This window comes from Phragmites australis, chromosome 2 (genome assembly GCF_958298935.1).
Source record: "Phragmites australis chromosome 2, lpPhrAust1.1, whole genome shotgun sequence".
NCBI lineage: Eukaryota > Viridiplantae > Streptophyta > Magnoliopsida > Poales > Poaceae > Phragmites > Phragmites australis.
The window spans coordinates 28,754,303-28,815,250 of record NC_084922.1 but is presented as its reverse complement, the minus strand read 5'-3'; the positions used below and the strand labels follow the sequence as shown (position 1 = coordinate 28,815,250).

The window sequence follows — 60,948 nt, the reverse complement described above, 5'->3', positions numbered from 1 at the left end:
AGGGTTAGGGGTGGGTATTACCTTGCTCCAGCGGGTTTAGAGGGATCGTCGGGAAGGTTCGCTGGTTAGCAGAGGTGGCAGGTGGTGAGTGGGACGGCAAGGCAGCGAGGGTGCCTCCCGTCGCGGTGGCGGAGAACAACTGGTGGGTGGGTATGGTCGATGGGGGTGTCGATTTGCAGTGGTTAGCGACGTTGGCGGTGGCTCCGCCATAGCCACACGAGGTGGCGGTTGAGGCGGGGGTGAACGTCGCCGAAGTTGAAGAAGAACGCATGCACCAATGAGAGAGGTGGGAGGAGGCACACGGAGAGGGAGGAGGAGCGCAGGCAAGGCCTTACGGGAGTTGTGCGACGCCAATAAGGTCCATGAGACAGTGGTCGGTCGGGATAGGGATCGATGGCATTAGAGTGGCGGCGGGTCAAGTGAAAATGAAGAGGTGGTAAGGGGTGGGGTGAGAATATAAGGTTAAAAAGTGGAACAAATCTGGGTGGTTGGATTTCGATGAACAGTGTGGAAAAGTGACTGTATCTCAGGTAAATGACATGGAGACGGATCCTAATTGAGAAGGTTTCTTCCACGCATGGCAATCATAGACCATCTGGCTTGCAAGGTTTCTCTCGAACTGGGCCGGCAAGGCGGGCCGCTGCCTGGCCTTCCCACAAATATCTCTCGGCAACACGCCAACACGACCGCAAATCCGCAACGCCTCCCCAGGACTGGTCCCCCACTCGGGCGCTCCCCAGTCCTCGCTGCCGCTGGGTGCCGCCGCCGCTGCGACTGCGAGCGAAGCGAGGCCATGGAGCAATCCGCGCAGATTCCCCGCGTCAGGCTCGGCACCCAGGGATTGGAGGTGAATCCTCTCTTCCTTCCCGTCTCCATCGATCGATTGCTTACTTGTCAGTTCCATTCCCACCGTGCCTGATTGAATCGAGTCGGTCGGTTGATTGGTTCGACGGATGATCGAAGGTGTCGAAGCTGGGGTTCGGGTGCATGGGGCTGACGGGCGCCTACAACTCCCCGCTCGACGACGACGCCGGCGTCGCCGTCATCGCCCACGCCTTCCGCCGCGGGGTCACCTTCTTCGACACCTCCGACGTCTACGGGCCCCTCACCAACGAGATACTCCTCGGCAAGGTCCGTCCGTCCGTCCTTTCTTGGTTTCTCTGTATGGCCTTCTCTGCTTTTTCCTTCTCGAGGGAGATCTGTTGACGCGCGGAAGTTCTGGCTGGCTGCGTGCGTGCGTGCGTGTGTCCAGGCGCTGAAGCAGCTGCCGCGGGAGCAGGTGCAGGTGGCCACCAAGTTCGGGATACGACGGGACGAGAGCGGGGCGCGGACCGTGTGCGGCCGGCCGGAGTATGTGCGCGCCTGCTGCGAGGCCAGCCTGCACCGCCTCGGCGTGGACTACATCGACCTCTACTACCAGCACCGCGTCGACTGCACCATACCCATCGAAGACACGGTCTCTGCAGCCTGCGCTTTCTGCTTGCCTCTCTTTTTTCTTAACAAATTGCCGTCGTTGGTGTGGTTGTTCATGTGATTTGTCGTGTTGAAATTGATGCAGATTGGTGAGCTCAAGAAATTGGTGGAGGAAGGGAAGGTCAGGTACATTGGGTTGTCGGAGGCGAGCCCTGACACAATTAGGCGTGCGCACGCTGTGCACCCAATCTCCGCGGTGCAGATGGAGTGGTCTCTCTGGTCTCGCGACATAGAGCCCGAGATAGTGCCGCTCTGCAGGTGAGTTCTGCAGCATGTACCAGTCCATGGTAGTCCTGATTAACTATCATGTAACAAAATCTGCTGTGTACTCTAGAGAATTTGGCATCGGAATTGTTCCATACAGTCCAATCGGGCGAGGGTTTTTTGGCGGAAGAGGAGTTACAGAACAAGTATCTGCTGAATCCAACCTGGTACGAATATAATCTGCCTCGAGCCATCATTTCTGTCTGAAGAAGTGCATCAGTAATTTCAATTATACCAGCTTACTTAGGCATTTTCACTTTGGTTCTGTCAGCAAGGGCATCCTAGGTTCGTAGCAGAAAATATGGAGAAGAACAAGCAAATTTATCTGAAAATGGAAGACCTGGCAAAGAAGCACCAGTGTAGCCCTATTCAGTTAGCTTTAGCTTGGGTTCTGCATCAAGGGAATGATGTGGTTCCTATACCAGGTGACTTTATAATCCCATTCTCGTACCATTGCTGTGCAGTGTTAATGATATGGTTTGTGGATTGGGTGTTGGATAGCAAATGGTGGAAGTGTACTCGCCCTCTGAAGGAGGATCTGAGGAGCCGAATTAGATGGAACTGGGTTTAAATTTTGCTTAATGGAAACCTTGCTGCTCATTATATAGAGCTGGCCTCAATAACCATGATCTAATCCAGCCGACTAACGAATCTTTTTCTATAACAATCTGGAGCTAATTTGATAATTAAGTAATCTGGAGCTAATTTGATAATTAAGTAAACTATCTAAACTAACTGAAGATAGATGAGAGGCTTATCTCTAAGCCTCTGCCATGGTTGTGGGCTCTGAGTTGTTACCGGCCTAGCCGCACCTCGTGATGGTAGGTGTGGCCCACAAAGGTGTCCACAACAGTAACACATCGAGATGAATACTTTTCCTGTATATACTTTTCAGAGAAAATAATTATTCATGAGTTATAGATAACTAGAACAATGGTTACAGATAATTTGAACGGCATCCTGTTTCAATTATCATCTAATCTGCTCTAGCAGAGGAGCACCTAGGTAGAGGAACATATCCTGATAATAGAAAGTTAGAAACAACATCCTGATGGGTGTTTCACTAAGCTAGAAAATAATTTTGTTGGTCCTAGACATGGCTTGATTTAACAAGTGTATTTTTCAATCCTTCTGTGCTTTTTTTTTTTTACTTCCAAGTCCAAAGCAAGTCATCAGCAGACAAGCTTATTGTTTATGTGCTCCATTAATCCTACATTTGGTTGCTGACAGATGTTTTCTATAATTTGATTAATTTCTCAGGGACAACTAAAATCAAGAATCTAGATGCCAACATTGATTCCTTGAAGGTGAAGCTGACAGATGAGGATCTGAAAGAAATTACCAGCCAGATACGCGAAGAAGATGTGGCTGGTGGAAGACAATACACTTCCTTTGCACATACCACCTGGAAGTATGCAGATACACCAAAGAAATAGAACTCTGAAAACTTCCTAGCAACAGGAAGCCTATGCAACAGCTGTACCATTCTCCTTGCATTTGTGCTAAATCAGGTGGCCTATGTATCTTGTGAAATACTCTGTGCTAAACAATGTAGGACTAAGAATAATAAGTGTTGTTTGATTGGTGATTATGAGCAAAACGGTTGGTTTTATATGTGCTTACATACAGAGAAGACACAAGTGTAGAGCTAGCTCATGGCTATATATGGTCACATCAAATGCCTGAACCTACAATAACAGTTACAGAAAAGTGTGCAAGCTCGATCAGAAATTCAGAATCTAAGCAGGAAAATGTGCTACCTGAAGTGCACATATGTTCACTCCAACCAACATCGGGATATGGGACTGAGAAACACAAGCAAAAATCGAACCACAGTTCTCTAAACCTGCTGGTGACCTTGACCGTAAAAGGATCTAGTGGTTCAAGAGAGGTGAAATGAGTTCTAATTAAAGCTACTTCAATCAAACTTTAGAACAAATAAACAATTTTATACTAGATGAATAGTAGTAGTAAAGCAACTACAACGATTAAATTTGATAGAATGATAAGTAAGAAAACATGTAAGGTACAACAAGAAGATAATTGCGAAACATTAGCTTGCAAGAAAGTAAATGCTTAAAATTAATATGGGAAAGTAAAGCGACGGGCAAGAAATCGATTTTTTTTTTAGGTATCAAAGAGTTGGTACTCCTAATCTTCGTTGGAGCATTCACTAAGTATATCACCCCCCTTGAGTCACCAAAACTCAAGTGCTCCCTAATGATAACCACTTCTTCATCTCCAGATTGGCAAGCTTCAAATCAAGCACAAAGCTTACTCTTAGGGCTCCCACAACAACTCTAAGAGCTCACCAAGATCAGCTAGGTGTTACCAACCACCAAAAGTAACAAGCAAATAGCTTCACTTAACTCAAATAAAGCCTAGACTACAACTAAATGCGCACTTGCTACTCTCCTTGCACTAATGATGTCCTTAATATTCAATTAAGAACTTTGCAAATCACTTTAGTGCACTCCCTTATCTCTTGATCACACACTAAGTGTTTCAGCTCTTCTAAATCGCAAGGTTACCCAGTAAGATGAAATGAGGGGGTATATATAGGCTAGAGGTCCAAAACTAACCGTTGTTGAACCACTCACATTTTTCGTGAATGTCATATGATTTGGCGTGCACAGGCTCCAAACACCAGACCATTCGGTGTGAATCATCCACCCAAAACTAGCCGTTACTTCACTAAATGCTCCGCGAAGCCTCCGATGTATATGTCGGACCATCTGGCGTGTATAAGTCTATTTTTCAGTTAACAGAACCTCTGGAATTTCTTCAGCAAAGCATCCGATGTATACGCCGGACTATTTGGCGTGTACAAGCTTGAAGTCCATCTTTTGAAAAATACTCTGGCGTAGCCAACTTCACACCGTCGGATCATCCAGCATGTACAAGAGCGCCGAAATAAAAGCTCTGACATGTATAAATGTCTCAGCGCCAGACTATCTGACGTGTAGAGTTTTTTCAGAACTTGTCCAATTCAAACTTCTTTAAGTCCTATCTTCACTTCAACTCATCCATGGGTTTCACTTCAAATTTCACGAGTGTGCATCCAACCAAGTTTAGACTCAATTAGGTCAAACTACTACTCTTAACCCCTCTTTATAGTACGATCAAAGAACAAATAAAGAGAGCCTATACTACTCTAAATATCATTCATCTCCTTATGACACTTAGAACTAGAAGGTCCTTAATCTTGACATTCACATACTTTGATCGTTCATTCAATCAATTAAGGGACCAAGATCGTCCAACACCATTGTAAACTAATTTTTTGATTACCCTTCAAAGCAAACATGCTAGTCACAATGATATGGTTGTCATTAATCACCAAAACACTTACCACTTACATAGGTGCCTAGATGCTACAGACCGGATAACTAATAAGTACGGACACTACTTGATATAACAGTAGAATATAATAATAGAATACCCATTAAATCAAGGATTATACACCCGTACGGTATATTTGCAATTGCCATGGGATAAAACAAGCCATAAATCTATTCTCAGGAATCTTTCGTATACTACAAGGAAAATATCTCTTAGATATTTAAAAGGTAAGACTCTAGGCGAGATACGTCTACCCCTACCAAGACTATATAAGGAGGGTCAAGGAGCACATCTAGGGGACACTCATCCAATCCCTCATTCTTTGACGCAAGACACAACCTACGAGAGCCTGACAATGCAACCCTATGCAAGATCCAACACACGGAAGAACTCACCGAGTAGCATAATAATAGATCGAGACACACACCCCATTGCACTCTATGATTCTTAAGATAATACAATGCGAAAGCAAAAACACATCATAGGACTACTACCCTAAGGGAGGCTTGAACTTGTCTAAACCTTGTGTTCATCAAGCTCTCTATGATCGAGTAGCTGGAGGCTCATGTATCCCCAGTTTTATAAATATTTGCCTAGATCGATTTACCAACCTTGAACAGCCAGCGTAGTCTGTGGGGATCTCAATGGCATCATCATCAACTACTTACAACAACATTATGCATCCTCGATCTGGTTCTCCGATGACGGGTTCTATGATAATTTCAGAACCTCCATGGACTCAGGTCTCGACAAGTCAATCGAGCCTCGCAAGGACCACATCGTAACTTCCTAGTATCAAGTGTCGGAACTTGAAAGTCAAGACAATCGTTCCCATGGAGCATGGCTCCGATAATTCAACCATGGCTCCGGCTTCTGGTGTTACCATCCACTGAGTAACCTTTGGATCAGATCTGGAGATGCTGAAGGGAGAGCTTGCCTTTGAGGTATCAACGCGATTAGACATGCACCTTCTGATCCGCCAAGTAGGGAGGAGGAGGAGCCACCCGCTGCAACTCGCAATAGAGAAAGAGAAGAACGCGATCATGCACAAAACTCTCAAGAAATATAGGTGCCCCTCTTCAGCTAAGATTGTTCGACTCGAGGGCTAGAGGTGACAGAGTTCATGACTTTAAGTCCAGCACTTCAATCTGTATGCGCAGTGTCAGGATTCTACTCAGCTATCCTCCCCTAGAAATTGGAGATTTTCCTGCAGTCCTCATATGCTTGCACAGTATGGATGATCATGCATATGATTCCCAACTAATGGCAGAAGCTTCACATGTGATTAAGTGCTACACAACTACGTCTAAATTATCGGCTTCTCATTCCAGGACCCAGGACCAATGGCATCAACACAGGCCAACTAGAGGGGCGTGGGCATCGGTCGTAGTGATCTACATTGGCCAGAAGTCAAGACAGGCAAGACTTACACTATAAGCTCGATACCCGACGTAGGCTAACTATGAGGTGTGGCAAGTCACCGGTAGAGGTTAGTTCTAGCTCTGATGATTGTGGCTTAGCTTTTGATGGTGGGATTCCTTCCCTGAGGTACCAGAGGTCATCTAGTGTGGTCATAGGTTGCCAGGCATTCTCTTCCAGACTCCGTGGTATCTGCTGGCCGTCTAGGTTCCAGCCTAGTCTACAAGAAAAGTACGATAGGAGCACTAATCCTAGCGAGTTCCTCCAAGTCTAAACTAGAGCCATTCAATCGGCTGTGGGAGATGAGAAGGTTAGCACAATATCTTCCCATGTTACTCTCAAGCCCAGTCAGGTCATGGCTCATCAACTTGCCTGTAGGCTCGATCCATTCATGGTTAGACCTATGCAGGAAATTCATCAAAAAAATTCCAAGGAACTTATGACCAATCTGGCACAGAGGATGATCGATGGCACCTCCGTCAAGATGACAATGAAATCCAATGCAACTTTGTCAAGAGGTTTGCATCTGTTTGTAATACAATCTCTGGTATCGACGATAAATCGATGATCAGTGCCTTCTAAGGGGTATGTGATCTGAGGATGTCTGAAGATCTAGCCATAAAGCAACCGAAGACGGTCACATAACTCTTTAAATTGGCTGATGGATATTGTGCAGTGGTTAAAACCATTGATTGATAGCATTCCCTAGACAAGGGTAACATGTTCGCCCAGCCAGGGACTAACTGAGAATCATCTAAAGGCGTCAAAAAGAGGAAGACCAATAAAAACGGCAACCAAGCCAGTAAAAAGAAGAAAGGAGGTGGAGCTGAGATTATGGCGGTTGAGTTGCAGAAGGGGGAAGTAGGACCCCAAAAGGTAAGATATGGTGCCCCATACACAAGTTGGACACTCACAGCTTAGCTAATTGCTGAGTTTTCTTGATTGAACTCAAGAAGCACAATAGGGGAAAGCTTGTCGATGTTGCTCCAAATCAAAAGGTTGGGCAACAGTAGGAAGACAACTCTGAAGAAGCTGAATAGCTTTTTCAAGTGACAGATCACGAAGTCAATCACATCTTCAGAGGATCATAATCTTACAACTCCAAGAGAGAATACAAAAACATGGAGAGGGAGGTTTACACAATTGTCTCTCTTATCCCCATAGCAGCTAAGTGGTCAGATGTTGCGATCACTTTCAATCAGGGAGATTGCACAGAGTTCATCACCAAACTAGGAAGGTTCCCCATCGTGGTCGGTCCTACGATAAAAAAACTTCAAGGTTAGTCGTGTGCTTGTCGATGATGGGAGTTTCTTGAATATTATGTTCGTCAATACTCTAGATGCCATGCAGACACCCAGGACAAAGATCAAGCCAGTGAAAAGATTGTTCCACGAATCATACTTGGTTCCTCATCTGGCCCATTGGGATAGATAACTCTCCCAGTGACTTTTGGAAAGCCTGACAATTTTTGGAGAGAGAAGATCACTTTCGATGTGGCCAATTTCAAAACAGCGTACAATGCAATCCTTGTTCGATCAGCACTAGCCAAATTCACGGTGGAAACTCAATACGCATACCAATGTATGAAGATGCCCGGCCCTAAAGGCGTCATCATGGTTAAGGGAGACAAGTCTATGGTTGTTAAATGCGACAAGCGGAGTATGGATATGGTCGAGCATATGCCTCTATGCGATGTTAATGCCATGTAGCAAGTACAAGAAGTGGGTGCACATGTCCTCTTCTTTAGCAGCAAGTACAATATTCTCGAGGGCTAGGAGATCGAGCGCACCAAGTACAAGAAGCGGGTGCACAGATCCTCGTCTTCAGCAGCAGTAGTGACAGAGTCCCCACCACCAAAGGCCCCATCCGATAAGGGCTAGGATGGGCGGGAGGTTCAAGTGCCACAACACGACTTTGACCCAGTAGCTACTTTCAGAGGACAACAGCAATACTACACGCCTCTACCACAGTTCGCGCCTCCACCACATTACAAGCCAGGTCTGGTGCCATACCACGAGTACAAGCCAGAAGGACTATTGCACCTGCCTGAGGATCCACGGCTACACACGTGGAACTTGTACCAGTTGGCAGACAAGAACAACGACGTGGTAGGCACCATGACCACCACTGCAGTGGAGTTTGAGCAGAACACCCAAGACATGTAGACCATGGTAGACGAGCTTACCGCGAGGATGTGGCATCCATTCTTCACCCAGATCTGGGGGCCTCCTCCACCAGGCTTCCAATAGGCACTAACATGCGTAGAATAATTGGCCTCGTAACTAGTATTTCATTCCTATCATTTCCTTTATCTTTGAGGCCATGTATCTGGAGCTTTGTTTTCTACTTTCTCTTATGTTTTAAGTATGACACCTTTCTAGTGTTGTTCATGCTGGAGGTTACTTGTAATTGGCCATCTAAAACTTAGAAGGAATAGTGGCAGACCCCTAATACCTACCTTAGGAATGTCATATTATCACTCAACTATTTACGGTAGCTTATGTAATCACTATCATTTATGCTTTCACTTCCATGATAATTCATATGATGATGATGATCTTTAATTTGGTGAGTTGGGTTAAGATTGTATTCTATTGATAGGAAACTCTAAGCTGGCCATTCCTTTTGCATTTCTGTCACTTGTTTGCTAGCCTTTTATCCATGCATTGTCTATTCTATAGTAGAATTAGCGCAAACTTTGCTGGATATCCCCCCTGAAAACCAAATATCTCTTTTGTGTTACACATCCTTGTCCACAATCTATTGATATGAGTTTCTCGTTGAGCCACTGCATTTCTATAATGGTCAAAATTCAGAAGATGACGCAATCAAGAATTAGTCAGCACGGCTTCTTCAAAATACTATATGCTCAAGAACGAGCAAAATTTAAGCATGGGGAAGTCGTCATGATCATTCTGATACACCGACTAATAAAGGAGAACTTTCAAGACCATCTGACCTCAATGGAAACTTCAAAAAGGAAATAAAAAATGGTTATAAATGCAAATAAGGATTTTCAGAGCTCTGAAGATAAAATTCAAGGAGAAAGATAGCAATCAAAGGAAACAGTGAGCAAATAGACCATTAAGCTTCTGAATAGTGCAATTGTTTAGCTGAAACTCATATCTTTCTAACCATGCTCAATCCCATAACAAGGAATTCATCTATGCCTCAGGATCAACTTTTCCATTTGCACATGTCCACTTTTCTAAAGCGTGTGTTCTCCCCTCTCACATCATTGTGTTTCTAAAGGCCTTTTTGATGAGTTTTTTGTTAAACCAAGTAGAAATATATCTTAGCAGGCGGACTCTCGTCGGGCTCTTGGTCGTTGGAGAGCGGTAAGGGGTCTACGGTGTCCTCCTTGTGCTCCTCGGTAGCTCGTTGGGGGCAAAACTACGGTGGCGAGGTCGCAGCGGCAGGAATGACGGTGGAGGTGACACTGTGGTGGTGATGAAATGGGGAAACAGAGAGTGAGAGAGATCGGGGCACTCTATTTATAGAATGGGAGACGGGAGAGAGGTGAGCAGAGAGGTGGTGATCACACTAGCATCACGCGGTCGTTGGCGGTGAGGTGGCAGGGCAGCACCCACCGCATTTCCCGCGGTGTGGGCGCTCTGCGCTGTCCACACACGGGCAGGGCACAAAAGTCATGCGACTTGCAGAGGTATGGGCGGTGTGGCATGGGCAGAGAGATAAGGGAGAGAGTGGGAGAGGCGGAGGCTGGTGAGGATATTTTCCCCGGAGGAGGTGGCTGTCGCGGTGCGGCGTCACGCTGGAGGAGGAAGGAGAGGCGCGGGCGGGCAAAGGTTGGATGGTCGGCACGTGTACGGTGCAACAGGCGCGCGGGCGAGCTGGGCCGGCAGCGCATGCGAGCGGGCTGAGCGCGGAAGAAGGAGAGGGGAAAAGAAGGCCGGGCTGGCTGGGCCACGCGATGGAGAAGGAGAGGGGGAAAGAAGGTCGGGCTAGCTAGGCCACGCGAGGGAGAAGGAAAGGGGGAAATCCGGCCTTGTGAGAAATGGAAGAAAAGAGGAAAAGAAAAGGAACAAATAAGGAGGAAGTTTGAAATAAATTCAAATGGAGTATTTAAATTTAGTTTTGACCTTGGATTAGGGTCAACTCATTTGAACATATTTGAACAATGATTTAGACTTGGATCTTGAGATTTTGAAGATGATTTGAATTCGAATTAGATTTGAGCTGAATGGAATCTAAGAGTAGATTTGGAATTGAGAGACATTCGATTTCAAATCTCCACACAAAGAACCATAAAGATCCCAAACCAATGCATATGAACCAATTTAATACAGGGATTATTTTGAAATTGATTCTAGTGCACTTTGGAACACCTATTCAATTCAGTATATATATATATATATATATATACACTTCCTTGACTTTAGTTAGTGTACGATGTCATTTTGATATAACAAAAGAGCTATACGTATACACGTATATGCTACATACATACATATGTAAATATTGCAATAAAATAGAGAAAAGAAGGAAGAAGAAAAAACAACACATGCTCACCTTGCTGGGCTGGCCTACACAGCCTCATTTTCCTTAGCTGGCCCAATACTTCTTCCAGCCCGTGTAAGCCCCAGCTGGGCTGGACCACTGGCCACCTTATCTTTTAGCTCCAGCACCAGGCGCCCCCAGCTCCTTCGACCTCCAGCCGAACAGCGCACGCAAGCCTGGGTGCTGCCTCCTTTCAATCCCCAACCGAGCTCCTTCCAAAACCCCTCTCTCTCTCCTCTATCTCCAATGAAATCGGAAGGGGATTCTCCTTAATCCTCATCCGAATCCAAGCTGCACCTCATTCAAATCTCTAATTGACTCTATCCCCAATCATTTTGAGCCAAATCCTTAACCGAATCACAGGATTTTCGCATCTGGTGGCTCATGGTTGGTGCTTATATAAGGAGATGCATCGATTCGTTAGAGAGGAGAGTTTTTGGGGAGAAGACAGGGGGCCCTGCTGCGCCAAAACTTTGCACCACCGCGTTCTACTGCCACCGGTGCTAAGGTCCTGCTACTGCCCGAAGAGAGGAAGGAGGAGGAGAGTTCTTTGGGGAAAAAACGCGTGAGCTTCACCTCGTACCCGCCGCCGCCGGCCGCTTTGTCTCTACTACCATGGACCTCATCTCTGTCCACGCCGCCGTCCAAGGTGATTCTCAGACTACTCCTTCTTTTCTTTCTCCTGTGTGGGCATGATGTCGCCGAGGGGGTCGGCCGGTGATGAGAGCTGAGGCCACCCCCCCGTTGTTGAATTATTGCTACACTCTCTCTGTGTTATGGCCCGGCCTTCGAGCCGTCGTGCCCCTCGCCGTGGTGTCCTGCTTATGCCCGGCCGGTTGACTCTCTGTGTGCTCAGCCTTCGTGCTAATGCCTCACTTGTGCCTCACCTTGGCCCGGCTGCTGCTGCAATTACGCTTGTCCCCGGCCTTCGCGTCGGCGTGCTCCTGCTTTTGGTGCTCACTGATGTGATGCTGCGGGTCCGATTGGCCGGTGATGAAAACCTGAGGCCCGGCCGCTATGCTTCATGCTGATGTTCTGTGATAGCTCGGCCTTCGTGCCGTCGTGCTCGGAGACCGCCGATGATGCTAAAACTGAGGCTCTCCTTTCCTCCTCCTATTCTTAGCCGAGTGGTGGTGGCCTGGTGCTACCCTTCTCTATGATGGTGATGCTATGCACTGATGTCTGGCCGTCGTGCCATGAGGCTTGCGTTCATATGGCTACTGCTTGTCAGTGATCGTGTGTTGCAGAAAATTCAGAGTGTGGGTATTCTTTTGGTTGCCCCAATACTGATTTATGCTATTGCCAGAGACCTAATCCTTTTATAGGATGTTCGGTGATATGGTTGCTGCCTCGTGATAATCATGTAATGCAAAAGAATACGAAAGGAGGGCTTTGTTTGGTTGCCCCAGTATAAAATTATTGCCAGAGACCTAATCCTTTTTAAGGATGTTCGGTGCTATGGCTTTCGCCTTTGCGGCATGTTGCCTTCGGAACGGCCGATGAGGACAAGTCCGAGGCCCAAAGAGGAGCTAGTGAGTCAAGCACGGCGTCGGAGCTCCCGGCTGTGGCCATGCTGCTGCTTTCGGTCGAAGCTACGCGTCGTGCCGCGCTCCTAGCCCACCTCTTCATAAAAACATAATTCTGAGGCCTATGTGGCCGATGATGATTCGGGATACATAAACAGTCCAAAAAGCTTATGCCAGACTGTTGTCCCTTATTTTACCGCATTTTATTGCTAACGCTTACTTTGCTTGGTCTTTGTTGCGTGTGACTACAGCCTTGCAGACTCGGAGACGACCTGAATACAACGACCGTCAGCGCAGCTTAATCGGAGGTAGCCCGAAGATAGGCGTAATTAACCGGAGACTTCGCGAAGCTCCGGGAACCAAAGATGAAACGATCACCGAGGAATATAAGAAGTCAGATAGCGTGTGCGTTTGAGGAGTAAAACAATTGTAATCGAAAGATGTACTTTTATGAATTCGATATGAATGAATAAAGTTACAATTCCATTACATTGTATCCTGTCTTTTGTATACTCTGTATACTAGCACGCCCGCAATATTACATACACAGTTTCAAATACAATTCAAACGCGAGATGTTTCGAATCCGCGAAACAGTTAGCTTAATTAATCGTAAAGAGTTTTAATTGGGAGTGAAATTTATAATTAATTAACATGTTATAAAACTCAGGATGTTACACTCACCTACCATTTTCTTGATCTCTGATACCTTCTAGAGTCTTTCTTGAAAGATTCTCAAAGTCGTATGTGGTGCAGAGCACCAAGATAGATGATGAAGTGGCTAGCCCTAAAAAGGGACAAGCACTCACTGATGGAAGTCGACACCTTGGTAGGTGCCACGGCACCACTCGAGTTCGAAGAATCATGGATGGATCCCATCCAGTCTTTTCTTCAGGATCGAGTTATCCCTGAGGACTCTGCCACATCTAAACAAATTTCCCGCAAAATGAGGATGTATTCTCTGGTAAACACTGCTATTTACCGAAGGGGCATCGATGGAGTCTTGATAAAGTGCATCTCTCATAAGCATGGTATGAAAATACTCGAGGAAATCCATGGAGACATCTATGGGGCTTATGCATCTTTTCGCACTTTGTTCGAGAAGGCCTTCCAGAAAGAATTTTACTGGTCCACAACCCTCAATAATGTGAGCGAACTAGTGAAGAATGTGAAAAATGCCAATTTCAAGTGCTGCAGACTATTCCTCTTTCCTAGCCTTTTGCTACTTGGGGTTTAGACCTCCTAGGGTCATTCCCTAAGGCTCCTATTGGGCTTATTCATCTACTGGTCACAATATATATATTGACAAAGTGGATCAAAGCCGAGCTAGTGGGCAAGATTAACGCAAGCGCTGCCAGACGCTTCATAATGAGGAACGTGGTGACTAGATTCGGAGTACCGGGTTGGATTATTACAGACACTAGGACCCAATTCACGAGTAATGAATTCCAAGAGTTCTATGAAGAATTGGGGACCGAGATTTGTTTTTCCTCTAAAGCTCATTCGCAGATCAATGGACAAGTAGAGCAGGTCAATGCCTGGTACTGCAACGAATCAAACCCCGAGTATATGAATATGTATGAAAAGTGCAAGCTAGATCAATAATCCAAGTAGTTCAATTCCTCAAATTAGTAGTGCTAATGAGAGCCTCACAATCATATTTATTTTCAACAAAACTAGCCCCAATAGATTTTTCATTTTGAGTCTTATTACTCATTTTTTTCCTTGTTTTTCAACTTTAAGCACTAAGAAATTTCTTGATTTATTTTCTTACAGTAACAGCAAAAAAAATCTGAATTTATAGTCTCTTGATTTATATATGGACTTTGATCCAGAAGAATTTTCTTTATGTGATGATATACCTCTAACAAGTAAACCCTTAGCTTTAACTTCAGAATGAGAATCAACATCAAATTTCTCCTTGGATAACAAATTTGATTTAATATTCTTAAAACTAAGGGTACCATGATTGCCATAAATCATAAATTCCTTGAAGTGTTTAAAGGTAGCACGCTAAGAGACAACTAGAAAAATTGCCTTATCCTCATCGTCAATTTTCACATCTAACTTCTTAAGATCCATAATGAGCAAATTAAACTTATTAAGATGAGATTGAATAGAGATATATTCTGCCATGCAAACCGTGTACAGACGTTCTTTGAAGCATAATTTATTGGCAATACTTTTCTTCATGTATAACATCTTCAATTTCGCCCACAATGAGGCAGCAACCATATCGTTAATGACTCCACGCAGAACATTAGTTGACAAAGTGAGTTGTATGATGGAGAGTGACCAATTCCTCACATTTGTCATATGACGTATTTGTTGGTTTAGTAAACTTTGCCTTTTGAATGCCTACCTATGTGAGAACATCTTTCATTTAAACATGCCATATGGAAAAAAATGATCTTGCCATCGAATTTCTCAATATCAAACTTAGCATATGACAAATTTGAGAAAAAATTACATATCAAAAAATATGGTAGGTTCTGAAGGAAATAAACTTATTGGTTTGTCGTGGGTGCACGTAGCAATTTTTAGCCCAAAAAACTGCACATGCAAACTTCCTGGTACAAGATTTGTGTACGCGTAGCAAAATAAGGCCAAAAAATATTCTGATGGCTAAAGTCAGCACAGTTGTCGTGATGACGTCAGCAATGACAAAGTAGCTAATGTCAGCGATGACACATGGAAATCCGGTTCTTCTGTGGCAGCTGTTTTTGTGGGACAACGTGCCCCAGATCTGTTGGTCTGTGGCGCGGACTGATGACGTTAGCGCGCGGGCCGATGACGCCGTGCAATACGGTGGCGACGGGCAACGGCACCAACGGCGAGCACAAATCGAGTCGCGAATCTGAGCACACGATGCTAGCGGTGGCACAGTTAGTGTTTATATGTTCACAATCGCATCAAGTGTCTAAAGTCTCTGAACCTACAGAAAACGGTTTCAAGATTATCTGTATGCTTAAAAACGGAAGCAAGAATATTTGTTACAGAGACCGAGCGATAGCTCGGGTGGTAAGACGCTAGGTGAGTGTTAAACCCGTCCGTGTTTCAGCGAAGCATGACGTGGTGCTTACGGTTTTTTTCTCAGTAGTTGTAGCATTACGATTAATTTGGGTTATTTCAATGATACTGCATGTTTCTGTACACCGGAGGCCTCATGCTTTCTAATTACTTTCTAGCGTGTGTAGTGATGCACACGTATGTGTGGTGTAAATACTTGTTGTATCTAAAAACATAATATTTGCTACATGAAGTGCATGTATGCCCGCTCCAGTCTAAGTGGGGAGCTGAGACTGAGAGCAAAAGCAAAACCAAAACGTAGTTCAAAAATGTATTCCAGCAACTCATGAAGAAAATAGTTTCGAGTCTCAGGAAAGGACTGACGAAGTAACTTACATTTGCTTTTAAGGACTTGTCTGGAACTCCAAACAGGCGCTAAATATGACCACTTTACCGCAAAGAATTGAATGTTGCCCTATCCCCGATAGGACTGCTTCACTGGTTTGGCGGCGCGGCAGCCGGCATTGCGCAGGTCCATCGTGGCTCTTGCCCTTCGCTGCTAGCCTAAGCCACACAAGGATGGCACTCTCGTGTTACCTATGCACGTGTAGGGTTGCGGCCAGCTCTACTACCCGTGGCGGACTCAGGATTTGTAGGCAGGGCATTTGAACATGGGAGCTAAGATAAAGCATTCAATGGCAAAAGTAAAGATTTATAATAGGCCGATGTCCTAATGCGGTAAAAAAATCATATAACTAAAATACAGACGAGCCTCTGGCTCAGTAGCAAAACTCCAAAGTGGGAGGGAGCCGGTGAGATTCAAACCCCCCCCCCCCTCCTCGTAGAAGCCTCTAGAAAAGACTGGGTATTAGAGGCCCTGATTAAAAAAAAGATAATAACTAAAATAGTTTGGCGAAAAATAAAAAATAACCAGTACAATTTAACTTTACGCTCATTCATGGCTTCTTCAATGGGAGGAGAATTGCTATGAGTTTGGTTTTAAATTGATACAGTTTGGCGGCATCGAGGTGGAAGTTATATTCTGTGCCTTCCCAACCCTCTCATGTAGATTTCTAATCGTCTTGATCAGAGGCGGATCCAGAGTGTTTCACTGGTGTCACTTGACACCAATGGATTTTGCAAATCTAAGGCAAAAGTACCGACACAAATGATTGTTAGAAATAAAGTATGATAGGATCGAACATGAGACATGATTTTTATGTGAAAAACTCTTACGAAAAAAAACCACAGGCACCAATCGGCGATCTTCACTATATCAGGAATGTGTATAATGCAGAGGATTACAATGAGCGTCTTGGCTCTCCTTGCAGCTTACAAGATATATTTATAGGGGTGGACACATATGACTCTAGTCTAATACGGACTGTTCCGGAATATGGATCGAATGCATCCCTTGTCTGACCCAACAAGAATTCGGATCACAATCCAACAAACTTCATCTTAAGACGAATTCCATCTTGTAGCAAATAAAAAATCATCAATAAACTCCCTTCAATAATAAATATCACCGACGCCAAAAGTCTCTAAAACTCAAACTGTAACACCAACTAAACTTGAGCATAACTCAAATTTAGTAGCAGGAACTGGCTTTATCATCATATCAGCAGGATTATCATGAGTGCTTATCTTGCATATTTTAATATCACATTAAGCAATAACATCTCGAATATAATGATACCTCACATCAATGTGTTTTGTTCTTTTATGAAACATTTGATCCTTTATAAGGCAAATAGCACTCTGACTATCACAGAATATGCAAGAATTATCTCCGCAAAGTTCAGTGTACAAACCTCTCAACCAAACAGCTTCTTTGCATGCTTCAAAAATAGCCATATATTCAGCTTCAGTAGTTGATAAAACAATAGTAGTCTGCAAACATGCTTTCCAACTAACAGCACAAACACCAACGGTGAAAACATAACCTGTGAGAGATCTCCTCTTATCCAAATCACCAGCATAATCTGAGTCAACATAACCAACAAGTCCATCTCCAGATTTTCTAAACTGCAAACAAGCATTAGAACTACCACACAGATATCTGAAAATCCACTGAACAGCTTTCAATGCTCTTTGCCAGGATTAGCCATGAATCTACTAACAACACTCAGTGCATGAGATAAATCAGGACAAGAGCATACCATAGCATACATAAGTGAACCAACTGCACTAGAATATGAAACTCTAGACATGTACTCAATATCATACTCTGACTCAGGACATAGAGCTGAAGATAATTTGAAATGAGCAGCTAATGGAGTACTCACTGGTTTTGTATCATGCATATTAAAACGACGAAGAAACCTCTCAATATAACCTTGCTGACTAAGATATAACTTGTCAGCTTTCCTGTCTTTAATGATCTCCATACCAAGAATTTTCTTTGCTGCACCTAAATCTTTCATCTCAAATTCATTACTCAACTGTGATTTTAATTTGGCTATTTCTGATTTATCCTTTGTAGCAATCAACATATCATCGACCTAGAAAAGCAAATAAATAGCTGAACTATTAACCGTCTTCAAATAGACACAACTATCATAATTAGAACGCTTAAAACCATTACAGAGCATAAATGAGTCAAACCTCTTGTACCACTGTCTAGGAGACTGCTTCAAACCATAAAGAGATTTCTTTAATTTACAGACAAAGTCTTCTTTTCCAGGAATAACAAAACCTTCAGGTTGATCTATATAAATATCTTCATCTAACTCCCCATGTAAAAATGTAGTTTTAACATCTAATTGCTCAAGTTCATAATCACGCATAGCAACAATACTGAGTAAAGTGTGAATAGAACTATGCTTCACAACAGGGGAGAGGGGAGAATACATCATTATAATCAATACCTGGAATCTGGCTATAGCTTTTTGCAACCAACCTTGCCTTATACATTGTTGCTTCATTAGAAGAAATACCCTCCTTTATTTTGAAAATCCATTTGCAACGAACATGCTTCTTCTCTTTTGGCAATTTGACTAAATCCCAAGTATCATTCTTTTCAAGTGACTCCATCTCATCTTGCATTGCAATCATCCAATTATTGCAATCAGCAGAAGTAATAGCCTCATTGTAATTAGAAAGTTATGCATTACCTTCAACTTCTTCTGCACAACTCAGAGCAAAAGTAGCGATATTACACTCCTCAATTAACCTCTTGGGTGGATTAATTTGCCTTCTAAGCTTATCAACTGCAATAGAATGTTATGTAGGCTGTACAACGGATGAAGAATGTGGAACACTAGATGAATCATGATCAATAAATAAATTTTCAGCAATAGGTGTATCTTGGACAACGGTATCTGGTATACTTTCTGCATTAATAAATGCTCCACCTGCACACTAAAACTCTGTTGACTCTAAATAGGAGCATTTGGCAATATAGCAGATTCATTAAAGATAACATTCCTGCTAATCACCACCTTTTGTGTTGCAGGATTTCACAATTTATAACCTTTAACACCAGATTTATAACCAAGAAAAATACACTTAATAGCTCTAGGCTCCAATTTACCATTATCAATATGAGCATAAGCAGGACAACCAAAAACTCTCAATTCTGAATAATCGACTGGAGAACCAAACCATACCTCAGTTGGAGTTTTCTTATCAATGGTAATATTGGGTGATCGATTAATAAGATAGCAAGCAGTGGAAGCGGCTTCAGTCCAAAAATATCTATGCATACCTGCATTAGACAACATGCAACGGGCCCTCGAGATGATAGTTCTGTTCATACGTTCAGCTACACCGTTTTATTGTGGAGTACCAAGAACAGTGTAGTGTCTCATAATACCTTCACACTTACAATATGAATCAAATTCATCAGAACAGAATTCCATCCCATTATCAGTGCGAAGCTTCTTTACCTTCTTTTCGGTTTACCTTTCAACCATAATCTTCCACTCTTTAAATGTTTTAAATGCTTCTGATTTATGCTTCAAGAAATAAGGCCAAACTCTTCTTGAGTAATCATCAATAATAGTTAACATATAACAAGAACCACCTAGTGAAGACCTACGAGATGGTCCCCATAAATCAGAATGCATATAATCAAGAATACCTTCTGTTGTATGAATTGAAGTGTTGAATTTCACCCTCTTATGTTTGCCAAAAATACAATGCTCACAAAATTTTAACTTGCCGATACTATGTCCGTCAAGAAGACCTCTCTTGCTCAATTCTGCCAAACCAAGTTCACTCATATGCCCAAGACACATATGCCAAAGATTAGTAGCATCAAAATCTGATAATGAATGTGAACTTATAGCGGCATCACCTGTGATTGTAGTGCCTCGAAGATGATATAAATTGGCAGACTTTAAATCACCTTTCATTACAATAAGGGAACCTTTTTTCACCTTTAAAATACCATCTCCACCTGACCAATCATACCCTTTATTATCAAGAGTACTCAAAGAAATAAGGTTCCTTTTCATACCTGGAACGTACCTCACATCTGTCAAGGTTCTAACAATCCCATCATGCATCTTTATCATAATTGATCTAATTCCAACAATTGGACGTGGGTTGTCATCACCCATCTTAACAGAACCAGCATCTTGAACAGAATTATAAGTGGTGAATCAATCTCTATGTATGCATATATGAAAAGACGCAGCAGAGTAAATAATCCATTCATCGTCACTACTAGCACATCCAGCAAAAGCAACGAGAGTCTCTCCATCAGAATTATTATTGGAAGCAGCAACATATACTTTACCTTCTTCATTAGATTTACCTTTCCTTTTTTCTTTATTCTTCAACTTGTAACATTCAGATACGTCATGATTATTTTTCTTGCAATACATGCAGAATTTTGTTTTGCCTCTGAACTTTGAACGACCCCTGTAACTGTTCAAACTTTTTTCTCTTTGGCTATTTGCGAATTCTTCTCCTTTGTTCTGCCACACACAATCAAACCTTCTCCATTGGAAGCAGAGCCATCATTAGACACCATCTGTTTCATCTTTTCTTTGGCATGCAATGCCTCATAAACTTCTTTCAGAGTTAGTGTATCATGAATGTATAATATGATATCTCTGAAGTTTGTAAAAGAACTAGGTAATGAGCACAAAAGAATAAGACTCAAATCCTCATCATCATATTTTACCTCCATGGACTGTAGGTCAGCAACAATCTCCGTAAAGACCGAAAGATAATTCAACACAGAACCACCCTCCTGTAATTTGTGCGTGAATAACTTCATCTTCAGATGCATTTTACTTGTTAGATCCTTGGACATGCAGATCGATTCCAGCTTTATCCATAAAGCAGCAGCGGTTTTCTCCTGCAAAATATTATTTGATAAATGAAGATGAATTTATGAAAAAGCCTTACGATCTTTTCTCTTTTCTTCATCAGACTAAGACTTTTGATCCTTATTCCCAAAATTATCAAGCGTATCGTCAAGATCAGTATGCGCAAGAATAGCCCGTATCTTTACTTGCCATAGAGAAAATCTTGTATCATGATCTAGCAACAGAATATCATATTTCATAAAAGACATGACGAAGAATAATTAGGAACAAAATAGCTTGCAGCCCCTCCAGTACAGCCCTGTGTGCACGAAGCAAAAAACTGCAGAAGTTCTGGTACACTTTGTGTACGTGCAGCAATTAAACAGCAAGTCTCCTGATAGACTTTCTCGGGTGCACCTAGCAAAGATGTCAAGTTTTGACTTTTCACATGAGAGAGCAGGCCTTGGTGTTCTGGGAACTTGAACCTCCCTTTTTTCTTTTCTTCATGTGAGAGTTTTTCTTTTCTTCATGTGAGAGTGGGTGCTCCTCGGACTGATTTTTTTATGGTTGCTGAAGATTTTTCCTTCTCCTTGGTGCACGCGTGAAAACACCAAACAGCTGACTCGAAAAACAAGCTACGGAATCCGGCTACTGGATGCGGAATAATCGGTCCCGAGGAAATTCGACGAATCTCGAGATAACGCCAAGCAAATTCGACGAATCTCGAGCGACGGGATCCGACGACGAAAAATCATATCTATATTTTTTTATCTGGCTCTGGTACCACTTGTTAGAAATAAAGCATGATAGGATCGAATACGAGACACGATTTTTACGTGAAAAACTCTTACGGGAAAAAACCACGGACGCCAATCGACGATCTTCACTATATCAAGGATGTGTATAATGCAGGAGATTACAATGAACGTCTTGACTCTCCTTACAGCTTACAAGATATATTTATAGAGGTGGACACATACAATTCTAGTCTAATACGAACTGTTCCGAAATATGAACCGAAGATATCCCTTATCTGACCCAACAAAAATTTAAATCACAATCCAACAATGATCATGCTATCAACATCATTAACACCAAATGCTTCTCTATCTTGGATCCGTCCTCGTTCTTGGTCTTCTTCATTTTCCAAGCCTTTACTCTCTACGGTCTACATTTCAAAAAAAGAAAAACGAAAACAAGATCCATCATTCATACACCACTGAACCAACCATTCACGACAATTCGTTGGACTGAAATATTAGAGAGTAGAGAGGAAAAATTCGGGGAATTGGGATTAGAGATTCAGGGTTCCATCGATGCGTATCGTAGATGGAGACGACGACGGCCGACACGAACCGAAGGCAAGTCGAAGGAGTTGGCTGTTTGAACCACTGAACCAACCATTCACGACAATTTTGGCCCAATAGGCTGTATATCTAAGTACTACTATGTCTTTAGTACATGCATAGTATGCTCGATCTTTTCCCAAAAAAAAGATCGAGTGAGAGCTAACTCACAGTTATTGTGGGCATCTCACAGTTATATGGTCGCAGCAAATGTCTGAAGCGCCTACCAAAAAAAAAGTTACAGGAACATATGCTCAATCAGAAGTTTCTTCAGAAACCGAAGCAGGAAAATGTGCTACACGAAGTGCATATATGCTTACTAAGAACTTGTTTCAGCTGGATAAGTAGGACAGTGATTAAAAAATGTTCAAATCTGAACTAAATCTTAAAAGTTCCTAGGGCAATCCTCCCTATCTAGACGTGCGCTAGATATGACCACTTCACCACAAAGAACAGAATCATAGTTCTGAAGAAGAAACAGCCATCACCAGTCACAGAAGTTGGACATGATCAAAACTGGACTTGTTTGCCGCAAGTTCTTTTGCCGGCACGAGGAGTCGTGCGGTTTACAAGGCTTTGGCGCGGTCTGTGGACACACCAGAACCCTGTAAACCGCACAGGCTCTTCGCGCCGATGAAGAGCTCGTCATCCTTCAGAGCAATACATCTGCAAGAAGCGAAGTAGCACAGACACAGGAGGGCATTTGCAGGGAATGTATGGAACCTAACAACAGATGGCAACACTCTTGCAGAAGTGGAGGGAGCTATGATGAGGGCATATGTGAGGAAGGTATAAGCAGCAGTTCTCCAGCTCGGCACTTAGCTGTTGTAAGTTGGCCAACCTAGTATTTGTAGATGATATAGTAAGTCAACTTGTGGCCAATGAGCAGACTGAACTACTGAAGTCATATTAAGATGTTATCATCTGGGGATGGTGGCAACCTTGATGAATTAGATTGGTATGTTTATTTTATTCATCACATGAACATGTTCCCAGCACCAATATGTTCACAAGAACTGAGAAAATATTGTTTCTAAACAAATGGTGGATGCGGCGTCTACTTGACTGGGTTAGTAAACTATGGTTGCTTGTGGAAAACCTAGCAAACTTCTCCAGGGTGGAAAAACACAGGAAGAAGTCAAGAAAGAGTAGGTGCCACTGCACAGTTGGTGTTAGAATGAAGAGAACTCAGCGACGAAAATCGACAAAAACAAATATAATATAAGAAGCTATGTTTGGTATGACAAACAGAAAATAAGAGATGGAGACAGCCACAGATTTAAGCAGCAGGAGAAAACAATATAATTAAGCGCGTAGTGTGTTTTTTGGTGTCTTAACTCCCAAGATGCATTTGACTTTTGATTACTCCAAACAACCGATTTCAAGTTGATTGGCAAAAATCAAACTCAATCTCTGGATTTATCTTCAATATGAAAGTACAAGCACTCACTAAAGATCCATTACGAGAAATATGGTCTAAAACCTGAAGCTGCAAGATCACCTCAAGCGAAAAAAGGAAACTGTAAACAGAATGGCCATGTCACCAAAATCTCCAGGGATCCTTGTAAGGAGGAACATAGTTTTCTGTAGGGGGGAGAAGGCGAAAGGATGCCACAGTCTTTTGTAGAAAAGGCCCCACCTGTGTTGCAAAAGACGAATATTGGTCAGAAGCTGAAATATAAAAGATACTTTATGGACAAATACATGTTCCTCCAATGATCGAAGTAACAAAAGTGAAATCAAACACTAGAGCATATTTCTGTGCAGCATTGGCATGCAACAATTGGACATTCAGAACTTACAGATTCCCACTGCTTGCTGAGAGCGGAAGCATTCAGTGAGTACAGATACCCTAGTAAAAAAAAAGGAGAGTGAACAAAGATATACTTTAAATGTAAGGGAGTGAATGACCATTGACCAAAACTACAAAGACGAAGTAATACCATCTCGCTCAGCAGTGCAGGCTACATTGTGTCGAAACAAATTTGGTTCTGGTGCCTGAAGAAACAAATATTATCATTAAGAACATTAAGCTGCCTTTGGCCATCAACTAGCTAATACAATGCATGATAAAGTATCAATGTAAGCATATATTTCTCTTTGTTTTTCTTCATATAACTGCATTTGTCAAATGTATATGTTATGTGCCCTCTCGAAACAAAAATGGATATGCTATGTGACAGAAAGCTTACAGATTTTGTCGGTGATTTCCGAACTAGATACTCATAATACCAGTATGGTTCTCCCTCAACCTACAAATAATTTTCGATATGTACTGGTGCATGTCAACTCCAAAAAAACAACTTTTAAATGATGATTACAGTGATCAGAGCTTACCTCTGTAGAGTGTGCATCAAGGACAGAACTCTCTGTCATGCGCTGGCCAGTTGTTACTTTCTGCAAGGTGATATAGTTTGTTGTAGAACAAATATGTCACCAAATATCGACAATAGAAGTTGCATTCAAGGAAGTGAAAACCTTCATCAACATGGCAACAACCGTTGATCAGTTCTATGAATTATTTATACTAGGTTGTCGATCAATTAACACATTATTGCGCTATGAGACAATTGTGTTTGTTTCTAATGACACAGGGAGATACTAAGGAGCATCTGAATTGTAGTTTCTGCTTTTGGTTGAACTTAGCTTTCTAGATACATCAGTTGAATTACTCAGATTCCAGTCTTCCTTTTCTGAATCCATATGGTTTTTCTGACACGATTTAGCTCGATGCAATGCAAGAACTGACATATCTAAAATAATAACTAATATTCAGGCAGAATTTTTTCCTTTCTAAAATCAAAATGGCTAATAGCTTCTAAGAAAGAAAGCCCAAGAGATAAGTACCATGGTAGATCTATCAGACAAAATGCAATCAGCAACATCTTTTGGATCCCACATGCTCTTGTCTTTAGAAGGTAAAAAACGTGAATTTGGTGGCCCAATCTGCACCAGACAAATGATGAACGTTACCATGTACTTCAATTTATTTTTCAGAGTTTCAACTGATGTGATTCTTATCCAAACAAATCTAGTCACATGACAATTTGCACCAAGAATAAAATGTATAGTAACACAACAATTTGCACCAATAATGAAATATAGAAACTTAATTGCTAACAGATGATATTGTATTAGTACAACCCAGCACATTGCAAACTTGTGCATTTCCTAGTATCATAGAGTATTTGAGGGGTTACCGAGACTGAGATAACAACATTATGTATCATGTCAACTCGCTCCGATACAATACGTTGCCGTGCATCAGCTGCATAGAGTTCCAGTCAGTTTTGTTTCCATTGTGGATGATAAATGAAGATTTCAAAAGGTGGAATTGTGGATGTCCTTATGCTTAATGAAGTAATCCTTTATTTGAACAAAGTAATAAGACCACTGCTTATCGTTGTTATACCAGAAGCTACTCACGTGATAGTGGCGCTGCAGAGGAATATCGCTCCGGTTTTCTGGACTCTACCCTGGGAACAGAATATGATAGTAAGTGACTATGTGTTATCCTAGTGCTCATGGAGAAGTCAGCAGGTAAAAAAATAACTGGATAAGTCTGATAAGAAGAGTAGAGGCTACAAAATTGTAGCACATGGAACTGAAATACCATTTGAAGGAGAATTTCTTCTCTGGCAGTTCGACCGGGTAAAGAAAAGAATATGCATTGATCTCATCAACCTGCATGTTCATCTTCACATCTTCATTAGTCTCCGTGACAGCATATGATTCTGCAGAATTTTCGTGAACAATAATACGAATAAGCATTTACCAAAAAAAAAGTTAAAAAATGGTCTTCTGCGCGCCGGGGGGTAGTTGCAAATTGGAAAGGGGATTAATTACAAGAGAACAGTATGTAGCACATTATGTTATGCATTATTCATAACATGAGTAAGCTCATGCGTTTACCCGTTTACCCTAAACATACCAATGGCATTTCTTACAACTAACACGCCTGACATTTCAATGTGCGGAAATTAGCCGACACTAAACATGCTCACTCTTCCCTCCAAAGATGAGAATCAAAACTCGATGATAAAGAAGCGTGAACTCGTAGGAGCTGAGTCATCCTGTGAATTCGTCTACCTGAAATCGGGAGGACGACTGCAAAAGAAGACGCGAGCCCGGACAGCAGAAGGCGCCTCCTCTCCATCTCCAACCCGCGGTCCCGCGAGGCGGGCTCGCGAGAGCACGAAGCGAACACACGGGCCCTCCTCCTCCTCCTCGCTGGTGGAACGCACCCTCCAGCACCGACCACGCCCCTGCTCCTGCGCAGTTCCCCAAGAACCAAGAATCAGCTCACTGTCGCACAGAGGGTTGGGCGCACAGCTAAGGCTAGCGGGCGTGCCTGGGGTGGAGTGAGGACGGCGAAGGAGTGGTCGGGAGGGAGAGAGCCGTCGCCATGGCTCGCGGACTCTGCCGCCGGCCGGCCTCCGTTCCCGCGTCCTACTTCCGGTCAGGAGCTGGAGGATGGAGCAAGGTCCCTTCTATCCAAACAGTTTGTTGCAGAAGAGCAAAAGATCTGCGTGGCGGTTTCGTGTACATGGGCCTTTTTAGCGCGTGGGCCACAGAAATATAAGTAACGTTGAAATGGGTTGGGTTTGTTTTCCATCTTTCTTGTGGAATTTCTGTAGAGACCTCTCATATGAAAGAACTTTTTTATTTTTATATTTTTTAAATAAAAAATATTATAAATATATCGCCAGTTTTGAAAAATTTAAACCTACATGTCGCCCGTTGGAAAGACGACAGATTTAAAAATAAAAAATACTATGTTCTAATATTTTTAAAACTCAAAACACTATCAAAATAGTCATAAATAATTATGTGATGTGGATGTTATCATCTAGCTAAAAAAATTCAACTCAAATAATTACTTGTGTGGAGAAAAAAAGAAAAATTTCAGCGAATTTGTCTTTTTTGTTTCTTATTGTACAAATCATACTTTTGTCTGAAACTTTTTTAGAGTTAGATGATAGCATCCTCTACACCACATAAATATTTCATATTTTTTTCATGACTATTTCAGTAGTGTTTGGAATTTTGAGAGCATTAGAATGTAATATTTTTTATTTTTAAACTTATCGACCTTCCAACTAGGGATGAAAACGAACAAAAACAATCAGAAAAACTCCCTAACTATTTTTATTTTCATATTTTCTCTCAAAAACATAATCGAAAACAGAAAAACTGTAAACAGGTACAAATTCGAGAATATCGAGATATTAAAAAAACAATCTGAACAATTCAAATCGGGAACAACTACCTATAGAACCACAACTTCTTCACACAAATAAAGTAATTTATAACATAGAAAGATAGACCAAGTAATGATATAAGTCTCGATTAAAAAATAACGGTCATGCCATAACTCGAGTACTCGACACAACACACGCTTGCTGAGTCACAAATAAACACAATCACACACCAATACATAGTCACACATATTACAATAATAACTTAATAGGACAGCAAAACACTAAGACAAACAATATTTCACTAAACCTACATCTCATAAGCATCATTCATCACTATTCATTTATGGTTCATTTCTTTTTTTTTTCTTTCTCCTCATCCTCATTCTCATTATCCTTCTCCTCTTTCTCCTATAATTGAAAAAAAACGTGAATCCTAACAGGAAATTCTCAATTAAAATTGGGATACTAACATTACGGTCGGAAAAACAGTAAAACTGTTTTCATCTCGTTTCCGCAAAAGTCCTAAAAATCCAAAAACAATCGAGAAAAATGTATAAAACGGATCAAAATAGGACGGGATTTATTATATCCGTTTTCATCCCTACTTCCAACAGGCGAAGGAGTCTAGATTTCAAATAGACGCATATATTTGTAATTGTTTGATTTAAAAATATAAAAAATCCCATATGAAAAAGAAGTGGAATTTCGGTGAAAGAACTCGTTAAGTTATGCAGGAAGTAAAAGCTCATCATATGATTCTGGAAGCCGGGCTCGGGGGGCTGAGGGCCTGTTTGCATGATGCTCTAGACTAGCCATGTCAAAACTTAGGCAAAGTTAAATTTGTGGCGAAGAAAGTAGCGTTTGGTTTAGGAACAATCTAGAATTTTAGCTGGTCTAGTGGCTACCTAGGTTGAGGCGAGGTTTGCTATTAAAAAAACCTTTTCTCGGCCAAACCCTTTTTTCGATATATGGATAAACATAAACTTTAGCTTCAAACCAGATTTTTACGTAAATTTCCTAAGGACGGCAAAAATATAGCTAGCTTGGCAATCTAGGGTTTGATTTGTTGTCCGTATAAGAGTAATCTGGTTTAACGGATACGTATAATTAAAAGAGAATAGTGTTTGATTATCTACATGTATTATTCTAATTTAGCCCTCGGATTTAAATATACACCTGCTTGGACTGGCGGATGCAAGTTCCTGTATCCGCTCATACAGTCGGATCTATTTATCGGTGTCACAAAATCATCTTTATACGAGTAACTAATCACAGTATCAACTCTTATATCCGTTTATACGAGCTCAAATTCAATCAAACAAACAAAAACTTAGCTTAGTCTATCCAGACAGATATAGCTAACCAAATATTTTTTTTTCAACAAATATAACTCCACTTAATCTATTTTTTCTCCGCCTACATATATAATCTATAAAAAAAAACTCATAAGAACCACCAATCATACCCTAAGTTTCTTCCTGTGTAATCCAAGCTCATGAGCAGGAATAGAGGTTACACAAGCTCACCTCGCAAGTGATAGCCTCAGATTCATCGGGTAGTTTCGAAGTTCCCCGTCCGGACTCCGGAAGTCTAAATTCACTCAAACAAATGCTTCCACTTAGATTTTATGATATCCGTATGCACATGGGGATTTAAATATTTTGGAGCACCGACTCTACAATGCACTGCTACTTTTTTTTAAGGATACATACAATATAGTGTGGGGTTGGTTGCCCCATAAAAAAATCCTAGTTAGACGGATATATATAGTTTTTAAAAAATATCTTTAATTATTCGTATTTATTGTTCTAATCTGATTTGATAGATATAAATATAAATCTTTAGCCTAGCTTACATCAGTAGATTTAAACTTCCCTCCGTAGTCTAATCTAGCAGATGCAAAGCATGTAGATAGGTCTACTTGTCAGCGTCACAAATCACCTTCACGCGAGAAATCAATCACAATATTAACTCTTACATCTACTCATACAGTCTCAGATTTGATCGATAAAACAGAAACTCAGATTAATCTATCTAAATAGATATAATTAATCAAATATTTTTTAATAAATATAATTCTATTTAGACTGCATATACAGTTCATGCAGCTCAGTTCTTGAGGGAGATTGCAGCTCAGTTTTTTTAAAGGCGAACGAGAAGCTGCACCTTGATGCGCAAGTACGCTTCTAGCTCATCATGTGTTAAATTGTTAATCATGTGATTTCCAACATGGTTGACCTGTATTTGTGTAAGTGCAGAACAAGCCTCCTGAAGAGAATGATATCCGTTACGAACAGACGTCCTTTAGTTTGATAGTTATGTAATCAATTAATTGTCATTAACAATTAATTATACAATTAGTTAATTATATAATTGGTTTACCATCCCTTCCACGTGTATAAATATGTAAATATTGTTGATCAATAATATAAATTTTTCACTCTCTACTTTCTAGTCTACTGTTCACTAATTTTCTACCGAAACATGTTATCTGTCACTTTGTTCTACCACTGATCGTGAAGCACATAGTCCAATGGGCCTCAACAATCGAATCAACAGAGACGTACGAAGGCCTCTCTCGTAAGGTAATTGTTGGTGTATTTAGTAAAAGTGTACCTAGCAAACGGGATCCACGAGAGATATAACGATCAGAGATACATATGTCCTAAAACTGGTCGGTCGTACGACTAAGGTATGGTTCACACAACCAGTACAAGACATACATGATCAGTCTCCCTGCACCATTACATAAACCCGCGATCGGTCTTACTGGTCACAGGACCAGATCTGACACAACTTGTCCAATCGTATTTATTGAGATCCACTCAAGTATTTTCCTTCTCCAGACACCAACTCCAGTGGGCAAAGTCATGGACGGCGCAGAGGGGCCTTGTCCTGTCTTGTAGCATTAAATGCTACGAAGTGGGACTTTTGCAGGTTGACGCGGTGCCGCACAACGGATGGGACATTGTTAGTAGGCCGATTAGGCAAGTGGTCGGGGACAGTTTTCCATAATGATGGCTTGGGTTAGATATTAGGATGAGCGGGATCTTCTGTTTAGATCCATACGTAAGTTCTCCTCCTCCCTACTATATAAAGAGATGACGAACCCCTTTGTAAAGAAAGGGAAATCAAGTCAGGCAGCTAGTTAGAACGGCCTCTGTAACCAATTGAGATCTTCTATAATACAACATATAGGACGTATGGATATTATCCTCTGGGAGACCTGAACCTATATAACTCTTTGTGTCCATGAGTCCATTGTACGTGCGCATATCAATTATTGAAATGTCGTTCATACACCCACTGTCCAGCATACCCCGAAATTATTATTAGGGACCAACGATGACCCAGCTCATGGCTATTGCCCACTACGCATACTGTCGCTCTTCAAACTCCTGAAGAAAAACAACCACTTTCAGTGGATGCCAGAGGCAGAGGCAGCATTCCAAGAGCTCAAAAGGTACCTCTCCTCCCCTCCCGTACTGACTGCGCCTCGACCAGACGAGGAGCTTTTGCTCTATGTTTCCTCAACACCACAGGTCGCGAGCACGATCCTAGTCGTCAAGCGGGAAGGTCTTCAGCGACCAGTGTATTACGTCAGTGAGGTCCTACACGATGTGAAGGCTTGGTACCCACAGGCTCAGAAATTGTTATACGCCATCCTAATGGTCTCTCGCAAGCTCAGACACTACTTTCAGGCTCACAGAATCAAGGTGATTTCCTCGTTCCTAATTAAGAAAATTCTCCATAATAGAGATGTGATAGGAAGAACAGCAAAGTGGGCAGTAGAGCTCAGAGGATTCGATCTACAGTTCATCCCCCAAACATCTATCAAGTCCCAGGCGCTGGCCGATTTTGTAGCCGAGTGATCGTCCTCCGAGCCCGAGCAGGTACAGCGACCAGAGGCAGACGAATACTAGACCATGCACTTTGACGGAGCGTTCACACTAAAGTGAGTCGGGGCTAGAGAAGTTCTAACCTCACCTACCGGCGACATCCATAGGTACGTGGTTCAATTATATTTTTCAGCCACTAATAAAACTGCTGAATATGAGGGCCTCTTGTCCGGAATGCGAACAACCTCTAGGGACTCACTACTAGTCGTGAACCAGGTGCAAAAGGAGTTTCAATGCTCTGACCCGACAATAGTGGCAAACCTCATCGAAGTGAGAAGACTAGAGCGACGCTTCGTCAGCTTTAAGGTCAAGCATGTCCCTCACAAGGACAACTTCCTAGCCGATAAGCTGGCCCGTCTAGCTTCTTCTCGTGAACCTGTCCCGGTCAGAGTCTTTGAAGGAAGACTCTCGCGACCATCCACTGCGGTCTCGGGCCAAGGTGAAGGGGATGCTTCACTCGGAAACGGAGCACCCGTGGCAACACCTTTGGAGGCAACGCCTCCTTCGGTGCCGTCAACCTTGGGAAGCCATCATATGGTCGTCCTGCTTGATTCGAGTACGATCTGGATGGATCAGATCTTAGACTACCTTCAGAATCGAGCAGTCCCTGACGATGATGCATCAGCAAAAAAAGGTCTCCCGGCAATCCCGCACATACTCCCTGGTAGAGGGACGCCTCTACCACCGAGTGAGCAACGGCCTTTTACTGAAACGCATCACTCAGAAAGAGGGGAGCACAATGCTCTCTGATATCCATGATGGCATATGTGGTAGCCACGCTTCATACCGCACTCTGGTCAGAAAAGCGTTCTGGCTAGGATTCTATTGACCCACTGCCCTCCGGGATGCCTGCGAGCTGGTGAAACGGTGCGAGTCGTGTCAGTACCATGGCCGAAATACTAACCTACTAGCCCAGGCACTACAAACCATACCACTCTTTTGGTCTTTCATTGTCTGGAGGCACGATATCGTGGGATCATTCCCTAAACCTCCAGACAGTTTTGAGTTCCTGTTTGTGGCAATCGATAAATTCATTATGTGGATCGAGGCTGAGCCCGTCAGGAAGATTACCGCCAGCCGTGATTATGTTTATACGAGGGCTGGTAGTGCGGTTTGGCAGTCCGAACAGCATAAACATGGATAACAGAACTCAGTTTGCCAGTAGAGCTTTTTTGAGACTATTGCGAAGAGATCGGGACCAATATTTGCTATGCGTTTGTGGCTCACCCTCAAAGCAACGGACAGGTCAAAAGGGCAAATGGAATGATACTACAAAGGATCAAAGCTCGGGTCTTCGACCAGCTTAAAAGCTATTCGAGACATTGCGTGGATGAACTCTCCACAATACTGTGAGGAACCGTCCAAACAGTATTCAAATTAATCATCAGGAGAATTATTATTCATAATCCAACCTCGACGATTAACCCGAATACCATTCCGGTAGTCCCGGCACGTATTTTGTGCCCAAGGATTGGAACACATGCCTCCAACATAGTACATCACAACATAGCTTAATAAAGAGCAAGTAATAAATATTTATATTACAAATATTAAGCATGCAACTGATTCCAACAATTTATAACAAAAGCAAGCTAGGAGGAGACAAAAACCCCTCAACTCCTAACTACCCAAAGATCTACACAGCGGAAGAAAACTATACAGCAAAAGGATATGGAGCCACATGCCCTTAGGCTCCATACCAAAACACTGAGTTCGGAGTAGAGTGTGCTACTCCTGCCCGCCACCCTGATCGGCAGGCACACATTAGCCAAACACCGCCTCTTCCTCGCGGACATGCGAACCTGCATCAACTTAAGGGCAGCACCCTGAGTACGAAGGTACTCGCAAGTCTTACACAATATAGAGCACGTATACATAGCTCAACTCCAAGGATCATGTATTAGCTAGTAGCAAGGGTTAAACATGGTTAAGTGAATTAAAGCGGTAAGCAAACTAGACATATGTGTGTGCAACTAACTTAACCAACATATAGCATGCTCATGACCGAGAGCGCGGCAGTTCAAACTGTTTATACACCCTGCAGGGGGGTACTCCTGGACCCACACAACACGAGGACCATTCGGCTTGTGCCACTGGCCAAAGCGCACACAAGGGGTACTCGTGACAATCTTTCCCATCCAGCCCCAACCGTGTGGGGCATGCATCGCTCGGCGCAGCGATACTAGAACTACTCCCGGAGCAAACTAGTATCACTTACAAGCCCACCCACTCATATCGTCGATGTTCACGCCCACAAAGCCACAGCTACGAAGGTATTCAGCTCATTTTACCATTAGATCGGTATGTGGTGAGTAAGGTAAGTGCTAAAGCCAACAACCCCGACGATCAGCCTTAAACGATGCAAGCGGTCTATGTTGCTCGGGTTTCCTCTCCCGACCTGCCCCCTAGACTTTCCACCGAGGTAGACGACACCCCTACACCGCTCACATCTCGTCTCATACTCACCACTCACCAACCATACCATCACCAACAACATGTAATTGTAAACAGTAGTAGATCATATTCTCGCGAACAACGGAGAACGCCATCATTTGACTTCTACCGAAATACCTAAGCATTGCTAAGCATGTATATCATACTCGTACCTGGACATAACATCACCTCTAGTCTACAAGGAAATTACTTGAAGAATTGACCAAGGTAGAAAGATGCAATCGGCACAGGTTCTACCCAAGGGTACCCGACACATGCATACATACATAAGCATATTCATCAATTGAGACTTCCAAATTTTACATGGGTGAAATATGTTAGTTGCTTGCCTTGCTGCCCTGGATCAGAAAGGTGGGGCGCGTCGGGATCGAACTCAGCCTCCGGGATTGTCGGATCGGCGTTCTCTGAAAAGAATAACGCGTGAAATTCCATGAGTATGGATGAAATGCAATAATGCATGCCATAAGATGCGCAAAATATGAATTGTCCAAGTGGTTTCACAATTTTCGGAGATGGTATTGATTATCGGTGACTTAGACAAGCGGAAACACATTTAATTAACTCATCAATTATCAAAAGTACTTTATGGAGTTCCAACACTTTAAACATGTAGTTGATACTCATATGAAGCTAACGCAACTAGTCTCATGTCGTTTGGAGTTCGGATGAATTAATTATGAATTTTGCAAGCCTCTATGCGCCTGATGAATAGTAACTACGAACCGTCCGCACTTTTATGCAGAACCTCAGCACTTTTGCGGACTATCCGCACTTGTTTGCGGAGATTCCGGACTGCAGAACCTCTAGACAATATTCTGGAGGTTCCGGACTTTCCAGAACTGCTCCTATTTGAGGGGAAACTTTGCTAAATCGATTTACGATCTTTTCCACTCCAAAGGGGGATATGTTTGAGAGAGTTTAGAAAGTCTAGAACTTAACTAACCACCTAGCAACTCAATTCCTAAATCAAATCTCAACTAAATCCATAATTCGCTCCTAATGCTCAAGAACACATTGATTTCACAAAAATCGATCCAAATCTAAAATCAATCATCCAAATGCACGTCCATGCCATGAGAAACCTAGGAGACTCACCAAGGATGCTTTTGCCCCGCTTTGCGACCTTCGGGAAGAAGCAAAATGCTCAGGACGAAGAATAACTCCGGTGCTCCAAGTGTTTCAACCTAGAACACCTAAAACGATCAAAACCGGCCCAAATCCTTCGGGAAAACGAAAACGAATTGGACGGATGAGTAGCTCTCTAGCGTGTGGTCGCGTGGGTACCACATATGTACCTCGTCTTCGCTTGTAGTGGTGGGAACCAAGGGGAAAAGGGAGAGCTAGAGAGAGAGAGGTGAGAGGGAGAGAGAGGAGCACGTGAGGAGTGAGAGAGGAGAGAGAGAGAGGGTGGGTTGCCCCCTTTTGAGTGAGAGAGAGAGAGATTTCCCTCATGTGGGCCCCACAAGTTAGAGAAAAGTCTGATTTTGCTTCTAATTCAATTCTCTCTCCAATTTTCCTTCCACTCACATCATTAATCCAAATTGAAGTGCTATTTTGCTCCAAAAATCCCAAAAAAAATTATGTCATGATTAAAATCCTTAGGAGCATCTGATCACACCATCACAGCTCAAATTACAATCTGGCGATCGGAAGCGATCCAAATTCAAATATGAAGCTATTGATGCATGTTTAATATTAAACGCACAATTACGGATTTCGGGATGTGACAAATACTCTGGTCGTTACGAACGACCCCTCGTCGGGTCACAACTGATACCCCTTTCTTCCTAGTTTTTAGCGCTGAAGTAATGCTCCCCTTAAAAATCACCCTTCAGTAGCCCCGAGTCAGCAATTAGTTGGATAATGACCAGGTGGCACGACAGGAGGATGACATAAACTTGATCGAAGAGTTTCGTGATCGCGCTCTAATTCGAGCCGCCCGCTATCAACAGAACCTCAGACGCTACCACGACCGAAAGATGCGGAAGTGAACACTGGTCGTAGGCAACCTCGTCCTTAGGCAAATCCAGAATAAGACCAGTCGGAATAAACTCTCCCCCAAATGAGAGGGACCCTACAAAGTGGTCGCCATCACTCAACCTGTCGCGGTCAAGCTAGCCGTGAATTACACAACTCCTGGAACATAACCTTGTTGCGCAGGTTTTTTGTGTAGGGTCACTCGAAGACGTGCTTGTCTTTCTATTTTGTAGGACCTTCCAGACGAGCATGGAATACAGGTTGTAAGTTCTTCAATTCAAAAGGAAAACCTAGACTCTCTGTATTGCAGGACTTCACAACCAAACCACGGGCTCCCAACATATTGATTCTCCAACCACAGCACATGACCACGCTCGACAATCACTACGGAACTTAGTGACCAAGATGACAAACGACCAGGAGGCCGGAGACAACGACCACCAGGCCATAAGTCCTCGCTAGGGCCAAGCGCTACTCAGCCCCGACGGACTTGTCGAGCTGTGTTTTGTTCCACGCACAAAGAACCTGACTAGCGGGTGGATAGAACAAGAACAGGCGTTCAACCCCCACGCTTGTTAGGTTATATGCTGACTAGTTGCATCCGATCAGACTAACTATCCTATTATATGCCTACCCTATCCTCCCTGGCTCAAGTGGCTAGCACAAAGTTGACAGAAAGAGTCTGCCAAACTCTTGTCTCTATTTGCCCTTGAATGAGTCAAGGAACCTCTTGTACTCCTACTTGGAGCGGCAGCTCACCACTCTGGGGATCGGACCAGGGAAGGTGGCCGATGCAAAGACCCTGCTGGTGCCATTGACCAGCACCGGTGCACCCTGCAGACCTCCCTTCCGCTTCATCTCCGACTCTTCCTCTTCATCGATCTCCTTCTTCATAAGGTCCCAATTGACCCCCTCCTCGTTATTGGAGATATCGATGACTTTGGCCGAGGGATCCTCCCGGGCGGGAGATCGAGACAGACCAGAGGGGGCGGCCTTCTTTGGAAGGGCATGAGCTCGATGGTCGCTGGCTTCAACCTCATAAGAGTACCCGCGACAACCACCATCTCCGAAAGTACGACAGCTAGTGGATCCAGAGTCAGAGCCGACTTTGCCCCCGCCAAGCCGTCTGAGATCATCGACCTCTCCGGGGATGAGGGAGGAGAATACACCATGGCCTCCGAACCTGCAGACACTACAGGGTAGAACGCAGGATGGGATGGAGGCGAATGGATTCTAGGCACTAAAAGCTTGAAGGTGGGAAGGAAGGCGACGGGGTGGTTCGAAAGGTCATCAAGCACTCCTCCTTTTAAAACCACAGTGACACCCCAACAAGCGCGGACTTCAAAATTGCTCGAAACTTGAGGGGGTGCATAGAAGGAACTAGGAGTCCTTCAGGTCCAATGGCAATCAATGTCTCTCTTTCTCTCATACCCTCTTCTTTCCCTCCCAGGACATTTAAATCTCCCTATGTGACGCGAAGCTCAGAGTTGCACTCTAAGGACCGATAGCGTCAATGACCACTATCTAGGTAGACTACGTCCGACCAGGGCCCAAGTGGTGTGACCAGGTCGGGCTACGATCACGAGGAAGCCCGAGGGCTACTGTCAGTGTATTGGGTAAAGGGGTACCCTGACAAATAGGCCCCGTGAGGGATATAACGGCCAGAGACGTATATTTCCTTAAAACTGGTCGATCGCATGACCAGGGTATGGTTCCCACGACTAGTATGAGGCATAAGCGATCAATCTCCCTGCACCATCACATAAACCCGTGACCGGCCTCACTGGTCGCAGGGGCAAATCTGACACAACCTGTCTAATCGCATTTATTGAGATGCACCCAAGTGTTTTCCTTCCCCAGACACCAACTCCAGTGGGCGAAGTCATAGACAGCGCAGAGGGGCCTTGTCCCGTCTTGTAGCATTAAATGCTATGGAGTGAGACTTTTGCAGGTCGAGGCGGCGTCGCACGATGGATAGGACGTTGCCAGCATGCCAATCAGGCAAGTGATCAGGGACGGTCCTCCGTAATGATGGCTTGGGTTAGATATTAGGATGAGTAGGGTCTTCTGTTGGGACCCACACATAAGTCTCCTCCTCCCTACTATATAAAGGGATGAGGACCCCATTTGTAAAGAAAGTGAGATAAAGTTAGGCAACCAGCTAGAACAACCTCTAACCAATTGAGATCCTCCATAACACAACACACCAGATGTAGGGCTATTATCCTCCGGATGCCTGAACCTGTATAACTCCTTATGTCCTGAGTCCATTGTACGCACACACATCGATTCTTGAAATGCCATTCATGCACCCGCTGTCCAGCATACCCTAAAATCATTATCAGAGACTAACCCTCAACAGCAACCATGGTGAATCCATTTTGCCAGATTCATGGCATACCTGCATCTTCCTTCTTCTTCATTGTCGTTTAACCACATCGTCCACGTTGTTGCCGCTCTCACCATCGTACGCGTCGAGGTGCTACTCGTCGTCGTTTTGGCCGCCACAGTAGCCCTGCAAATGCCACACCTCCAGCGACAGCCTTTCCCACCATCTGGCCATCGCCCTCACCACCACCAGCCTTGCTGCCCTTGCTGCCCTTCTCTTTTAGAGTTTGAGTGCCTGCAGTGCCAGCCACCGGCATGGTATCCTTCACGTTGGTGGCTACCACTATGACGGCGATTGGGTCAAGACCACCGCCCACTATGGCAGCCCACCGAGGTGTTGTCCCTCTCTTCGATAGTCCGATGGTGGTGGTGTCCTCCTTGGAGGAGGAGGATCTAGAGGAATACACCCCGCTTACTCCTTCAACGGACAATGACGCTGCACCCACTGCTCCATCCTCCAAGATGACAGCACTGGTTCTGGTGCCCTCCGACACAATGAGCACCACCACAACTGGATCTTCAGGATCCGTTGCGGCAGAAGGCTTCCTGGAGCCATGGCGAACTACGGCCCTCCTTCTTCTTTTCTCGGCTTCAACCTAAACATGTCGACCTTCATCGACTCCAGCCTCGAGGTCGCGGAGGCGCCTTCCAATGTGTCCTCTACCTCAGCCTCCATCGACGTTGTGCCGTCCACATTTTTCCTTTAGTACCGATGGCTGCACGACATGGCAATCTGGCGTTGACCACCAATGCAATCACGGGATCCACTCACGGCGACACTGAGGCCACCCCTAGTGCTCCAGCATGCCACATCCTCTGCCGCTTCATGACAGCGGTGGCCAACCATCGTCCGGGTCTTCGCCTGGGGTTGTGGGCTCCCACGGCCCTCGGCCTCCCCTCCAATGGTGCCTAAGCGCGCTTGGGCGCATGCGCATGCATGGGGAAGGGGATTTTCAAACCCCCTTCATGCTCGCGTGTGTGCGGAGGGGGCGGTGCACCCCCAACGTCGATGACCCACTGGCGGCATGATGACATGGCTCCGGCGCTACTTCACAGCGGCTCTCCATCGGAGACAGCCCCATCTACAGTGGAGGCACCCAAGCAGCTCCAATGGCGGCTAGACACAACACCAAGATACGTGGCCTCCATCCCAGCAAGCGGCGCCGTCCCATGTGGAGGCTCTCCAGTCGTGCAGCCTCCATCCTGGCCAGCTCGACTCCAGCCCTTCATAGGCGGTGGAGGCACAGTGGGGCGATTAGGGTTACTAACCCTAACCACCGGCTACCTCCTCTCTTATATGGAGCAGGAAAGGGGGAGCCCGGCCGGGCCTTGGACCCAAAGGTCTAAAAGGCCGGAGCCCAAGTTGTCTCAATCCATACGCCGAGAACTCTAGTGGACTGGCTATTTTTTAAAAAAAAATCGGGTTTCTTCATAATTATAGCCACTTCCAATATTTTCTATTTACAGTACTGTCAATTTATATTTTAGTCCTTGTCTTTAACTATAATTGTATTCAGTGTTGTTTCATGTTGTAAATTGATGTTTCAAACCGTGTTTTATCTGGAAATTTGTTATGTCCCATGTGTTTGCCCTTATGCATTCCCTATAACATACCATTATGTTTACAACTTTGTCTTTTTTGCAATTGAAATTCTATATCTTGCAAAAAAAACACTTATTAATTCAAACAGAATTAAATAATGCAAAATAAGTGACTACCTCAGATTAATATTTGTGAAACATAAGGTGATGAAATCAAGCATATATTGCACCTCTGCAGATTATGCTCCATCACTGTGAGGTCTACATAATATCATTTTGACATTATGACTACCTTAAAAGTGTTCCTCCAAATATTCAATTTCGCATAACATAAGGTAGAAGGAATATAGGCATCTACTGACCATTATCAAACTATGTCTCCTACTACTGTGAGATCTACACCATATTTGGTGATTATCTTCTACGTGTTAGCTGCAAAATTTGAGATCTACACTATGTAATTCAAGTCTCAACTTGACTTTACAATTTTGCATTCTTACAACATTACCATGACTGTTCAATTTACCCAAAGTGTAAATGCATTCAATCATTAGTCATTTTGTAGGATAAAATGTCCAACGTCGAGTTCGACAGACTAAACTATCTAACTTGTGCAATAGATATGAAGATAAGTCTATCGTGCCGTGGACTAATAATAGTGATTAATCTACCTCTTTAAGATCAAATAAAGTATGGGGATTTATACTTCATAAGGTGCCATCTACATCTAGATTTAAAATCTGAATACTTGATGGATGAGAATCCATATGATCTATGAAACTCGCTCAAAGAGCGATATGAACAACAAAATGCAGGCATATTGCCTGAAGCACAACGTGAGTGGTCTAACATTCACCTCCAAGACTTTAAGTCCATTGGAGAATACAACCATGTCGTTCACAAGATCTGTTGTAAGTTGTTATTTTGCGATAAAGCTCTCACATATGAGGAGAAAATTGAAAAAACTTTGTCTAGAATACTTCTTGCCTATAGGGTATTGCAACAACAATATCGTGCTATGAATTACCAGCACTATTCTGAATTAATTCACACATTACTTCAGGTTGAAAAATATGATGAACTTTTTTTACAGAATCATCACCATCACCCTACAAGCACTACTCCTTTACGTTAAGTTAACTCTAATATTCAGAATATCAAGAAGTTCGACGGCAACAAATACCACCCAAAGGACTCCAAAGGCAAGAAGAATCACAACAAAAAGTAGAAATTATATGGACACAACAAGGGGAAGGGCATTTCCAAGAACAACAAAGACAAATCTGACATTTGTCATAAATTTGGTTGCTACAGCCACACAAATAAGAAATGACGCACCCCAAGACACTTGATTGGTCACTACCTCAAGTCTGTTGGACAAAGCCGACCAGCTCAAGGTGAAAGATTTGAATGCATTTCAATCTTCAACCTGACACCACCTGGAAAATTAGTTGTTCCCAAAGCGTTCCTCCAGAACCGAACAACGACATTACTCTACAGCAGCAAGAAGACCTTGAGAGCACGGACAACATGATTGTGGAATTTGCTTCCAATGACTTATTTGAAGACCTCAATTAGTCTCTCACTTAATTAGATATTGTTATATCTATGTCTTACATAGTGTTGTAATAGGTTCTTGTCATCTTATACTATATTGTATATTTCAATAATATATCAACACATTGATACTTAATAAAGTTGTATGTATTCTATATATCTATGAAGAATTTCACTTTAAATTCTCCATTTCTATATGTAGATGTATCTACAGGAGACAATTAGATAGAAGAGGAAATGTGTTTAGTGGATAGTTGTACCACTAACTCTATACTTAAAGAAATTAAATATTTCTAACTCTTAAAAAGAGTGAAGGAAATATTATGACAATCGTTGGACGTGATGCTATGACTGTTAGCTCTGGTCACGTCATAATCACTCTCTCTATAGGTACTCAAATCACAATCGATGATGCACTATTGTATCCCGATTCAGCATGTACCTTAATAAGTTATAGAAATATTTGTCAAAATGGTTTCAATATCAAAACTCATGATGGCAATAAAGAGGAATATCTCCTCATTACCAAAAATAACAGATATACAAACAAATACTAGAGAAAATTCCCTCTTTATCTTCAGGATTGTACTATACATACATCAAACTCGTACCACATTTTGTGTATAAGGTAATTTTTCAGAATGTAGACACATTCTAAATATGGCATGATCGCCTTGGTCATCCTAGCATCAAGATGATATAAAAAATTATCAACAATTTAGTTGCTCATGCCATAACTACTGTCAAATTCCCATAATCCATGGATTTTGTGTGTACTGCATGTGCCACAGGGAAATTGATTTTAAGGCCCTCTTACCTTAAAATCTGAGCTGAACTACTCAAATTCCTTAAAGCATTCAAAGTGATATATGTGGTCCAATCCAACCATTAATTGAACCGTTCAAGTACTTCATAGTTCTAATTAACGCACTTACACAATGGTCACATATGTGTCTTTTGTCCATATGAAACCATACTTTTGCTAAAATAATTGCTCAAATTATTAAATTACGAGCACATTATCCTGAATATAGGATACAATATATTCGAATAGACAATACGGCTGAATTCTGCTCAATGATTATTGTATGGCCCTAGGAATTCAAGTCAAGCATTCAGTATCATACATCCATACTCAAAATAGTTTGACCGAATCTCTCATCAAGAGAGTCAAGCTCATCGCACGACTATTATTACATAATTGCAACTTACCAACTTCATGTTGGGGTTATGTAGTCTTACATGATGTTAACTTAATTCAATTGTGACTAACTGCATATCATATAGCTTCCCCTTTGCAGTTAGTATGTAGAAATCCTCCTAGTATTTCTCATCTGTGAAAGTTTGTTTGCGCTGCATACGTACCAATCTCACCACCGCAGCGTACATCAATGGGCTCACACAGGAAATTGAGGATCTACATGGGGTATAACTCTCCGTCAATCATAAAATATCTCGAGCCCCTCACAGTAGACCTATTTACAGTCCGATACGCTGATTGCATATTTGATGAGGAGCATTTTTTTAACATTAGGGGGAGATTTCAAGTACCAGAAAGAATATCAGGAAATCAATTGGAATGTCACAAATATTTCCTCAGATTCACGTACTCAAGAATTTGAACTCCAAGTTCGGATCATAAATTTTCAACATATTACAAATAATCCGTCAGACGCATTTACTGATAACAAAGATATCGTCAAATCCTACATTCCTGCTAGGAATATGCCGGAAAGAATAGAGGTACCAAACAAAATCACTTAACTCCCAAATCATAATAAGAGAGGGGAAGTACGTTCATAAAGTATAAAGCTTCTTGCAAGCTACAACGAAAATAGAGTAATCTCTCCTCTAAAATAGTAAATACAAATCAACGTCAAGTTGAACGACACCCAAGGCATATGGATACTATACATCCAGTGGATGATCAACATCCATATCCTAGCTCAATTATGCACACAAATATTTATACTGGGACATCGGAACACCCTGACTCTATCGTAATGGAAAATCACGATGGGTCGGAAAGGGTACATGGAATTTCCATCAATTATATTGATTCTGGAGAATCATTTGACCGAAAAACTACAAATGTCAGCACTTACTTCTTCTCAAAGATTGAAAACGACCTTCGCAATGATCTAGATCCTAAGACCATGACAGAGTGTCTTAAGCGCTCGGACTGGACATAATGGAAGTATGCAATCCAGGCAGAATTGTCCTCACTCTCTAAAAGAGAGGTATTCATATCAGTAACACCTACTCCTCATAACATCTTTTATGTGGGATACAAATGGGTTTTTGTCCGTAAATGGAACAAAAATAACGAGGTGGTGAGATAGAAAGCGAGGCTTGTAGCACAAGAGTTCACGTAGAAACCCTATATTGATTTCAATGAGACCTATTGTCCAGTAATGAATGAAATCATATTCCAATATCTAATTTCATTGGCAGTTCAAAATCATTTATCTATACAGTTGATGGATGTAATAACCGCATACCTATATGGATCACTTGATTCAAACATGTATATATATATATATATATGAAAGTTCCCAAAGGACTAGACATTCCAAATCCAAACGCAAATTGTAACATGTATTGTGTTAAGCTTAAAAAGTCATTATATGGCTTAAAGCAGTCAGGTAGAATGTGGTACAACCGACTGAAAGAGTTCCTTCTACAAAAAGGATACTCCAACAATGATGATTGCCTATGTGTTTTTATAAAGAAGTCCTCAACGGGATTTTGCATCATCTCTGTCTATGTCAATGATCTAAATATCATCAAAAATACAAAAGATATAGATGAAGCATGTAATCATTTAAAGATAGGATATGAAATAAAGGATTTGGGTAAAACCAAATTTCGATTGGGTATATAACTTGAGCATCTTCCTTCAGGTATTTTAGTACACCAAGCTGCATATGCCCAAAATTTTTTTGGAGAAATTCAATATGGACAAATCATATCCATCCAAGACTCTCATGGTTGTTCGATCTTTTGATATGGAGAAAGATCCATTTAGACTATGGGAGGAAGGAGAAGAGATATTGGGACCTGAGGTTCCTTATCTCAGTGCCATTAGAGCGCTTATGTACCTTGCAAATTTTATCAGGCATGATATCGTATTTGCAGTGAACTTTCTAGCTAAACATATCGTTGCTCCAACTAAACGCCATTAGACGGGAGTCAAAAATATCTTTCGATATTTCCAAGGCACCGTAGATCTTGGTCTTTTCTTTCAAAGAAAACAAGATATGAATATTATTGGATCCCCCATAATACCATATCACAGACAGCCTTCGTGTTCTTACACGGTGGAACAACAATTTATGGAAGTCTTCAAAATAGACTCTTGTGGCTACATCCATAAGTCATTCTAAAATAATTGCATTATATAAAGCATCGCGTGAATATATGTGGCTTCACATAATGATAAATTACATACAACAATCATGTAGTATTAGTTACATTGAATCACCAACAATTATCTATGAAGATAATTCTGCATGCATTGCTAAAATACAAACATGTTACATAAAGAGCAATATAACCTAACATATTACTCCTAAAATATTTTATCCTCATAAATTGCAAAATAATAGGGAGATAGAAAGCTTACAAACTAAATCATATGATAATCTCGCTGATTTATTTACTAAGTCCTTACCAACTTCTACATTCTAAAATATATTTATAGAATTAATATGCGAGGACTAAGAGATTTGCACGATTCAGGGGAAGTGATCTCTGAATAATAACATGTTCATATTATATTACACTCTTTTTCTTTATGGATTTTTTCCTATACGATTTCTCATATAAGGTTTTTAATAAGAAAATATCTTCCTTATTTCTCCTATTTTGCCAAGTGGTTTTTCAAGAGGTTTTAATATGATCCATAGATAATAGTTATTGTTCTCTAAGCTCACCGATAACTTTTTCCTATTTAGGTTTCTCATATGAGCTTCAATGAAGCAATAACCAATATATGTCATATTATTTTCTTCTTATATTTTTCATTAGGTTTTAAAGGAGTTTTAATACCATATCAATATAGTATTTTCTCCTTATATTTTTCTATAGGGTTTTGAAGAAGTTTTCAACTAGAAATTTACGTTATAGATAATTGATTAAGAGGGAGTGTTACAAACATATATCCTTTAGTTTGATAAACATATGATCAATTAACTATAATTAGCAGTTACACGGTGAAGAGATATCCGTTGAGGAAAACTGACATCCCCAACGGGTGACTTGTCATCCTTTCCACCTGTATAAATATGTAAACACCGTTGATCAATAATACAAGTTTTTCATTCTCTACTTTCTAGTGTACTGTTCATCAATTTCCTACCGAAACAATATCGAAGCCCTTACCGTAAATGAGAAATAATATATATTGAGATGGTAAGCAAGTATACTGTTTGAACTGACGGGTGCACGATTTTTACTTTCTATGTATTTTTTTTTTTCTTTAGGATTTGCTTCTTGGTGTCGCTGTTCTTCATTCAGAGCAAGCTGTGGAGGCAGCTGAAGCAACAATGAACGGCTTCCCACCTGGAAGTCATTTGCTTGCAGCTCATCCGACTCGAAAGATGATAGTGATGGAAGTGATGAAGATGGTGGTGATGATGAACCTATCTAGTCTGACAAAGATAAATGTAAAGGTCCAGATAAAGCGGAGACGGGTCCAGTAGAAGGAAAGAAGCCCAATAAAAGACAGAAGATTGTTGTTCTCAACTAGGATCCTTGTGTTTGGAAAACAAGGGCAGGTGTTGTGCTCTTCCAGAAAGCAAGTGCAAGAGAATGTGTCTTGATATTATCTGGGTGGCTAGAAGAACAACACCTGAATATCAGAATTAGCTTCTGTGTTGTATAATGTTGAGGTTAACTTGGGTAGCTTTCATAGTGATTAATCGATGTCAAATATGGCCCCCACTCCGGTAATACAAGGTGTGTTCCGTTGGCTTGCCCATTTGCCCGCTCACCTCACTCGGCAATGCTAAACTTGTCAGCGTCGGAGAGCAGATTTGGCTCTCTCACGCTGGTAAGAGATCCAGAAGCGCAATTTTTTTCTGCACCAGGTAAAGCAAAGGGCGGCAAGGCTACCAAACACGCCGACAATGGCTGGCTGTGTTGCCTCTTCTGATACTGTGTATGCTTCCTTGGCTCCTTGCGGCTGATTCAAGGCAGACAAAACTGCTACTTTTTCCTTGCCGAGTGCCATAAATCTCAACCGTGCGTTGACGATGCTTTCTGCTTCTATTATGAATCTTATAGCATATCTTTTCAATAATTTTCAAGATGAAATTTAGAGTTCCGTAGGGAAAACTTCTGTCATGGGTATGATCTACGAGCCGTAAGTTCAAAGACGAATATTTCAAGCGCTATGGCGCATGTGCAAGATATTTGTGTTCACCCTGAATTGGTCAGGATTTTTCTCGTGGGAATCTGTATTCTTATTTAGTCACATCTTAAAATTTGAAATCAAAAGACAACAAAAAAATCAATGAACATGAACCATACCACAGCTTAGGAACAAAAGCTCTAGCTATGTTAAATAGGCGAGCCCAAGGATCTTAAAATGCAACGACCACCATGCAAATTTTACAGCTGGAAAATACACATCAGCTCCACATGCAAAATGGTGCATTTCACAGCGGACTCCAGCTACAGAATAGTGGAAGTGGAAATAGCACCTCCGAATTTAAGTCATACTGGTTACCGTCCGGTAGGACGTCTTTCTTTCACTTTACAAGTTCACATCATGCTTGCATTACATTTTGCAGCTCCGCCAATTGAACACTTGAACAAAGTCGGATGACAAAGAAAGAGGAGGCAGGCACAGGTTGCACAGGTCGCACGTTAGGTGATCTGACGGCAACAAGACGTTGACTTGTCCACGACAGAAACCTCAGTACTTCGCAGAATTGGCAACAAGATCTGAATACTGTTCAGGGACGAAAGATTTCACTTTCAAAGTTTTCTTGCCATCTTGACCAGGAGAGCACGTTTTGATGCCAATGACTGTCGCCATGGCTGGAGAAGGTTGAAGTATTATATCAAAATAATGATGTTGAATTTTAGTAAATATATATAGAATCAGCAGAGTGCTGGCATCAGGGTAACTAGGTAGGCAAGTAAAACTGTAAAACTCAACCATTAAAAAAACTGTAAAACTCATAATAAAACTTAAGCAGCATTATGTCTGTATTTACTATGTGGTGCTAGCTTAGTGCCCAACTAGGATTCTTTTTATTTTTTCCACCTCTGATTTTTTTACTTCTAGTACAGAACAGAAAGTTTTGAATTGTCGACTTTCTACATGTCTAGATGCACTAAGCTACTAGCTGCATCAAAATGACAGTATCAGATGGCATTTTCACATTGGCAAAATGACAATTTTGCTTTGACATGGTCGGGGCCTTATATTATGGTACAAGTCTTGGTCACAACGAAAAAGGTCAGATGACATGCGTGCTAGATCAGTGTACTTACTGTCATGTATACGCCCATATACGAATCGTTCACCAAGCCATTGCTCCAACGGCCTTGACCGTATTCTGGTGCTTCTTCTCAGTCCAGACTGCCATGCAAGGCCAGCATCTAAGACAAGAAATGTAGACCATCAGTATCCTTCTGAAATAACTGTACTTTTCTAGAAAGAATGCTGAATGTTCTAACGCGCAGAAGTAAGACCTTCGAGGCTTTTTCTTCGATTAAATTGTTTGGTCTTGTTTCTCCATTGAGCTTCCTTTGGCCCCTTAGCTTTGTTTGGCGACAGTGCATTACTCATACCAACTGTCTGTTGCTGAAAGTCCAAAGACAGATGAATGTTGAGCTTCAAAGTTAAAAAAGCATGTGCTCAGAAAGGTGCAGTCAATATCTGTGGTTGGTGCATGTTCCTGTCTGTGCATAACTTGCGGAATAGAAAAAGTCCCTACACAAGTCTTCATTAGGTCATATCTACGAAATTCAAAGTGACTAGTCATCACTCGTTCCCCCAACAGAGCGATGTACTGAAGTATGTGGCACTTATGCTAAACTGAATAGCATATGCTTAGCATGATAAAGAAGAAACTTTTCGTACATTGCTTTGTCATCCATGAGTTATCCAAACTACATTGTATATTAAGGCAGAATGCGCCATTCCCTAAATATAACCTCTATATAAGATTTTCAGACAACAATTTCAGCACAGAAACTAGAACACAAGAATGTTCAGTGAAAGAAGTCAACCTCAATGTTTACATCACGCATATCAGGTTGATTCTCTGAATCAAAATTTGCTTGGGGTATTTCCAGTGGATGGCTGGACTCATCTGTGAAGAAAATATGCTTCAGCCATGATATATATATAAAGTAACTTAACGCAGCTAAGCAGATACGAGTACAATCAAAAAACAAAGATGTCTCCACAAAAGAAACATAATAATAAGGTCCCAGTTGGCCAGTTGTCATTGTCAAAGGTGCTGAGCTTCAGTTTTCCCTCAAACAAAACTAAGATTTCCCTCAAACAAAACTAAGGACATGTTTAGTTTCTTTGCTGAACCTTTGCATACCCTTGCTAGTGGGCAATGGGCAAGGAAAACCTTGCTAGTAGAGGAGCAAAAATTTGGCTCTCACGCAAAAGCAAGGAAATCCTTGCCCACCTTACCCAAAAGCAAGCTAAGCAAGGGAACCAAACATCCATCTTTGCAAGCCCTGCTCAGCAAGGTTAGGCAGAGAATCAAAATTCAAAACATGCCCTAAATTTAAGTCAGCTGGCCTTTCATTAAAATATATATATATATATGTTATATGGAAGAATTGAAACATATAAATTATTAATCAAGCACAAGAAGAAAAATACAAAACACAACCACGGGGAGAAGATGTCCCCTGGCTTTGTCTTAAAGAGAGGGGAGTACCGAACCCTTTAGGGAGGTACCCACACGACCTGCAAGCAACTAGGTTCAAGCCTAGGTGGGCGGCCTCTCAACTAGAGGCTCTAACAACCGAGCTATTGCTCGGTTCTCATCAAGCACAAGAAAGAATGATTCTGCTTCTTTAGAGGCATGTGAGCATCTCTAATGCAGGCACCAAGCCTAGCTAAGAATAATCCTTGTAGACTCGTAGCCAAATGATAACTTAGGTTACAAGAATCCTTGTGGTGCACATGCATTAGAAACTACAAAGAATAAACATAAGTAGAATGGGCAGAGGTAAAACCTGCCACTTTTTCCCCCCTCTTCGACTGTTGCTTCTTTTTCCCTTTTTGAGCTGTTTTTTGCTTCTTCTCTTTGGCCGGGGACAGTGCATTTTGTAAATCAACTGCCAGTTTCTGAAAATCCAAAGAAGGCAAGATTGTTTTTTGTTCTTGTGAGAACAGGCAAACATGGAGCTTAAATTTTCTTATACATAGAAAAGTATGCTGAGGATGTGCACAATAGGCTAAATCACTGCATCACTGTCAGCTGCTGCTTCACCTATGCACATGTGTGAGTATAAAGGATGTCATCAGATATTCAGATAAGATGTGACTATTAGGTACTGCACAATGAACCAAAAGTGCCTACTCATCCCACAATAATGAATAGTGCATTTCTGCTTTAAGTGCTCAGCAACATTAGAGGCCTGAATTCCTGAATAGACACATTGGCATGTTTTGCTCCCTTGCCCATTGTAGCCTAGTCATGCTAATGGGCAAGAACACTTGTTTGGCTCCCTTGTCTAGCCTTGCTTTTGGGTGAGTTGAGAACAAGGATTTCATTGTTTTTAAGGGAGGGTTAATTGGATCTCCCCCAATAGCAAAGATGCCCATAATACATGGTTACATGATGAAAAAGTGTTACTTTATCCATATAAGCAGTGTAAAAATAGAAGAAAGGCATGCTCGGCTAGGTTATTTCCAATAAGATTTAATTACAGCAGCAGTTTCAAAGGCTAATAATTGAAAGACAACATGTAAGGTTTATAATAAGAACCTACCTTAATGTTTCCATCATCCGCTTGAGATTGATTCTGTGGATCAATATCATCCTGAGGTACCTCCGATGCATGACTTGACTTATCTGTGAAAAAAAAAATATGCTCCAAACCTCAAAAAATAGATGTCCAAAATAACAAACAAATATTTTCCTTAGAAATATTCCTACATGCTGCTACATGTGGTCCAAAAAAGCTGTCCTACAATGTTTGCGGTCAAACTTTTGTCACATGAAAATGAAATTAATAGACTCATCATCAAAGGTACTTCTATATATTTACAGTTTTGCAAATGTCTGTTAATATATTTAGAAAATAATAGTCAATGGTGTGTCTAGTAGACTGTGTCCCTAAACGACAAGTAAATAAGAGCAGAGGTAGTATATCATTTAAAACATCATACTAGGACATATTATGCCACAACATGGTCAACATCGTGATGATGTTCATAACATATTTTTCAACACAAAATAAACAGCTGAATTCCGGAGCATATCCTTCCATCTCATCTCTTTAAAAACTTGTACCAATATTTAGGTGGGGGTGGCGAATACAACTATAAAAAAAAAACTCAACCAACCTAGGAGGAACTAGGTGGAATTAAATAAGATGAAATAGGCACCCAAATTCGCATCGAAGAGGACTCAAACTTGGGTGGTCTAGGCGTATATCCACACCCTCAACCAACTAAGCTAGGCTCAGTTCCTTAAGGGAATACAGCTATAACACCACAAAAAAGAATGATAATGGACTAGAATAGAGCTATTAAACTTTCTTCTATGTTAGGGTCTGCGCGCATTGAGTATGTGTATGTGTTGTATGTGTGTGGTGGACTGGTGATGTTGGGTTGCCAAAAGGTTGGAGTTGAACAAGGGCATCATTGTGATCGAAATATCTTAACATCTTGAAAACTATCAAATCCAGCCTAAACAATAATTAAAAAATGTACAAATCATCATTGTTGTGCAGTTTGGAGGACCCAAAAAAGCATAATCGTTATGACTCTTCTGCTGAGTCCTGATTCCTCAGCACCAAAAGGCAAAATGTTGCAACTTCTTTGGAGGCATATATTCAGCTGACATTTGCAGAAAAAGTAAGTACCTTGTACAACACCATCCTCTTCGACCACTTCCTGTGACATAAAACAGAAATCAAAGTTCAAGGTATATTTAACACTCAGGGATTTATATTTAACAGTAATAGTTTGTACAGGCACTTGCCTGATGTTGATTATTGTCCTCAGTTACATGTGAAGTCCTAGCGATATCATCTAGAGCCACAATTCTACCTGGTGTACTGACCAACACTTCCGTTGACTTGCCCGCCAAATGATGAGAAGAAGAAACTTCTGTTTCATTACTAGGCTTATCAATAGTTGGATAGTCCATAGGCACATCATCTTCCTGCAGTGCAAACTAGAGCACAATATATGCCAGTCAGAAGAAGTTCAGTAATAAATAAGTCAAAGGTAAAGAACAAGTTCAGTTACAAGTACCTCAATAGAAATATTGTGCCTGCTACATGGATCCTTTTCTTTGGCAACTTCTGTGTCTCGGTACAAACCAAGTGGGGAACCTCCTGCTTGCCTTTCATCTACTGTGACACGATCCGGCATGTTTGGTTCTGGATCATATTCTGCTAATTTGGCACTCGGACTTGGGGTCTCCCCATCTATTTCTCTTGCAGCAAAGGTCTCATCAATCATCAAAACCACATCAGAAGAATCGGGCACCAGCAATTGTTCACCCATCACAATATCTGGTGAACCTTCCAACTCATCTTCTTTTGAAATATCTGTGCATTTATCCTTTGTTGCAACTATGAAAGAGATATGTTTCTCCAACTCTGAAATTCGAGCATGATGCTTCCCAGGTTCTGGAGTACGAGCCCTCATTGAATTTTTTCGTACAGTGCTGCTTAGAGGCCTATCTCCAGGAAGTGTTGAGTCACGGGGACCAAAATTTTCCATTCTTATTTCTGGAAGCCCTAAGGTCTCTCGCATAAAATCTTCCTCTTTGGATTCATCCAAATTTCGGAACGATGTCAGTACATGAGTTAAAGCATCACCACTATCCTTCTCAGCGTCTAAATCTGTAGAGGGGAATTACATCAAGCAAATCTTATCTAAGTAAAGGTAGTGAGAACAGATTTAGAATAAATGTTGTTTAACCTTCTATCGCTGAGACATCTGAAATAGCATGTGAAGGAACAGACTGCTCATTTTTTTCAGAAACTGAGGCATGCAGTTCATCTTGTGGTAACTGAGATTCTGTCATAGTTCCTTTTTGGGAAGCAGGTATCTCAATGGTATTCCGGGTATCAGCAATCGCACTAAACTTGAAAGTATGGACTGATTTTCTCCTGTCAATTAATAGGAACAAAGCATGGATCAATTCATTTTTTTCTCATAGATGCTTCTGAGTACATAGCAACAACCAATACCTTTTGTAAAGTGATGGTAGGTTGGCATAACGTTAGATACCTAAAAAGTAATTTCTTACACTTGCATATGTTCGTCTCAACCAGTGGCAATAACACACAAGAGGAAATGATATGGATGTAAATACACCCCAACTAATTAATTGCATGCCACAAGAGAATATAAGAGATGGGTAGCTATGATTTTTTCAGACTGTATTCTAAATAGCCCTCCTTTATGAACAATGTTAATTAACCTTTCACTCGCACAAAGTATAGAAAGAGCCAAGCAGCATACCGCAACAAATCAGGACGCCTCTTGATTTCAACTACAGGCTCAAAATTATATGTTTTTTCAGTTTGAGCCTCGCCTTTTAACCGTTTAATCTCCTTCTCAGCTTCTGCATTGATGAATTGTTATTAGCGCATTGCTGAATGCTGATCAAACCATCAATGGAAATGATAAGGGTTACCATCAAGCCGATCCGCCGTCGCGAAATATTCGTCTGGATCTGAAATTTTCAATAACACAGAACGATCCACCTCGGGCACCAGTTTGCTGCAAAGAAAACAGCATCAAGACAAGTGATTTTAACGCTACTCACAGCTCACGATAATACTGGAGCTTGATATGGAAGTAACAGCCTAGAAGAAGCAAGCAGCTTGCCTTGCAGGGGCCTTGATAGTGAACCGAGGCCGTTTGCGGTCCAGTGCTGGCCTTCTTCCCTGTTGGTTGTTTTTGCCGTTTGCTGCGGCCACGGCTTTGGCTCCCCCATCCTGATAGAGCGTCCGGATGTCACCATGCTCCTTCATCACCATTCTAGCCTGCACCACTAGCTCCCTGGATCCTTTCTACGCGGGACATTGTGAAACGCTGAAATTAGCACTCAAGCAATCCACTGAGATAGAATACAACGTTTATCCTATTTGCCGCGATGAGATATTCCTGCATTTCAATCTAAACGTGAAAACAACTAAAACCTATAAAGGGAAAAATTCCCAAGCAGTAAATGAAAAAACCACATAACCCTAGATCCCTAGCGAGATCGACCTCCGGGGAATGCCACCCCGACCAAGCAAGCACAAGCACGCGCGGCGGCGGTTCGGGGCTGGGGATGTGGATGGGGTGGGGTTCGCGCCTGAGCGACGGGCGAGCGTACGTACCAGCGGTCGGAAGAGGGCGTGGAGGAGCGCCTCATCTGCCTTCGAGGGGGAGGCGGCCGGGGCGGGACCGAGGGTCCGGGGGAGGAGGCGCGTCGCGGAGGCGGCGGCGTCCATGCTGCGCGCGGGTGCCGCGCCGCGGCGTGGCGTGGCGACGACGGAGGCGAGAGGCCCGTGCGAGTGGAATGCAGTTGGGTGCGGGTGGGGGAGTGCCGAATCGGGAGTTCAAAAACTGAAAACGGGGGGAGTTGGGGGCCGACTCGGCTCGGCTGTTGTGGCGTCAGTGGAGTGTTTGGGGGCTTTGGGCGACGAAGTGGAGACGCTCTTCCAGTCTTCCGCTAGGGCGCCAGCGTGGCGTCCCGAGTCCCGACCAGTCCACTGGACCCGATAGCCATTTCTTTTTCCTTTTTCTCTTTTTTATTTTTCCAATTCAATCTATTCCATGTGCTTTAGAATTTTATTATTTTTGTTTAATGCGCACTCAATACTTTGAAAGAGACGATGCAACAGTTTGTGAAACCTAGTTTAGTCAATGTGGAGATCGTCCTCAATACTTTTTAGTTTATGCAACATCTTGAAGGGCCCGGCATAAACAATTGTGGACGCTAATCCAACGATTTGCAAAGACATATCCAACATTTATATGTGATTTGCTAGAATAGTATATTTGCATTGTTGTGTTCTTAAATAAACACATAAAAAATTAAGATGAGGATATAGATTTTTTTGTTTTTGTTGGACTAAATTGTGAGAAACATCATGGTGCAAACTTTTTCAAACTAAATGCGTAGTTTGGGAGAAATTTGTGCCCAATCAAGTCATACTACGCATCCAAGGCACCTTTAATGCAGACAGGTGCTCACGTGCACCAAATATTAACGGCTCTACCTAATCCTCTTAAGGACCTCTTAGTTGGGTGAAACCCTAGCCCTAAGGATTCAGATTTTGTCCTAACGAATCTTGTAGGAGACACCTCTGCACCCCTGATTGTGAGGTAGTGATCCCCCATTTCAATCACAATGATGACTAAATAAATGTAAACAAGTAATGTAGAGGTAGAATGATGTAATACATAAATAAAAGAACTTTCTCAATTCATAAAGAGTCCCCACTACGCTATGGAGAATGTTTACCCTTTTTATCCTACATGATAATGAGCTCCTATCACCATTACCTTTATCTTGGCACCACATAAAAATATTATAATTGCACGGGTTTTACATACATCCTACAAACACTTTTTAGGTCTAACAATGGCCGAAGAGAAGGCTTAAAGAGCTTCTCTTATATCATATTCAGAATGACCACCCAAATTAGGTATTCACACCATAACATTATGTGAGATAACGGTTCATTCCTGAAGTCCTTTCAAGGTTGCCAACTCAACAAAAGAGCAAGTGGTAGCAACTTACGCAAAAATCTGACCTAAAAGCCTCGAGAGAACTTGTATTTAAAAATAGATTCAATGCAGTATCAACATATTCCTCATAACCCCACCTCTTAATAAAGAAAGTTGATCAAATTGATAATACAAATGAGTTTGACCTTTTGGCCAAAAAGAAAACCACGCGCTTTGTAGAGGATGTAATCAATCTGCTAGAGAATGATTTTAGAAATAATTGTACTTCTATAAATAGATAACTACAATAAGTTAACCAATAGTGCTCCACAACAACATATGTACTTTGAAAGCTAGCTAGCAATCAATTGATTGAGCGTGGGTGTACATCCAACTCATTACAGAAAAAGGTTTGATCATTGGGCTCAAGATATGGGCACTTAATTATCAGAGTACAACACACGTGTGCAAAGCTGATGAGAAAAGTGTGGGGATGTTCTATTTCCCATTAGTTACTAGCATGTGCCAAGATTAGCTAAATGACTCATGCATTGAGTGTGTGCATCCATTGATATACTAGATGCAATGGCAACATGTCTTGCCCTGCCGATTTTTGCCGGAACGGACCTAAACCTGAAACCTGACTCGCCAAACCCGACCCAAACCCAAAATCAATATCGGGCGCAAAACCAACCCCTCCCCCGGCCCCGACAGAGACCCAAAACTTGACGAGGCAACCCGAAACCTGGCAGTGTGATGGCGGCGGGTTGGGGCGGGGCGAGTGCAGCGGGGCGGGGTGGGCGGGCGCTGGGTGGGCGGGGTTTCGGGTTTCAGTGACACCCACGGGTGAAAAAACAGATTCGAACCCGAACTCGACCCGAGTTAAGGCCCCAACCCGATAGCTTCGCGGGGTTTTTTTTTCACCCGAACCCACCCCCGTCGGGTCTAAAACCCGCGGGGACCCGACCCGACAAGGAAAATTACCACCCTTAGATGCAAAACATATTTTATCATCAAAGCCTGTATCCTTTTTCTTGATAGCTTAAAGCCTGTATCCTTTTTCTTGATAGCTTATTATTTTGGAAGAAGCCAATTTGTTGAGATTCCTAAGTTCATCCCCATCTATGAAAAACGTCTAATTTCTTTCCTGTAACTGACAAGCCCTATGCAGAACACAGCTTCATGCTAGTTTTCACAAGTCGTATGTGTCATATTGGCATGTATAAAAATTATTTTCCTAAATAGACAACCATGGTTTACCATTCACCAGACATATCCACCTCATCAACAAAATCAACTTCTCTCTTCGGTCTCTCATGTCATTCCCACGTAGAAGCAATATCATTGACAACTTTCCTCCTCCATGCTATAGTTGTCCCAATACTAAATTCCAACACACCAGTCATAATGGTGTCCCAATAAAGTGAATATCTCTCCTTTCTTGCTTTCCATTTTCAATTTGGGGAAGCAATAAATAACACAATAGAGCATAAGGACTGGACGTGTAGATAAAGAAGTATATGATATTTTTGTTTACTTGTTCGATGACTTATCAACACACATAAGGAAACTAATCAGATGCTAATGTGGCGTTAGAAAAGAAGGGTGGTTCGCAACAAAATGTAACTCGCATTTGTTCTGACAATGATAATCGTGGGTGAAAATGAATGGTTCCATAGTTTTTCATCACTTTTTGTTAGCTTGCTTTAATTACTTATCTATTGGCTCAAAAGATGTAATAATAACAGTTGTGTGAATGTTCAGATGTAGAGACCAAACTATGTCTATTTATTTTACTGTATTAAAAAAGTTTAGAGTTGGTACTTTAGGGGGGAAAAGCTTCAAATAGACTTAAGCATGGGGCACACGTGCGTGTTATAATGAAAACTACTAGGAAACCTAGAGTTTTACAATTAATTATGGGTTCTTCTTGATCTCTTAAAAGATTTGATTTTATCTTTTTAGGGTTTTTATACTATATACATGAGGCAGAACCTCTCATTGTAAACACAGATGAATAAAGATAAGAAAATTTTTCTTCTATATCGTGTCTACTTTGTATGATTGTTCATCGCTGGAATCTCTGGATTACACCCGGTAGCAGAGGTTCCTCATCACATTATCAGCACGAAGCTCTGCCGGAGATCAAACTAGCGGAACGAATCTGTATGTGACCGAACTACATTGCATCGGTATCGTCATCAAGCGAGCAGGTCTTCGACCTAGCCTATATGCCCTATGTGGCATGAATCTATTCGCAAGAATTCAAGAATTGAAAGGTACAAAATTTAATAGATTGGAACCGTAAATTGTCTAGTAGCTCTCGTAGATTATCTAATAATGGATACTGAAGATCATCATCTGATAGATTAAATTAGCTAGTAGATCGATTTAGAATTTATAGTTGCAATCTAATAGTACATATATGGATGCTGCATGAAGACCGCCACCAAAGAGAAAATACGACATGAAGCTGTGGATGAACTTGTCCAAATCTATGAGCTCTGTATGGTCACCACGAGATCAACCCCGCACGAACATATCACCATTGCCCGAGCCGTCTGCACACCGTCACGTGCATATGAGCCCGAATGACGCCAGCCCGAAGGCTGCCCCTTGCATTATGCCCTCGCAGGCGCTTAAAACCAGCTCAGTGTAGCCAAATGCGCATGTCGGCGCACCCGAAGGCACCACCCTATTTGTTGTGGGTCGGGAGCCCCTGCTGCCACGTGTTGCGCCGCTGAACGCCCAGCGCAACTACTCCACATTGTACCGCCCGCACGCGAGACCAACGGTGCTATCACCGCCTCCGACTGGGGCGTCGCCTGCAAGCAGCTACCATCACGCCCCTATTGCACGCGTGGTTGTGCCCTGCTGGCACCCGAAGGCATGCCTCGGTGCTCTACGCACCGCCGTTTACCCCTGCCGAGAAGCACCCAACCCGAAGCCGGTGGCCCGTCGCCACCACCGATGTTGCTTGCCTCCACCTCGACCACCGCACGCCGCTCGAAGCGGGCCACCCCGCTGCCACCTTGCTAGTCGTGCTGCACGAGCAAAGTTACGCCGCCAGTCTAAAGGGCGGCCGTCGAATAGATTGGGTGGCAGCTAGGGTTTGAAAATCCTAGCTGTCCCTTGTATAGGAGGCGCACGGTCGGGCCGTATAAGAGCAGGCTGGCCCAATAAATTGATGAAAATCGATGGAAAAAAGGGATTAAGAAAAAGTCAAAAATTTTACTTTTAGCCCCTGGTTTTCTTTAATTGAGCGCAGTCTCTGTCCTTTTTGTATTTAAACCCCCGGTTGCTCAAAAGTTATCCAAAGGCTCAGTTTTTGCATAGAAGTACATTTGGAATTTGAATTTTACATCTATTTTAGCAATTATGCAGTATTTAATTATGTTATTATTATTTCTATGCTATTAATTATTATTGTTACTGTTTAAATTGCATCTTATGCATTTAAATTCAGTAAAATTTGAATAATAGCATATAAAATGTCAAAAAAATTACAGTAATCCGATTTAGCAACATGATACAGCTTTACTAGTAGTAATACTTGCATCATTTAAATATGTAGATAGTTGGCATCACGAATAAGAAGTTCGCTGAGCTTAGTTGAGATGGTCGTAACTATCTCGCGTCGGATGTCCGAATTGTACTTGGGAAAAAAGGCTTCACGCTGCTATTGACCTTGGAACAAGTAGTGCAATAGTTTTCACGGAGGATAAGAATGATCAGGCGCTTCATTTTCTCCGCCACCATCTCTCCTGCACTTTGAAGGATAAGTACATGCAATGACCAGCGCTAAGGCACTATGGGACACACTGTAGGAGCGTTTTGAGCGTCTTAAGTACACCATTAAGCATCTTGCATACCAAGAATGATTCCAGCTCAGTTTTTGTGACTACAAGCATGTCAGAGAGTACAACTCCACGCTGCACCGCATTTGCACACTTCTGTATCTTGTGAAAAAGATATTACAGAAGAGGAGAAAATTGAGAGAACTCTATCCACTTTCCACCATATTGCGGTAGAATCGGCACACAATCACCATCAATCAAATTACAAGAAGTATTCTGAATTGATTAATGTGTTGCAGTTTCATAAAATTTATGATAAAGTCATAAACAAGAACTTCTTATCCCATCCATAAGAAAAGAGCAGTGTCTTAGAACTCAATCACAACTCTTTCAAAACACGTAAGAACCGCAATAAGAAGCGAGAAGGGAGGATGGAAAGTGATGGCAGGCTGGTGATGATAATGGCAAGACAAAGAAAGAAGTCAAGCCATATGGTGAGTAGAACCAGATATGCTATAAGTGCAGTGTTTGGGGCTATTGGTCTTGAATCTGCAAAGCACCAAAACATGTTGTGGAAGCATATCAGAAGAAGAAAAAAGAGCAACCAAAAGCACACCTCACCATTGCAGTGAGGATGAAAGTGGACAAAGCAGCAACAATTGAAAGGGAAATATCTCGCATGGAAGTTGATGATGCTCCTACACTGATAGTAAAAGACATCCCATTGAAGGATGCAAAGGTCTCTACTGTTCCCTCTTCCACTGCCATAGAAGATGCAATGAAGGATGAAGCGGGAAAAAACCCATTGAAGATAAAGTGGTTAGATATTTCGCAAACTCTATCTAAAATTAAAATAATTAGTCATTTACTTAGTTGTTGAATTTAGAATGATTAAATAAATAAATATAAGCCCTAGAAGAGCAAGCTTAGCTGCAAACAATAGTTTTTGATACTTAATACATTTAGTCTTGTTGCTTCTTCCTCGCATGTGAATGAGTGACTGCTTTATTTTATAGAATATGTGTGGCGCCCGTATGGGGAAGTGTGTACTATGGATAGTGGAACCATAAACACTATCTTAAGAGAAAAGATGTATTTTCAGTCTATAAAAAATAGATCTAGAAAAATTATGATTGTTATTGATAGTGATAAATACATAGTAGGTTCTAAAAGAGCCACAATCATACAACCTATAGGAACTAATTTGCATATTGAAGAAGCACTATTGTACCCTTTATTTACAAGAGATCTCTTAAGTTTTAAAGATATCCGCGCTAACAGTTTTCATATAAAAACTGGTGAAGAAGGTGGTAGGGAGCACCTACTCATCACTAAGCGTGATAGTGAAGTGAGAATGCTAGCAAAAACTTTCCTCCATGAGTAGTGGATATTACTACACTCGTATTAGAGTAACTAAAGTGTTCACTACTTAGAAACTGTGTTTCGTAGTGTAGAATTATTCTCCCTATAGCATAATAGATTATATCACCTGATTTTATAATGATGAGAAAAATAATTATAACTCACAAAGTCATAACATAAATGTAAACAATTTCCTGAATTATGAAGATTTTGTATACTCTGCATGTACTACCAGAAAATTAATAATAAGACTGTCTACCTTGAAGGTACAAGATGAAATCTTTGCATTCCCGAGCCGAATCCAGAGGATATTTGTGGTCCTATTTAGCATGGACTAGCCGAAACACTGATAAAAAAAATAAAATCTATTGCTAGACCTTTGCTGGAGCATTAAAATTTGTCTACTACATATTAGGATAAATAAAGTCTTACATATGGTAACTCTCATTAATTATAGACCATCATTCTATAACATCCATTCACCTATGCAACTAGTGCAAGGGGTAATTCCAAAAAAAATTTATTTACACAAATTTGGATATATGGTTTATATGCCAATACTGCCGCCACAACAAACAACTATGGGACTTTTGCGAAAATTTAGAATATATGTCGGCTATGAGACTGCATCTATAATCCAATATTTAAAACCAACAACTGAAAATCTACATACGACTCACTTCGCTGACTGCATTTTTGATTAAAATAATTTTCTATCATTAG

The 60,948-nt window shown here is 42.0% G+C and overlaps 3 protein-coding genes across 3 annotated transcripts; 1 reads left to right on the top strand and 2 right to left on the bottom strand.

The window, feature by feature from the left end:
* The first annotated feature begins 675 nt into the window (after nucleotides 1-675).
* On the top strand, nucleotides 676-3,347 carry LOC133907547 (probable aldo-keto reductase 1). The gene is made up of 7 exons (XM_062349613.1): nucleotides 676-847; nucleotides 964-1,131; nucleotides 1,253-1,456; nucleotides 1,559-1,731; nucleotides 1,808-1,904; nucleotides 2,009-2,162; nucleotides 2,998-3,347. Exons 1-7 carry the CDS (start codon nucleotides 794-796, stop codon nucleotides 3,171-3,173), a joined length of 1,026 nt encoding a protein of 341 aa, XP_062205597.1. The 5' UTR covers nucleotides 676-793; the 3' UTR covers nucleotides 3,174-3,347.
* Nucleotides 3,348-23,435: 20,088 nt separating this feature from the next.
* On the bottom strand, nucleotides 23,436-26,673 carry LOC133907539 (psbP domain-containing protein 5, chloroplastic). The gene is made up of 11 exons (XM_062349600.1): nucleotides 26,509-26,673; nucleotides 26,247-26,428; nucleotides 25,771-25,891; nucleotides 25,584-25,633; nucleotides 25,358-25,425; nucleotides 25,005-25,103; nucleotides 24,495-24,554; nucleotides 24,350-24,409; nucleotides 24,101-24,155; nucleotides 23,960-24,009; nucleotides 23,436-23,796 (listed from the first exon to the last, which is right to left on the bottom strand). Exons 1-11 carry the CDS (start codon nucleotides 26,562-26,564, stop codon nucleotides 23,698-23,700), a joined length of 900 nt encoding a protein of 299 aa, XP_062205584.1. The 5' UTR covers nucleotides 26,565-26,673; the 3' UTR covers nucleotides 23,436-23,697.
* Nucleotides 26,674-46,760: 20,087 nt separating this feature from the next.
* Nucleotides 46,761-53,954, bottom strand: LOC133907533 (centromere protein C-like). Its single transcript, XM_062349588.1, has 14 exons — nucleotides 53,731-53,954; nucleotides 53,234-53,418; nucleotides 53,040-53,125; nucleotides 52,865-52,967; nucleotides 52,319-52,509; nucleotides 51,644-52,239; nucleotides 51,365-51,563; nucleotides 51,250-51,276; nucleotides 50,152-50,234; nucleotides 49,393-49,504; nucleotides 48,421-48,503; nucleotides 47,881-47,992; nucleotides 47,680-47,787; nucleotides 46,761-47,220 (listed from the first exon to the last, which is right to left on the bottom strand). Exons 1-14 carry the CDS (start codon nucleotides 53,842-53,844, stop codon nucleotides 47,096-47,098), a joined length of 2,124 nt encoding a protein of 707 aa, XP_062205572.1. The 5' UTR covers nucleotides 53,845-53,954; the 3' UTR covers nucleotides 46,761-47,095.
* Between the last annotated feature and the right edge of the window lie 6,994 nt (nucleotides 53,955-60,948).

What these genes read in the sequence shown, in the direction of transcription:
- LOC133907547 (XM_062349613.1), top strand. Translation starts at nt 794, where the DNA reads ATGGAGCAATCCGCGCAGATTCCCCGCGTCAGGCTCGGCACCCAGGGA. An exon ending in TCGGCACCCAGGGATTGGAG is followed by an intron (nt 848 to 963) that starts GTGAATCCTCTC and finishes GGATGATCGAAG; the next exon opens with GTGTCGAAGCTGGGGTTCGG. An exon ending in GAGATAGTGCCGCTCTGCAG is followed by an intron (nt 1,732 to 1,807) that starts GTGAGTTCTGCA and finishes TGTGTACTCTAG; the next exon opens with AGAATTTGGCATCGGAATTG.
- LOC133907539 (XM_062349600.1), bottom strand. Translation starts at nt 26,564, where the DNA reads ATGGCGACGGCTCTCTCCCTCCCGACCACTCCTTCGCCGTCCTCACTC. An exon ending in CTCTGCAGCGCCACTATCAC is followed by an intron (nt 25,426 to 25,583) that starts GTGAGTAGCTTC and finishes AACTCTATGCAG; the next exon opens with CTGATGCACGGCAACGTATT. An exon ending in TCAGCAAGCAGTGGGAATCT is followed by an intron (nt 23,797 to 23,959) that starts GTAAGTTCTGAA and finishes TTTGCAACACAG; the next exon opens with GTGGGGCCTTTTCTACAAAA.
- LOC133907533 (XM_062349588.1), bottom strand. Translation starts at nt 53,844, where the DNA reads ATGGACGCCGCCGCCTCCGCGACGCGCCTCCTCCCCCGGACCCTCGGT. An exon ending in ACTATCAAGGCCCCTGCAAG is followed by an intron (nt 53,126 to 53,233) that starts GCAAGCTGCTTG and finishes TTTTCTTTGCAG; the next exon opens with CAAACTGGTGCCCGAGGTGG. An exon ending in GAGGGGGGAAAAAGTGGCAG is followed by an intron (nt 48,504 to 49,392) that starts GTTTTACCTCTG and finishes TTTTCTTCACAG; the next exon opens with ATGAGTCCAGCCATCCACTG.